We start from the raw sequence: 72,089 nt of genomic DNA on the forward strand, positions 1-72,089 counted from the left end.
CTGCATCATCCGAAACGAGCTGGGCCAGTTCAAAGTGGCGCAAGCACGGTGGTATGACAGAGCTATGGACGTCTGTATGATGGAGGCTCTGGGCTGTCGTGATGGTCTACAGCTCGCTGTACAGCATGGAGAGCGGAGAGTAGTGCTGGAGACAGATTGTCTGGAGCTGATCAATTTGTGGCAAAAAAGGGATGTCCAACGATTTGCTATTGGACCTATCTTGGAGGAGATCAATGCTCTTAGTCTTGCCTTTCATAGTTTTTCTTTTTCTTATGTCAATAGATCTTGTAATAAGATAGCGCATGTATTAGCAAAACAAGTATCCAAAACACATCGCACGGAGATGTGGCATGTAACTCCGGCATGTGTGGAGGACCTGTTGGTTTCTGAGGCTTCGGCCACTTAATCAATGAAAGGCAAGCAAGTTACACAAAAAAAAAGGTCAACAGTCACACATTCCTTTTTTTTGGCATGTGTGCATTTAATTTTATCTTTAATCTATTGATTTATTTTTATTTATACGGAAGGTGAATGGACCCAAACTTGTCCATTCCACTTTGGTAAAGGCGGTGATGGAGGTTATTTTGGCAGCTTTTTTCCATTTTGCATGTGTATTGCTTCTGGATTAAGCCGTGGCATGGTTCAGGAGATCAAGCAAGCATTGGGCTGGTGCAATAACCATTTTGACATCAGTTACTGTTACTTGATTGTGTTTGGCCTTTGGTGCTTCAGTCTGTTCATTTGCTGATGTGAGACTTCACCTCAAGCATATTGATGTATTACTTTTATGATGAAACAGCAGGCTTGGTTATCATATGTTTAAGACTCAGTTGCATCAGGTCATTACGCTTAGTATGAAATCAATAGAAAAACTACAGATACATGTGCCTAAATTTTCCTTCACAATCGCCTTACATGCATTTAACCTACTTAGACCATGGCTAGCCACTGTTCTATTCTAGTTCTAGCCACAAGGACTGCAGGTTGTTTGTTAGAGCAACCAATGGTAGTTTGATTTGTTGTCCGAAAACTGTAGAATGCCTTAAGAAATCGCTAGCAAATGAATGTTCGCCAACTCTTTTTTCTAGAAATTTCTCTGGGTTATTGTTACAAGATTCTCAAAATTGTTGAGCTAGGATTACAAATTTGTCGTTCTTTGTCTAATAAACACTCAAATTTGAGTGACTAGTCCTCAAGTATTTCAAATAAACGTGTCATTTTTATTTTTGCCATATCTTCAGTTTTTTTTTTTTTTTTGGTTGAACTTATATACAACCCCAACTATTTCTTACACTTTTTTCTCAAAGGAAAAGGTATATTTCTTACATTGGAATAGGATAATCATATAAAACTCATTATTGATAAAAAAAATTACATGATCAGGACTTTGTTTCCTACTTTACATCTCGTGGATGATTAATGCTACATTGCCGGTTGCCTTTTCTAGCAACAATGACTATACTATCCATATGTACACAGATATTGGCTATGGTACAATACATATCTTATCTTGACATGAAAAATACAAACTGAGCTAAATCTATTTTAGTTCGTGTGTTGATATACCATTTGACGCAAATGATCGACTTGTTTTAGGATCTTCAGGGTCATCCGTAGTATTGGTTTTTTCTTCAGCTCTTACTGGGGCTAAACTGGTGCTTGATTCATGATGCCTTGGAGCATCTGATTCCATCCCTGTCCCTGATGAGGATTTTCCTTCTGCTATACCAGCAAACCATCACCTCAGATATGATACGGCAGATAAGAAATGGAAATAAACAAATAATAAAAACAGCACACATTTCACATGCAAAAAAAAATGTTATTTCAAATATATCGACTGAAATATTATATTAAACAAGAACACTATGCAAACATTTGCTGACTTAGATTCTTAGTCTGTCAGAGCATTGAAAATATTTTGTTGATGGTTCCTAGGACCTAATAAACTCATTTTCTACAAAATCTGATGAACATATAGGTCAACAAGTTCGCTAACTACAATCCTTAACCAACTGTAAACCAACTTATGCGGCATCAACTTCATTGGAGAGAATTCAAATTTCTCAATTTTCAGTTCATCTTGCTGCCTTTTCTACATGATGAATGTACAAAATGACTAATTTGAAAACTACATGATACAAGCTCACCATTTATTTTTCCACGTGCGATAATTAGCCGGAGGTAGTTTCTGAACTCCTTCAACACTGCATTTTCTTGTGCAGCGTGTAGCTCTGAAATGTCCTGATCATGCAATGCTACTGGAATTGGACTTCTATGAGCTGTACCAAATGTGAGATCCTGCTCATCACACAACAGCGCTTGTGTTCCTGGAGAGGCAGGTCTAGCATCCTCTTGGGTGTCAGAGCAATGCAATCTGGAGTCATCAACAATTTGCTGATCTATATTAGTCACTTTGCCAAGTTGACTAAGAGCAGCTTTCTGGACTTCCTTGTTCTCATCAAACTTTTGGTAAGTATTTGTGCAAATTTCCCTATCTATTTCCATCTCCGCTTTATTATCTGCAATAAAAAAAAAACTTCAGTAAAAGTAACCTTGAATGCTAACATTCACTTCCATTGATTCATTTGGTCCTGTTTTTTTTTTTTTAATGTTGATTTGATACTTGGACGTCAAGCCAAAATGATGTTTTAAGTTTTGCATCAAAATGATAGGCACTGTATTTGTCCCCGATAAAGCAGAACAGTTCCTTTAGTTGAACAAATTTATAGTTAAGTACAGAAACAGATGGGGAAACTACCCATTTCTCTTATTTTATAAATAGCTATATAATCATATGTAGTCCTTTATGTCCAAATGACACATTATCGAGCATATAAGGCAATGTTAAATGCATAAAAGTTTCTGAAGGTGCAAAAATAAACAGTTTTTTCCTTTATTTCTGATCATCACGGCAGTCCATCTTTCTATCATATGAATAATTGAGTTCACCAGATTAAAATGTTATGCAGAGGTTGAGAATAGACCAGTCAAACAGGAAAAGGATAAAATTGTGTACCAACTATTGTCATGAACCTCTCTGCTGCCTTTCTGCATACAATCACCAAATGGTTGGCTAGGTCGTTGACATCAGTAACATGGATAGTATTTGCTAGTGGAGACCTAAAAAGATATATATGATATTTCATCAGGAGGACATAAAAGCACATAAGGAGCAATCATTGTAATAGTACCGCAATATCTATTATTGCCAAAAAAAATGTTGATTTGCCATATATCGAAATAATATTTGAATACTTTTCATGATAACATGTTTAAATCAATAGTTCAAGCTGCACCTTGAATTGTCTAAAAGACTAAAACAACATATATTTTTCTTTGGACAGAGGAAAGTATTCCTTTACTTCTTTTTACATTGGTCTTGGTGGATCTTGTTGGTTTTATCTCTAGCCTACCCGAAACTGTTTGGGACTAAAGGATTTGCTATTGAGTTGAACAGAGAAAAATATTTGAGAACAAAAAGGCAAACATCATAAACTTTCATGAGCCAAATCGCTAGTGCAGTGGTAGAATGATACTACTGCCAGATGGCACAAACTACAAGCAACTAAAACAGCCCTAGGGGTGGACCTCCCCTAAGGTATTACTGCCGTAATAAAAAAAAATTCTCAAGCTGCAGGATTGAGAAAAGCCCCTGAAGGCGAGCTACCCAAGAGGCCAAGACATGCCTGCAGTCTGCAGCACATATATAACTCTAAAAATAGGCACAGACAAGGGGCCTTTTTTTGGGAGAACCAGGATAGAGCCCTGGTTAGCCAGCACCACACCTAGGTGCCACAACAACACACTTCAAGTGCGTTGTCCCACGCTAAGTGAATTTTTTCTTCAACAGTCCAGGGCTTATATACATTTAAAAAGGCAATAGCCGCAAGACAATTGAAGTTCATTGAAAACCTTTCGCTCATAGGTCCAAACAAGACAATAATTATTATTCACTTACCTATATACCAGTTTAGATCTACCCTGCAAATTGCCAGTGGAACCACCACGTCCAGTAGATGAAGTAATTTGGGAAACATCCACATTGTTAGCCTAGAACACAAGAAACAATCTTCAGTCCAGAGATGTTACGGCTAAACTAAGAAAAAATCAATACATTAAGTAAATCAGCACCAGACTGGTCAAAACAATCATCCAAGACAAAATCAATACCTCTTGAAACTGTGTCTGCATCATACTTCCTTCAACATTTAATCTCTGATAGTGGGGATCTTCTGGAGGCCTTTTTCTACGTGCTGGAGAAAATCTATACCCTGAAGATCCAATGGCACCATTCAGAGCAACATTAGCTGCTTGTTGAATGTTATTTCGATCACATGAATTATCCCCTTGAATTGTACTCCGTAGCTCCTCACTCCCTTCGAAGTTCTTGCAATCCATACATTTACAATTCTTGGAGCAAAGGATATTAGCTTGGAAACATTCACAGTATTTCTTTAGACAACCTGACTTCTTGCAGTGACAACCTTTATTATGCTTTGGAAGTGAAGGTAGTGCTCCAGCATCCTGATAGCCAGTTCAAATGGCTAAGGTTAGCTAAACAATATATGAAACATATAAAGAAATATTTCAACTGAATCCACAGAAGTAAATAAAACATAAAAAGGATGACTTCAATAGTGCAACAAAACCCAAAATAATGAAGGGAATGCTGTTCAGAAGAAAAATTAAGCATAATACATAAGATTTTAACTAATGGCAGCACAAAAGAGTTTTGATTTAGAACATAGCATATATGGAAAAGTAAACAGAAGTTACTAGCCACCTAGCGTATATCAGGATGCTGCCATGAAATCTAGTTGTTCCACCTACATGAACTTCAGCATGGGGAATGACAAAAAGGACTGTTAGGCTACAAGTACAAGTACGAAAGAACTGTGCAAAGAGACCTGATAAAACTAGCAGCAAGGTAACACCAGTGCATCAGTATGAACTGTTCTTGTTCTAGGACTCAGCGAATTTTAGATGTATGGTTTCTATATGCACAAGTGGGACAAATGAAAAAAATGCAAGCAAAATTATGGAACAAGCATGATTAACTCCATGGTCCATACAGATTAAAACAACTATTTATCAACTTATATATATTTTGAAGGGCATCTACTTTTGTCTAAGAAATTAACTACTGTTATGATACAAAAATAATAATACAGCCAAATCATTCCATCAGTGCAATGGATGTACCTTCCGAACACTGGGAGGAATTGGACCATTTTCAATCTTAGGTTGAAAAGCGTTTGGATTTCGTAGCTTTGTGTTGTTAATAGCGTCCTGCCTACCCTTTTCATTCTCAACAGTGTTTCCACATTGTTTACAATTGCAACCATCACAGTAATCACCTGCTGCAAAACACTCACAGTACCTAAGAAATATATGTCAAGTTAGTCGCTGTACCTTCTATTCACATGATACTCTTTTCATAATAAATTACCATATTACATTATAAGTTGGTATTCATTAATTTGGATAAAGTACAAAAGTTGAACATACCAAATTGGAATATTAGCAAAATTTGAGAACAAAACAATCCAATGAGAAAAATAAATAAATAAATAAATAAATAGATAAATGGACCAAAGCTAAACTGCAGACTTTGCTTTAAAATGGCTCAGCAACAATATCTAATCTTCTTCAAACTGAGACTTGAGTATTATATCTCCCTTTTCTATATTTGTCCAACACATATAAACATCACTCTAGACAAAACGACCTCATGTAATCGCGTATTTTTAATACAATTTTCTACTGGTGAGGATAAGGACAATAGAGGAAACTCTTCACGTAATAGAATTAATCATCCTTTTTTTCTCTTCTGTGAAGAGATCAACCCATTCAACTCTAGTTGACAATTTAAAATATAGAACTTCCCATTAAGAAATAACTCAGAAGTATGCATTCAAAATTCAGTTAATCACTGACATAACAATGCAGTGCTGTCCCTATTTCCAAGAAAATGTATGTAGAAGTATGCATTTGCATATATCACTCAACTACATTCAATGTTTTAATAAATGATGTGCATGATTGAAACAAAAATTCTTGTACTCACAGCTTTAAACATTGTGAGTTTTTGCAATTACAGTGCTTCTTTTTCTTGGTTGGGGTGCCACTCTTCATTTCAACCACAGGCTTCCTGAAACAAAACAAAAAAAGATAAGCAAAATATTTTTTTTTGCGCTTTGCATACAAGTGCAGTACTTGCATTATTTCTGCAAGGACAAATGGAAGTATACTCACACATGGACACTAAAATGACTTGCAAATAACTACTAACATATCACATAAGGCACATTCCCATAAAAACAAAACAGAGTTCGGATGGCCATATCACGTGTGATTATTTTGGCACACATTGTTTCAATCTGTGCTCCAAGGCATAGAAGAAAAAGAAAAACTATAAAGACAACTCTATTCACCAAAACATCTGTTCTCCAAAAAATGACACCTCAGAGTTAACCAGACAGGAATGGAATCATAACGAAAAGTTATAAGCCTACATGTCTAAGAAGACCACAGTACTACTAGTAACATTTATACCAATTCAAATTCAAAATGGTTAATAATGTCACCAGGAGAAAAATAGTCAAACTTTACTAATCCATTACCTCAGCATTGCAAAGCAGTGGAGTGCCTGCTGTCAGAACACATCTTAACACAACTTATAGTGCATCCTCATACATCATCTCCAACACCCTCAACACCCCCCCCCCCCCACCCCCCCCGGCAACCCCCCCCCCCCCCCCCCCCCCCCTCCATGCAAATAATAATAAATAATAATAATCCCTAACCAGGACTGACTAACTGCTGTCTACAAGCAACTAAGACTTTTGAAAAGGACAAATACAAACAAAAAAATGCATCGGCCTGAATTCTGGATACCCAAAGACCGTAGAGTAGAATTCAAATTCTCAAACGAAACAGTTTGCTCACATAGAAAGCGTGATTTCCATTGGCCATGGCCTCAGCACCGGCATAGAAGGCTGCACCTGCACCGCCGGCTTCGGCTGCTGTTGCGGCTGTGGTGGCGCCCTTGGCTCGGCTCCCGCTTCCGGCACCAGCGCCGGCGGCTCCACCTGCTGCTTCTCCTCCATCACCAAACTAAACTTTCCACCAGCTTAGGTCATGAATTCCCCTATGGTTTGCCCGATTTATCCACCTAAACCACTCGCAAAGAACTCAAAATTCAATCTTTGCAGCCAGGCTCGAATTAGAATAGTTTGAATCAGGAGCCAAGAAACTCGACTTTCTGGTCAGCTCCAACTCGAGATAATAGGAGGAAAAACTAAGCAAAAGAAGAGCGCCGATGGGAGGGGATCAAATCGAGAAGCGGAATTCGAAGAGGCGATGGAGAAGGATTCGGAGAGGTAAAGCCCGAGTGGATTTGGGCCACGGGCTGATTTGGGAGGGAGGTGGTGTGGGAAGGGGGAGAAGAAGCTGATGGGCAACGCCGGAGGTTTGATTGGTCTCTCGCCCAAATTTTTGAATCTCATGTATTATATTCTGTTTACTTTCCTTTTCCGGAACAATTTTTTGAATCTTTGTCTGATATCTGATGTTAGCCCTGGTTTAGTTGGAGAAATTTGGATTTTGAAGCTACTATAGCACGTTCATTTTTATTTGGTAAATAATATTCAAACATGGACTAATTAGGCTCAAAACGTTCGTCTCGCAATTTTTCACCAAACTGTGCAATTAGTTTTTCTTTTCGTCTACATTTAATGCTCCGTGCACGGGCCGCAAACATTCGATGTGACAGGTACTGTAGCAACTTTTTGAAAGTTGAAATGAAACTAAACAAGGGCTTAGTATAAATCTTAATTCCGCTGCTATAACCGGAATAACTAGCGCACAGGGTCAGCGGAGGAAATTAATGATGATGTGAGGCCCCAAATTTTCACCTAAGTTTTTAGATTTTCTTTGCGGTGAAATTTGCCTTTGAATTTTAATTGTACAAGTAATCTAAATTATTTTTTTCAACAGGGATTAATTCAAAAATATGATCAAAATAAGATAAGTAAGTCTTAAACCTCTAACCATGCCTTTTCTTTAAATCATTCTTATTTGCTCTAGACGTTAGGGCAAATACATTGGCATTGTCTCATAGATGGTCTTATGCAGTGCCACGTAATTTTAAAGTAACTTTATGGACAATATATACCATGGTTATTTTTTAAGTTGTCTCATAGTAACTCATAATTTCTTAATTTATGCATAGAATAAAAGTAATGTTGTGAGTTGTACGGCAACAACAACTCATACAATGATAGAATAGTTGTCTTGTACTCCTAAATTTTAGCTCATGAGGTGGTTGTTTCACAAAACAACGACATCTTTCTCTCTCCCCTCTCTCTTCCCTTCACATCAGCAAAAACCCTACGTCGTATTGCATGAGACATCATACGAGACCGTTGACGTGTACCTGCCTTAGTACGTCCGTAAAACCATGGAGGAGAGCAAGAATATCTCATGTGAGTAGAGGAGCAAGATCATATAATCCTAGCTGTTAGCAAATAATGCGAATAAGATCGAACACGAGACACAGATTTTTACGTGGAAAACCCTTGCGGGAAAGAATCACGGGCGCCAACCGGGAATCTTCTACAAAACGCAGGGAATACAATGAGTCGTTAGCTCTTCTTGTGCGGCTTACAAGATGTATATATAGGACGGACGAAGTGTAATCCAATACGAAAACAAATTTGCTAAATATATAATCCGAATCCGAAGCCCTCCAGGTGTCCCCGCAAGACTCAGGTTAGAATTCAAATCACATATTCCAATATCCACCTTAAGACAAATTCCATCTTATAGCAAATGAAGTATCATCAATCAAATCACTTCAATAATCAATAATCACCGACGCCAAAAGTCACTAGGACATAAATTGTAATACCAACTAAGCCTAAGTACAGCTCAAACTTAGCTCTAGGAACTGGCTTTATCAACATATGAGTGGGATTATCATGAGTATTTATCTTGAATGTCCATCTATCAAGCTCAGGGTCACCTGTGTGTATTGTGATGATTTTTACAATATTTCTTGGCTTTTAGTGTGGATATTTGAAGACTATGGTACTGATGACTGGAGATTGAAGCATGTTGTGGACATGGAAGAACTATTTGGGCACGTGAATATTAAAGTTGGTTCTGAGCTTTGTGATGTGGAGTACAGAGTGAATACAGTTCACCTATAATGTAATTTTATTTTTCTTGTTGGGTAGGATATAACTTTGATTACATATGACATGGACCACAGAAAGGTTCATGTCATCCATGCGTGTCATCCGCTTTTGTAGATCATGAGGGCGTTTCTATATGAACAGGCCTTACAATCTTCCTTAAGTTTTCTTATTCATGGAGTCATTAGCAGAGCAGTAAAGGTGCATTTGCTGTATTTCATCGCCACAATAGTCTTTGTTCAGATAGGGAGTTGTTTTCATTCTATATAGGATTAAGTCCACTTTTGGCCCCTCAACTATTGTGTTGGTCTAATTTTAACCCTCAACTACAAAATCGTCTAGTACTGGTACCCCAACTGTCAAAACCGTTCACTTTTAGCACCTGGGCGGGGCAAGGCTATTTTGACCGACGTTGAGCGGTTTTAACCATGCCACGCTGGCGTTGACCGCCACGTAGGACACTGGCCTACATCTCAGCGACATGTGGGGCCCGTGTGTCACCCACTCATTCCCTCCCTCTCCTTCTTTCGGCTCCAGTAGCTCTAGTTGAGCACAGGCGCCTCGCCCTCGCCGCACAGCTGCGTCCTCTCCGCGACGATATGCTAAGGTGGGGCAGGCGCCGAGGAGCACGACAAACTCCTGCATGTCGCTCAACGCAGCTGAGTTCGTAGGCGGTGGCGTGAGCTCACGAGCAGCTGACAGCGGAGGACGAGGCTGGGAAGGCGTCAAACGTCGTGCTGCTACGGCCCATATGCCCACCAGGTACGAATTTATGTTCCACGGTCCCTGTTTCAAAATAGATCAGAGTAGGCTCCCCTCGGCGGTGGCTCGGCCGATTCGAGCCAGGGTGGCCTCTCGGCAGCGGGTGGCAGTCCGTCGAGGCTCTCTGAGCACACACGGCTTCAGACCTGGGCATGGAAAGAGCAGAGAGGCGTGCGGCAGACTGGCCACGCACACAGCGATGGCAGTGGCATTCTCTGCCATAGCGGCGACGTTCCGGCAAGCAAGAGCATCAACCTAAAAAGTGGAGGGGTGGGTGAGCAACTATATCTTACATCATACACCGCTGTGGTGATGGTTGAGGCCAAGGAGGGTCGAGGGAGGCTGGCCACGTGCATGCGGCGAGACAGGGCCGCTCCGGAGCTGGCACCCGGGGCGTCACTCCATCTGTGGCGATGCCTCTGGTCAAACCAACAAGATCATTGGAAAGGGGATGTAATAGGCAGTCTACTAGTGTAAGGAATCGAGAAACCTCCTAGGGTAAAGACCTACCCCAAAATCGTTAAGGCTCGACGGCGGACTGACCGGCGACGGGGAGAACTAGAAATTGGACGGCTACATCATACGAATGATGATCAATGTGGGTTAGCAGGCTAGCTAACTACCATGTAGATGCACTGGTGCGAGGAATTGGATCTGGTTTCTACAGGTTTAACAAATTAGAGCGTCAAAGGGGCGTGGTTTTTCTAGGATGAAAGCGTTCAAGGGCGGTTTGGGTTCTTCATGGGGTTTAGGTTTGGCAAAGGCCGGTATCGGCTGAGTGAAAGGTCCTAATATGGCTAGAGGGGGTGAATAGCCTATTTAAAAATCTACAAATCAACTAGAGCAATTTGATTAGTATGATAAATAGCGAAATACAAACTTGCTCTAGCTCTACAAGGGTTGCAAGCCACCTATCCAACAATTCTAGTTGTAATGATTACTAGGCACACAACTTGCAATGTTACTACTCACTAAGAGCTCTCAATCTTGCTACTCTAAAGAGATCCACTAGATGAACTTAAAAAAACAAAGCAAGCTCTCAATTCTAATTACACTAAAGAGCTTACCACAACTAGTTTGCAAGAATATAAATGAGTGAGTAGGGTGATTATACCTCTGTGTAGAGGAGTGAACCAATCACAAGATGAATACTAAATCAATCACCAGGAGAATATCAAAGGGCAAGAGACAACCAATTTTTCTCCCGAGGTTCACGTGCTTGCCGACACGCTAGTCCCCATTGTGTCGAGCAACACTTGGTGGTTCGGTGGCTAAGAGGTGTTGCACGAACCTCGTCCACACAATTGGACACCACAAGAACCTACCCTCAAGTGAGGTAACTCAATGACATGAGCAATCCACTAGAGTTACCTTTCAGCTCTCCGCCGAGGAAGGCACAAGACCCCTCACAATCACCACGATCAGAGCCGAAGACAATCATCAACCTCTGCTCAACGATCCTCATTGCTCCAAGCCGTCTAGATGGCGGCAACCACCAAGAGAAACAAGTGAATCCCGCAGCGAAACACGAATACCAAGTGCCCCTAGATGCAATCACTCATGCAATGCACTTGGATTCTCTCCCAATCTCACAATGATGATGAATCAATGATGGAGATGAGTGGGAGGGCTTTGGCTAAGCTCACAAGGTTGCTATGTCAATGCAAATGGCCAACCAAGTGAGCTTGATCCGACCATGTGGCTTAAATAGAAGCCCCCACAAAATAGAATCGTTGTACCCCTTCACTAGGCACAACACGGGGTGATTGGACGCTCTGGTCAGATCGACCGGATATAGGACCCTAGCGTCTGGTCGCCCGATGCTTGCCATGTGTCATCGGCCTCAAACGCCGATCGCTCGATCTCAACGGTCAAGTGATGACCGGACGCGTTAGTTAGAAAGTGACCGGACGTAGGACCCCAGTGTCCGATCGTTTCTAGTAAGGTTCCAAACGTGAAATTTCATGACCGGACGCATCCGGTCATGCTCGACCGGACTCACCCGGCGTCTGGTCACTCCATGTTTCCTTTGTGCGCCTCACGTTAGCATACGCCAGCATTGACCAGATGCACTCTGCCAACGTCCGGTCACTTTTAGCTCCAGCGTCCGGTCGAAGACCAAAACCACACACACTGCTGCCACTGACCAGACTCTGAACCTAGCGTTCGGTCACTACACCACCAGCGTCCGGTCACTCTATGAACCCTATCTTTTCTGTCTAGGGCGCCGGTGGCACCGTCGGACTGTTCGCACTCTATGGGCAGACACTCCGCTGGTGAAGTTTCTAACCCTTGCTCAAATGTGCCAACAACCAAGTGTATCACCTTGTGCACATGTGTTAGCATATTTTCACAAATACTTTCAAGGGTGTTAGCACTCCACTAGATCCTAGATGCATATGCAATGAGTTAGAGCATCTAGTGGCACTTTGATAACCGCATTTCAATACGAGTTTCACCCCTCTTAATAGTACGGCTATCTAACCTAAATGTGATCACACTCGCTAAGTGTCTTGATCACCGAAACAAAATGGCTCCTACTATTTATACCTTTGCCTTAAGCCTTTTGTTTTTCCCTTTCTTCTTTTCCAAGTTCAAGCATTTGATCATCACCATGCCATCACCATTGTCATGATCTTCGCCATTGCTTCATCACTTGGAGTAGTGCTACCTATCTCATAATTACTTTGATAAACTAGGTTAGCACTTAGGGTTTTATCAATTAACCAAAACCAAACTAGAGCTTTCACTGAGGTCGTGTAGGGGGCACGTCTGAGCGAGTGGGACAACAGGAGGGCGCATCGCGTTGTAACAACCTGGGTTTTTGGGAAGCCAAAAATATGAACTTTTTAAAACTTTTCCTGCAATGCGTGAAGCATGTAGATGCTAGGTCAAACAAAGAACAATTTATAAATAAATTGTTGCATACATATAGAATTACTTGTAGGAGTTTGCCGGAGTTCTTTTGTTGGTTTAGTGTTTTGTGTTGGAGAGCACAAGTCTGTAGCAAATCCTTTTGATCCCTTCTAAAATATCTTATGAATCCTTTTTCCTCTTTCTCAATTCATCTTTTTGCTTTTTAACCTCATTCGAATCCCTTGATCTAATTCATAAAGTCAATCGACCTTCCTTGTAAATCAATGCCCATCGAAGCCAACCCTCAGCATTGGATTTCGAGACCCGTAGTAGACCCTAGTGACCCTTGGATATTACCCAAGTGGGCCCACACCTAAGCTAATCAAGTTTAGCATACAAACACTTGATTATGGAATTAATCAAGCAATATATGAAATAGAAAAGAGTAAAGGAAGTAGGAAAGAAAGGTGAAGGCCATATTGGCCTGATCAGTCCAACCAACCGAACCAGCCCAACTTGGCCCCCTGCTTTTGGCCCACGTGGGCAGCCACAGCAGCAGCACAGCAGCCCAGCTAGCACCACCGCCTGGCCTGCCTCTCTCAACCGACGCAGCTAGCTGGCTGGCCCAGCAAGCCGCGGCCCAGCCTGGCCAGCAACCGACGCCCTTGCCAACCCTAGGCGGGAGCAGCCACTCCCAGCCGCCGCCGCCAGACCGCTTGCGTGCGCGCAATGAAGTCCCGCGCCCTCAGCTCACTCCGCACCTCCGCTCGATGCACGCCGCGTGGGCAGGAAGCGCAGACCCCGAGGATCACCGCCGTCCGTGACCCCTGGTTGCCCTAGCCCGCGCCCATAAGTAGCTGAGCCACCGCCATCCTCTTCTTCCTCCTCCAGTGCGCCGCCCCTCTTCTTCTTCCTCCCAAGCCACCGCCGCATGCCACGGTCCCGCCACTGCCGGCCGCACGCTCGCCAAGCCAACGAAGGCGCACGTGCTCACCGACCTCCACCTCGAGCCCGTGCTACTGCTGGCGCCTCACCACAGCGACGACATCCACGCCACGCTAGAGCCGCATGGACGTCGTCAAGCACGCCAACCACCTCTGCTTCGTCGCGATGTGTCGGGGCACGTCACAGCGTCGAGCATCCCCGAACCGCGATGACCTCACCACCCGACGCCGTCAGCGTTCTCTGCCATGGCGGCCTCGTCGCCAAGCCACATCGCTCAGAGGCTGCGTCACCACCTCGCGTCGTCACCGTGCTGATCCTGCCATTCTCGCAGGGAAGCAGCACCTTTCCTCCTTGGCGTAGCCACCCCACCTCCGCGACTTCACCTTGAGTCGCACCACAGGAGTCGCCGCGGCCACGACACGAAGCCATCTCGGTGCCAGCTGCACTGCCGAGCTGGTCCATGACCACACTGCCGCGGCGATCTACGTTCAGGACCGAACCACGAGGTCACGATGCCACTCCGTTCGAGCCAACCGGAGACCACCGTCTGCAACGAGCTCGGGACACCGCAGCGACTCCGCCCGACGCACCGCACTACGCCGAGCCATCCCTGCGGCACCTTGACAATGCGGCGGTATCCTTCTTCTACGAGCCCTACTGAAAGCTTCGGACTTGCCCAAGCTTTTGACTTTTTGCCATCCCTACCTGTTTCAGCCTTCATGCCGGCGTCTTGACCTGCCGGAGCGCGTTACCGCACCGATGGACACCTATGGCCGTTGCGTTGCGAACACACTGCCGTGCTATGCCTTGCTGGCCCCTGCCATGACCACATCCTCAGGCACACACACGCACAAGGCCAAAGGCTTGGCCTTTAATGCCAAGCACGAACGCCTAGACCGCCGCCCGCCATGGCGGCGAGCTTAGCACGTACATGGTGCAGGTGCACCGCACACGGCACACCCTCGGCATCAAGCACACGAGCCAACCGGCCGCTGTTCTGCTTTGTCCAGCCTTCGTGCTGCAGTGACCCTTGCCCTCCATCCTAACCACACGTCCACACGCACGAGCACGCATCGCGGGCACGCCGCGCCCATGGCTGAGGCCACCACCTAGATACCGCACGCACGTCGGCGAGCGAGCTGCTGAGTGCCCGGGTATAGCACCGCCACATGCTCGCCGCAGGAGCCGCAGAGCCTCAATCTAGAATCACGACGCACGCGGCTGCGCTGCTCACAACAGCCACCATCCCACCGGGCCGCAGCCGAAGCCAGCCATGGAGCCACGGCGAGCTCTCTGCCGGCACCCACGTACTGCATCCACACGAACTCGTTGTTTCCACCCTAAAGACGGCACCTTGAGGAAACACGGCACACAAGCCCAAAGCTTCGGCCTTCCACCTCCCATTGACGTTCACCAATGGCCACGCTCGGCCTCCAAAATGGCCGGAAAGCCATCACAGTCACGCACGTAGCCTTGGACCACACTTGCGAGGCGATGCCCTCCCTCGATGCACCGGCACCCTGCACGTCGCAGTGCGGCACGCGGACACAGCTTGCCGTGGGCGCGACATCCCGCTGCCCGGCACCTACGCACACATACCTGCACAGCGATGCCCGCCACCTGTGCACTGGTGCCCACGGCACAACCGTGCTCGCCGCATCACACCTCGCATGGCACAGTGGCGCTGCGTAGCCCACCGTGGCCTTATCTCACGCATAGGAGCACAAACGGTCCGACGGATGCCTGGGCGCAGCGCTCTCCTGCCTACTCGCCTATTCCGTCGACACCGCCCCTAGCAAGCCCAAGCACCGGCTTTCCCTACTGTCCAGCTCCACCAGCTCGCATACACGGGCGTCGACCATGCGAGCCGCGGGCATGGTGAGCCCCGCGGTCTCGGTGTCGAACACCTGCTCTGCTCTGGTTTGGAGCCAGGCCTAGGCTGAAATCCACGGCCTGCGCGAGAACCCCTTTAGCCCTGTGCTCGTGGGCCGCCTGTAGAGCAGAACAGCCCAACTGGTTCCTACCCCTTTCCTCCTTGTTGTTTTTCAGAAATCCTTCCCATCTTCAAAATTCATATCAAATTCATCCCAGCTCTGAAAATTATGAAACTAGTTCCATAATTCTTCTTAAATCAAGCCCTACGTCATGGACCCATCCTTGAGTATTTCTGACCCCTCCAAATGGTAAGCCATCACAATGCTTGCGCTCACTCACGTTCGCGCAGCTCACAGACTAACTTTGGATTACCACCGTTGCTGAGACCACATGGCCTCGTTGGCCAAGACCACCATGGCCTCGCTTGCCGAGACCACCATGACCCCATCTACCGGAAGCCGTACCCTCTGGACCATGAACCCTAGTCGTATGTCTTACCGAGACCATGGAAAGCCCCATCTCGCATCTTTCTATATACGCATATCTACCTTGTTGGGCCCTATTCTTACAACCCATCTGTCCATGACTGTCTTATAGGAATTCACCTATCACCCAGCTATGGAATGTGCTACTCCGCAGTCATGTCAAGTTGTTGCGTCTTCGGTCGCGTTTGGTTCTTATCGCTGATTGTTGGTATTATTACCTGTGTGACGAGCCTTCGAGCCAGCTGAGGGACCGTACCTTGTTCGGACGTTACGATCGCGGGATCCGTCTCGCCATGACCGTGATGCCGAGTGTAACTCGACCCCTCGCTTTTTAGTTGACTTCATTGTACCACGAGTGTTAGCTCCTGTCTTCAGCCCTAGAACATGGTCGTGATGGATTCGATGTCGATACGAACATCGATGCGGATATCATCCGCACGCCTTGAGCCCTCCATGACCAAGTCCTGTGGGAGATGACCTTGGGACAACAATCGTGGAATGATGGGTGCCAACTCATTGGTATAGCTTGTGGCCTCGAGTTCGCCTCGCCATGACCATGGAGCTACGCCACTCTTTTGCTTTTACTTGCCTCTTCGTGCTCAAACCCCCGTATGCTTGTACCTTGTATGACCATCGCATTTCTTTGATTCCTGCAGTGACAACCACACCGCTATGAATTAGAGAGATGTCTTAGTGCCAGTGCACCTAAGTCGGGTACCCTACGAGTGGTTTGCGCACTTGTACTCTTTAGTGAGTCGCTCCTTCCAATGACCTGTCTTCTATCGTGGCATGTGTGCTAGAAGGAGTAGACCTCCGTTCTATGATGTTATTGCCCTATTAGCCCGCTCTGTTCGGTCCTGCCTGATCCATGGCGATTGGATCAAAGATCGGACTATCTCTTTTTAGTTAGCAAAGCAATGGTCTATGTCGTACCTCGGGCCCGTGCGTGTCGACCCGATCGACCGTCTAAAACCATCTTTCCCGAAGATGTGTCTAAGAACATGGCATGGATGTGCCTAGCTAATCCCCACATCTTTTGCCGTGTTGAGCGACTCTCTTCTCGACTCCCGATGTTATTATGTCGCGTGGATCGAGAGGACCCGTTGCTGTCCGATCTCTTTGCGCTACCGCATTCTACCATAGCGGACGAGCCGAAGTACAATGGAGCCAAGTCACAATAGTGTTATTCGTTCTTGTCCACTTCTTGTATCCAATGGTGACTTGCGGGAAAAGGCTATAAGAGCCAAACCCCGTCGTTCTTCTTTCTTAGGGCCCGACTTCCAATCCCTGTCAATTCAATGACACGGGATCGAAAGATCGTGAGCCATGGTGTTTGCTCTGGGTAAGCTCTGGCATAAACCGTTTATCGTAAAGCCATACCGGCTTGGCCATGACTTAAGCTTGTGCTTAGCAAACCACCACTTGTGATTCTTGGCCCGAGGAAATCGGACAACCACCGAGAGGGCTAAGCTATGAATCTTTTAGTGTGTCGTTGGTATTATTGGGTCACCCTGTGTCTTGTCGTCTTTTCGAGTGTTGTGTGTTCTCTAGCTTTGCATGTCGCTTCGCGAAGTAGCTAGCGATCGGATCAAGAGAACGGGAACGATGACAAGGACTGTGGACTAGAGTCGACTCAGGAGGAGACGACCCCGCTGATTGAACACCAACAGATGGAGAATTGTACCACTACTACCTCTACATCGCAGGTGTCATGGCAGTACCCTCTTTTAGAGAATCCTATTAGACATTGCATAATATCTAGAACTGCTAGCGCTTTATAATTATTCCTTTGCTAGTACTTTGATGCATGCTACTACCTAAGCCATTATTACCCTGATGCAACCCACTCTACCATGTCACCCTACTTTGCGCATTCGCTCGCTTATATATGCTTACTTGCCTGCTTGCTTGCATATTACACCACTATACTTATTATTAACTCCACTTTGCATTATATCGGGGATATGATGCTGGTGGTGAACCCCCTGGGAATGGTTTGGCTATGGGTGCCGGACTAGGTGGTGTGAGAGCGTGCTGTGTGTGTGCCTTGGGTGCATGGAGAGTGAGGGTTGTGTCGACCGAGCTGGAATAACGACGAGCCTAGGGCGAGTCTTGCCATGTGGTGCTACCTGGGCACTTGGATGTGGAATACCTGTGGCGGGTAAATGGTAATTGGAGGTGTCCTTGGGTGTGAACCTCGAAGAGGTGGAGCCCGGGGTAGAGGTGCTGTGGTGGCACGTAAAATGGAAACCCTGATGGAGACATTTTGGCTTGGTCAATCCCTAAGGACTTACTAGTACTCAGACTCACCGGGAATCCTTTACATCCCACTCGCCCTATATGGTGTGGGATGGTCAGACTACTTGGTAGAACAATGCCACTACTGCTAGGCGAACATGTGCAAGGAGGTACGGGGTGCGCGGTTTCCCCCACACCCTTCCGAGACTTTAGGAGGCCTTGTGGACCGGGCTCTTGACATCTGGAGGGCCTCGGCTCTGTCTACGACTCACAGTATCAGCCATCCCAGACTAGACTTGGGATGTTCTAGGGCTGAGAGGTAGGGTGGCATCGTTCTAGGCTAGCAAGCAGCTAGAATCTGCCTAGACGGGGCACCGTCGAGGATGGCTATCTTGTGGGTATGTAAAACCTCTGCAGAGTGTTGGTTGATCGATCTATACATATGCCGACTTGTCGGCTATGGACCTTTCCTGGGTTTCGCTTAAACTAGATAGGAGATGAGTCCTTCTATCCTCCCTCTAGGGTTGGGGCATTTTTCGGTCGTGAGCCTTGGGGGCTGCGGGCCGTTGAGAGAAGGCTGAGAGGGAGTCGGCCTGTCGACCTGAGTGTGTGAGATGAGATGTGGTGATGGTGGTGTGGTTATGGTTGGGATGGGATGGGGATGGATATGGATGGATGTGGATGTGTGTGGCTGAGAATGTGTTAAAAACTAGATATTATTATTACATTACTACTGTTACTTACTTCTCATGCGCTAAGGATGCAAACCACAGCCAAATGTTAGGATCGCCAGATCCTCTTGTTTTATCTTTTACACTAAAGCTCATCGGTGCTGACCATGGCCTGCACACATCTGGCGGTGTGCAGATTTTCCTGCTTCTCAGAGATGCTGACTTTAGAAGGATTAGAAGGTCTCGTGCCTACGCTCAAGTTTGGTTCAGAGATGGAATCTACGCTGCACTATGCCAACTCTGATGATGCCCATGAAGGAGGAGCCTTCACTCGATAGTCTTCTGCTAGATTAACTCTGTAATAGGTGTGTTCCCCAGTGATGTAATGTCTTGTATTCTTATAATCTTACGATGTATGACTGTGACATCGACTGAAATATGATAATATGATGGAATCAGTTCTTGGTTTATCATATTATAATTCATTCTGTGGATTTTCCCTTCGTGGAAAAATTGAGGATGTTTCATGCATAGTGCTTGGACGGGTTGTATTGCCTTGGACGGGGTGGCATGGTCTCAGGTGGAGTGGTGCATGGTGGTAGCGGCCTTTTCAGTGGCGTAGGGGAGGCAAACGATGCTTACGGTGGTCAGCGACGTGCAGCGATAGCTTGGGGCTCCATTTTGCTAGGAGCGGTGTGGCAGGCGGCCGCATGGCCCTTTTTAGCTCGGTGCACGGTGGTTCAGCAAACGAGGACGACAATGACGTGGGTAGTACGGTCATGTGCATGAGCGAGGCAGCAGCGGCACAGCACAGGCAATGGCGGCACGAGCGAGCATACGAGCCACAGCAGCACGGCGTTCGCTGCCTTCCCAGCCTCGTCCTCCACTGTCAGCTGCTCGTGAGCTCGCGCCATCGCCTATGAACTCAGCTGTGTTGTGTGACATATAGGAGTTCGTCATGCTCCTCGGTGCCTGCCCCACCTCAGCATGTCGCCGTGGAGAGGACGTGGCTGTGTGGCGAGGGCGAGGCGCTCGTGCTCTACTAGAGCCAGAGGAAGGAGAGGAAGGGAATGAGTGGGTGACGCGTGGGCCTCACATGTCGCTAAGATGCATGCGAGCGTCCTACGTGGTGGTCAATGCCAGCGTGGTGTGGTCAAAACCGCTCAACGTCGGTCAAAACAGCCTTGCCCTGCCCAGATGCTAAAAGTAAACGGTTTTGACAGTTGGGGTGCCGGTACTAGACGGTTTTGTAGTTGAGGATTAAAATTAGACCAACACAATAGTTGAGGGGCTAAAAGTGGATTTAATCCTTCTATATATGTATAGACCAATTTTGGCTTATTAACTAAAGGAATGGTATGTTCAATATTATTAATTATGTTGCTTTATTCAGGTTGTGGATCAGAGATGAAGAAGAGGGGCTTCATGGTGCATTGGCTACCAATTCGAAGGATGTACCAATTATATTCATCTTGCCTTACAAGCAGGAGTGCCACATAGAAGGAGCATGGCTACGCCATTTTGTTATGTTAGTCTATATAGATCAGTACCTTTAGTATGCTCTATGTACTGTTTATGTTAGGACATCAGTTTAGAAAAGATGTTATTGTAAAAAGTTCTCTTGTTTGTGAACATGATTTATGGATGTAATGATTATATATCTGTATGTTTTGTGTTCATGAAGCTATTAAGGGCCAAGCTGAATTAGTAACTATTGTGAAACTAGATGAAATTTTTGTTCAATGTTTTGTTATCACCACCGCCGGTGGTGGTGCAGATGTCCAACACCATCGCTATACACATGATGTGGCAGGGATCAAAAGTATATCATCGTCGAATCGTTTATTAACCCGACACCGATTAAACGATCATCAAAGGCAGATCGTGGTGCATGGCGATGGTGACCATGACCTTTGTACTGACGGTTCATACGCTGAAGCGATGATAGTGTTAAACTCTATATAGACGTCTTGGCCGTCAAAGCGATAGCAAACCCGCACCGCAGACAGTCGGGTCAAAGTACAAGGCGACGGTGCTGGTGACCACTACACAAGCAGTTGATGTGCCCACATGAAGATTTTGATAGCCTCGACACAGGCGAATAATTTGCCAATGCGGCGGTGAGATTTTAGAAAAAAATAAAACCTAAATTGATACGATCTTTCTCTTTGTCGTTTAACAAGAACATTTGATAGTTTTTTTATTCTATTGGAATGCGGAATCATACTTATTATAGCTAGCCTAATATTGAAGAGTGATGGGATTCTTGAGTCCAGCTCTTTTTACTTCTCAAACTGCTCTCGCGCCTGTATTTTTTGTTCATACATGAGCTTAGAATCATGACCCGTGTTCATAGGAGTAAGAATAACTCACATCTATTAATGATATTGTTCTAGAATGTCAGTCATCTGATCACCCTCGTGGCTGATAGGGAAGTCGACGGTCAGCTAGGGCTGGTTAGTGATGGCTGGCTGGCAGGGCTGAGCAGCGGCATAGCGGCTGGCTAGTGACTTGGAGGCTACAACACAGCAGGGCACGGCAGCGGCCTAGGGGTGGCATGGTAGAGGGAAGGGAGAGAGGCAACGGCGGTGCAGAAGAAGAAGAGGAGGGTGGCGCATAGAGAGGAGAAATGGAAGGAGAGAGGAGATAAGGGATTAACCCTAAACTTGCTTGCCTTCTCATTAAGTGTCTCCCTCATATATATAAGGGGGTTACAATTGCTAATGGAATTAGCCCATGAGTCTATCCTCCTATCAAGGCCTAATCTATAACAACTGGGCCTATTGCCCCTCACTACTTTAACTAGCCTTTTACCTTGTTCTGTCGTCGTCTCCTGGCGTAGGTCTTACCGACCATGACATCTCTCTCCGCTTGAAGAATCAGCTCGTCCTCGAGCAAAAATTTGGGATATAGCTTCTAGAAGAGCTCAGCATCTTCCCAAAAGGATTCTGCAGCCGACTGGTTCTTCCACTTGATCAATACCTGTAGTTGTCCCCGGTATAATCTTGATTTAAGCATGAGGTCGGGTTCTGGAACTGCAGCTCCTTTGTGCATTGTTGGCACCTGCCCTAGCTCTAAAGGTGGTGTACCTTTTCTGGAGGTTGGAGATTCCCACTGCTTCTCAGGCCATCAGTTTAAGCCACACCCAATCGCCGACTTGGAATGATCGATCTGTGTGCTTGTTATCATAATATTTGCTGTAGTAATCCTAGGACTGTTGGAGACGTACCTTTGTTTGTTCTAGAACCGGTCATGTTATGTAAGTAAGTCATCGACTGAAGGTACTACAGCATCACTTGGGCTATAGGTTTTCAACTGTGGAGGGTCACGTCCATAGACTAGTTTGAATAGTGTAGTGCGAATGGATTTATGGTAAGCAATGTTATAACAAACTTCTGCCCAAGGAAACCATCTGATCCATTCTTTAGGTATGTCTCCTGTCAAGCAGCGCAGATACATAGTGGTGATTTTGTTGACGATCTTTGATTGGCCATCTGATTGTGGGTGGTAAGCTGATGTCATCTGCAGTTCACTGATCTGTGGTGATTTTGTTGATGATCTGCTGGTGAAGACAACATGCCTGTCACTAACAATGGATTTTGGTAACCCATGTAATCTGTCTATCTCGGAGAAGAATTTGTGAGCCACCGTTGTTGTGGAGTTAGGATGTGCCAGAGGGATGAAATGAGCATATTTGGAAAGACGATCCACGACAGTGAGAATAACAGATTTACCTCCGACCTTAGGTAATGCTTCAATAAAATCCATGGATATGTCCTCCCAAATTTGTTCTGGTATTGGTAGTGGTTGAAGGAGGCCAACTGGGTGGAGGAGTTCTGTTGTTATTACGTTGGTAGACTGTGCAGTCACTAACAAACTAATGAACTATTTGTTTGGCTCGAGGGGTATGAAAAGTTTGCTGGAACCGATGTAGTGTTTTCTCAGATCCCTCATGTGTAGAATTATTTATGGCGTGGAGAACTTCTTGTAGGATAGGTGAGGATGATGGAATATGTACCCGTCGTTTGTAGAGGATGAGGCCATCCTCGAATGTCCATGCAGGTGAGAGTTGCCCTATTTTGATAGACTACGCGAGCTTGCCTGCCTCTTTATTGGTAGTGATTTCAGCCTTGAGATGATCAAATATTGGAAAAGGTAATCTCCGATAAGGCCATCAAGGAAGGCTTGGTCGCATCCCGGCGAGACAAGGCGTCGGACACTGTGTTCTATTTGCCTGGTTTATACTTAACTATGAAGTCATAGCCCAACAATTTACTAACCCATTGGTGCTGTGGGATTGTTGAAAGGCGCTGATCTAGAATGTATTTGAGACTGTAATGGTCAGAGCGGATGAGAAATGTGTGCCCCCAGAGGTAGGGTCACCAATGCTTGACTGCTATGACTGATGTGCACACGCCTATGCAAGCGTGTAGCAAGTTGTGTGGCCCGATCTTCTCGTAGGATCCGCGAACTTGATAACTTGTCGCTGCGTGACCTGGTGAAGAGGCAGTGCACCGCGAGGCTGTCCACGCGACGAACTACCGAGACAATCACCCTTCCACGTACCGACGAACAGCCCACGCAATCACGCCGTATAGACGTGAAGGCACAAACTGGGTGAACCGCAGTTCGGCGTTCTACAACTCCCTCAGGAATCGAAAGAACAAGTTTGCAAGCCTCTCAAGACTCACGCATAAACAAAACTCCACGAGTTTGTGTATTCTGAATTCAGCTAATCCAAATCTGACCTTTCATTGTCTAGTACAAGATATATATAGAGATAGGGACGTTCAACTTGGAGTAAATGGCAGCATGCGCATGCACCAATGGATTTCGTGGCTGGTTCGCGCATCTTTTCAGCTTCTGATAGCAGTTACTAAAATGAGCATAACTCTTTATTGGGACGTCGAAATAATGAGCCGTTTGATGGGCTGGAAAGTAGACTTGAAGACGCTTCCATCCACATATAGAACACCGTCTAACTCCTTGTATTCTGTCCACGGTGATGCTTGGAATTCGTATCATGTATCAGTCATCTAGCTTCTGGTTGCATTTCCATGCAAAGGTGATGAACCACCATTTTATTCTTGCACACCATAGGCTTCTTGGTTCAAATGTCCAGAGGCTTGAATCCATCTTCATCCCATGTTGGTTCATACACTCCATCATTCCTAAGGACATTGGAACAAGAACTCAAAAGCATAGGCTCATTCAACATAAACTGATTATTAAACATAAGGTTAGCGTTCACCTGAGAATGAATTTCCTTCTCCAATTGTTTAGCTCTACTTCTTGTAATTGGACCAGCTATATCAAGTGGAGTTTCATTTGAAGATGAGTGAATGCTAGGAATGTCCTCATTAGCCTCCCCCTCTTGAGAAGGAGTCGTCCTCGACTCAGGCTCACCAACAAATGGAAGCAAGTCTTTGACATTGAATGTTGTACTCACATTGGAATATTCAGGTGGCAGCTCAATTTTGTAAGCATTATCATTTATCTTGTGTAAAACCTTGAACGGACCATCACCCCTAGGAGATAACTTACTCTTGCGCTGTTGGGGAAATCGATCCTTGCGTAGATGCAACCACACGAGGTCTCCGGGCTGGAATGTAACCTTCTTCTTACCTTTGTTCGCTTGCTTTGCATATTGTGCTGATTTCTTCTCGATATTCCTTCTTGTCTCATCATGTAGCTTCTTGAGAAAATCTGATCTCTTTGCTGCATCCAAGTTAACTTGTTCCTGTAATGGTAAAGGCAAAAGATCCATGGGAGTATGCGGTTTAAACCCATAAACAATTTCAAATGGACAAAAGTTTGTTGTGGAATGGACTGCCCTGTTATAAGCAAATTCAACATGTGGAAGGCATTCTTCCCACTGCTTCAAATTCTTTTTCAACACAGCACGCAACATGGTGGACAAGGTACGGTTGACAACTTCAGTTTGCCCATCGGTTTGCGGATGACAAGTGGTGGAAAATAACAACTTTGTACCAAGTTTAGCCCATAATGTCTTCCAAAAATAGCTTAGAAATTTTGTATCCCGGTCTGAAACAATAGTCCTTGGTACTCCATGTAAACGAACGATCTCCCTGAAAAACAAATCAGCAATGTGTGAAGCATCGTCGTTCTTATGACATGGAATAAAATGTGCCATTTTAGAGAATCGGTCAACAACAACAAAGATAGAATCCCTCCCCCTCTGAGACCGAGGTAACCCCAAAATAAAATCCATGGATATATCTTCCCAAGGTACATTCGGAACTGGTAATGGAGTATAAAGACCATGGGGATTAAGGCGGGACTTAGCTTTCAAGCAGATTATGCAGCGTGCAACATGTCGCTGGACATCACGTCGCATATGTGGCCAAAAGAAATGATCGGAGAGCATGTCCAATGTCTTTTTGACGCCAAAATGACCAGCTAAGCCACCAGCATGTGCTTCCTGCAAAAGAACTTGACGAATCGAACAGGCTGGAATGCATAGTTTGTTAGTCCGAAATAAAAAACCATCATGCACATAATACTTGTCCCAGCCTTTTCCAGCAATGCAATGAGAGAAAGGTTCTTTAAAATCAGAATCAACTGCATAGAGTGTTTTAATGGATTCCAAACCAAGCACTTTTGTATCTAATTGTGTAACCAAACCACATCTCCGTGATAAGGCATCGGCAACAATGTTATCTTTTCCACGCTTATGTTTTACAACATAGGGAAATGTTTCAATGAACTCAATCCATTTAGCATGTCTACGGTTCAGTTTGCCTTGACTTTTTAGATATTTCAAAGCTTCATGATCAGAATGGATGACAAATTCTTTAGGTAACAAATAATGGTGCCAAACTTCCAAAATGCGAACTAAGGCATAAAGCTCTTTGTCATAAACCGAGTAATTCAGATGTGGACCATTTAGCTTTTCAGAAAAGTAGGCAACAGGTTTACCTTCTTGCAGCAGTACACCTCCTATGCCAATACCACTTGCATCACATTCGATCTCAAATGTCTTACCAAAATCTGGAAGTTGTAGCAGCGATGCTTCACAAAGCTTTGTTTTCAGCTCATTGAAGGCTTGGTCTTGTTCATCACCCCACTTGAATGGAACATCCTTCTTTGTCAAATTATTGAGGGGTGCAGCGATGGTGCTGAAATCTTTGACAAAACGCCTGTAAAAACCTGCAAGACCATGAAAACTTCGAACTTGACTCACATTTGTAGGTGTAGGCCAATCCTGTATTGCTTTAACCTTCTCTTCATCAACCTGAATACCATCTGCAGAAACAACAAAGCCAAGGAAAACAACACGGTCTGTGCAAAAGGTGCACTTAGCAATGTTGCCATACAATTTCTCTTCCCTCAAAACAGCAAGTACTTGACGGATATGATCAAGATGTTCATCAAATGATTTGCTATAGATCAGAATATCATCAAAATAAACAACTACAAACTTGCCAATGAAAGCTCGTAAAACATGGTTCATTAAGCGCATAAAAGTTGAAGGAGCATTTGTCAAGCCAAATGGCATCACAAGCCATTCATAGAGACCAATTTTAGTTTTGAACGCTGTTTTCCATTCATCACCAAGTTTCATGCGGATTTGATGATAGCCACTACGCAAATCAATCTTGGTGAAAATGATGGAACCACTCAATTCATCTAACATGTCATCAAGTCGTGGAATGGGATGGCGATATCGAACAGTTATAGCATTGATAGCACGACAATCAACACACATGCGCCAAGAGCCATCTTTCTTTGGAACTAAAAGAACGGGAACAGCACATGGTGATAAGGATTCACGAACATACCCTTTGTCCAAAAGCTCTTTTACCTGTCGCTGAATTTCCTTTGTCTCTGTGGGATTGGTGCGGTAGGCTGGACGATTTGGAAGAGAAGCACCTGGTACCAAATCAATTTGATGCTCAATTCCACGGAGTGGAGGAAGTCCAGCTGGTATCTCATCAGGAAAAACATCTTCGAAGTCCTGTAAGAGATCAAGAACAACACTAGGCAGCGATGAAGGTAAATCGTTAGTTGAAAGTAGGACCTCCTTGTGCAAGAGCACAAAAAATGGGGCTGTGGTGTTTCTCACTTCTCTCATATCACTCTTGCTCACAAAGAGACACTCAGTGTGGCGTGGCTGTTTAGGATTGGCAGGAGTCTTTATGTGGCTGGATGGGTTAGAACTCTCTCCCTTACTTGTGTTGGGGATCTCACTCAATTTTCTTTTGTCAGATTCCTCTCTTTTCTTGCGAGCCATATCTGAAGCATGTATCTCCTCTGGAGATAATGGAATAAGAACCACCTTCTTGTCATTGTGAATGAAAGTGTGTTTGTTAGACCGTCCAAAATGCACCGAATCCACATCAAATTGCCATGGCCGACCAAGCAGCAAATGGCATGCTTGCATGGGGACAATATCACAATCAACCTCTCCATGATAATCACCAATGGAAAATGACAAACGAATCATGGCTGAAACCTTAACTGTCCCAGAATTATTCAACCATTGCATATGATATGGATGTGGATGGCGACGTGGCTGCAAACCAAGCTTCTCAACAAGCAAAGCACTAACTATATTATTGCAGCTCCCACCATCTATGATGAAACGGCACACTTGTCCTTTCACTTTGCATCGGGACTGAAACAAATTATGGCGTTGTCCTTGTTCAGCAGCAACAAACTGAGTGGAAAGAACTCTCCTAACCACCAAAGAAGGAGATGGTGTATTCATTGTAGAAGGCTCCAAATCAGGAAAATCAGCAAGCAACTCATCAAAATCAGCACTAGTAATCTCGTCAGAAGATGGAGAAATAATATCTTGTAGCATGTTATTGTGAGCAAAAGGTGGAATAGGTTGAATGGCTAAACAATTCAGACCTAGCTCAAATGTACCATCCTCTGCTGAATACTCACAAGTGTCAAGATTAAGATCTGCAAATACATTGGTAAACTCGTCCTCCTCTTCACTTTGTGAATCATACGAACCATCAGCAAGTGCAATAATAGTACGACGATTGGGACATTCAGCTTGCTTATGCCCATGACCACCACACTTAAAACACTCAATCTTGCTTGTCTTGTGTTGGGTGGCTGCAGTAGAAGAAGTGGGCTGACTTGAACTCACAGCTTTACCTTTCACATCCAATTGTTTGGAAGAAGTTGGAAGATATCTATTTGCTCCACGAGATGAGGATTTGGGCGTTGCAGCTCCTTGCTGTTGGAATTGAGGCGTGACATCCCCTTGCTGTTGGGAATGACGCCATGAAGCATTGTATTTGTAAGACGTAGCAATTTGCCTTTCAGCCCTCTTTGCAAAATGAACCAACTCGGTGAGACATGTGTAGTTTGTCATATCCACTTTATCAGCAATGGGTTTATTGAGGCCAACCAGAAACCGAGCCATTGTGGATTCCTCATCTTCAGTTATCCCTGTACGAAGTACACACATTTCCAATTCTTGAAAATATTCATCAACACTGCGAGTACCTTGCACAAGACGTTTCAGCTTCAAATGTAGATCACGAGAATAATATGCAGGAACAAAACGACGTCTCATTTCCCTCTTCATGTCTTCCCAAGTTATACGATCATGCCCAACTCTATGATATTCAGTACGGATCTGATTCCACCAAGTTATGGCATAGCCTTTGAACTCAATGGCTGCAAGCTTTGCCTTCTTTTCAGCAGGGTATTCATACAAATCAAATATTTGCTCCACTTTGGTTTCCCATTCAAAATAATCATCAGCATTCTCCTTGCCGTTGAATGGAGGAATGGACACTTTAACCTTGCTCAAACCATCATCATTGTGACGTTGTTCATGATGACGCCGACGGTGATCACCATAACGACCACGGGCTCCAAAACGGCCAAAGTTGTCACCACCATGATCATCATATCCACCACGGCGACCATAAGGATCACCTCCATGTTCAGCACTATAATCTGAATGCGTTTCAACATCAAAATCAGTAGGATCACCAACAGGAACACGTCGTGCACGACCAAAACCAGCAGCAAATCCTCGGCCACGGCCACCACCACGGCCACCAGCACCGCCACCGCCATGATGATCATCATCCTCATTATCATGAGGTGGAGGTTCCCCACGCTGTTGCTGAATGGATTGCTGAAGTTGTTGCATTCCTTGCATCAATTGACGCATTTGTTCACGCACCTCCTGAATCTCTTGAGCAGAAACAGTATGGGAAAGAGAGTCTTCATCATCAGCCATGTTAGTAACAAGGAGACAAAAATAATAGGACAATGAATATGTGGAATCACTCCCTGACCACTTACAAAACAAGTTCTTTCTCTCCCTGAAAAGAGCAAGAACCGGGGCTGCAATCTGTAGTGGAAGAGTGAAGAGACTACGGTGCAACAGCTCACGGTGCTTTTAAGTGGAGCTTGGTGGGGTAATATGTAAATGGAATGCACTGAAATGTAGTAATGCAAAACCGAATAATAATCCAAGAACTCAAGTCTAAGTTGCTGAATATAAAGGAAAAGATGCTCAAAGAAAGGAACAAGATGTAGGAAGTGGATAGATGAACACCAATTGCACCAACCGAAACTTGTCGCTGCCCAAACCCCTTTGTGGTGTGCTGAACACAATTCTCTTTTATTTCTTTTCTTTCCCTTTTTTTTTTGAACAAGAACTCGTTGTTTTCAGTCCTTCTTTTGACCCATATACATCTTTTCTTTGAACCTTTGTGAGAAACGCAGCACAACTTTCAACTAAAGGGGCACATAAGGATCAACTAAGATGGACGGCGCAGCACAAAAACAAGAAACTCAGTTGGGGAATTTGTGGCGGTTAGAAAACAAGGGTGGGACGGGTGGGGTTTTTTTTTGATTTATATATATGCAGCAAGCAATGACGATCAGAACAAGGGTGGGATGGGTGGGTACATGCAGCAAGCGATTTGATGATTAGATCAATGATAACAACTAGAACGATGTGGAAAAGAAAAATTTCAGCAACTAGACAAGTCTTAAAGGATTAAAACTCGATAAAGCAAACTACAAAATCAGTAGCACGTATGAATTTGGGCTGTAGGTTTTCTTTTTGGCTATCAGTGGACAGTAGGTATTTAAACTCTATCCTACCAAAAACAAGAACAATCCTACTGAGGAAACGGAGGCTCTGGTACCAGATGATGTGCACACGCCTATGCAAGCGTGTAGCAAGTTGTGTGGCCCGATCTTCTCGTAGGATCCGCGAACTTGATAACTTGTCGCTGCGTGACCTGGTGAAGAGGCAGTGCACCGCGAGGCTGTCCACGCGACGAACTACCGAGACAATCACCCTTCCACGTACCGACGAACAGCCCACGCAATCACGCCGTATAGACGTGAAGGCACAAACTGGGTGAACCGCAGTTCGGCGTTCTACAACTCCCTCAGGAATCGAAAGAACAAGTTTGCAAGCCTCTCAAGACTCACGCATAAACAAAACTCCACGAGTTTGTGTATTCTGAATTCAGCTAATCCAAATCTGACCTTTCATTGTCTAGTACAAGATATATATAGAGATAGGGACGTTCAACTTGGAGTAAATGGCAGCATGCGCATGCACCAATGGATTTCGTGGCTGGTTCGCGCATCTTTTCAGCTTCTGATAGCAGTTACTAAAATGAGCATAACTCTTTATTGGGACGTCGAAATAATGAGCCGTTTGATGGGCTGGAAAGTAGACTTGAAGACGCTTCCATCCACATATAGAACACCGTCTAACTCCTTGTATTCTGTCCACGGTGATGCTTGGAATTCGTATCATGTATCAGTCATCTAGCTTCTGGTTGCATTTCCATGCAAAGGTGATGAACCACCATTTTATTCTTGCACACCATAGGCTTCTTGGTTCAAATGTCCAGAGGCTTGAATCCATCTTCATCCCATGTTGGTTCATACACTCCATCATTCCTAAGGACATTGGAACAAGAACTCAAAAGCATAGGCTCATTCAACATAAACTGATTATTAAACATAAGGTTAGCGTTCACCTGAGAATGAATTTCCTTCTCCAATTGTTTAGCTCTACTTCTTGTAATTGGACCAGCTATATCAAGTGGAGTTTCATTTGAAGATGAGTGAATGCTAGGAATGTCCTCATTAATGACCAAACCAATTAATTTTCTTTCATATGCAGCTAATTTTGCATGTCAAGGAGCAATCATGCGGTTGAAGAAAGCTATTGGACTATCTCCTTGATGAAGTACTGCTCCAAAACCTATGGAAGACGCGTCGCATTCCACCAAAAATGGTTTGTTGAAGTTAGGTAGCTGCAAGACTGGTGGTGTAGATAAGACCTGTTTGAGTTGTTGGAATGATGTCAGTGCTAGCTTAGTCGAGCAGAAATTGTCCTTCTTGAGGAGGTCTATCAGAGGTTTGGCGATTGCACCATAATTTTTGATGAATTTCCTATAGTAGCTAGCAAGTCCAAGAAAGCCTTTCAATTATTTAACTGTCACAGGCTGAGGCCAAAAAGTGATGGCTTTAATTTTTTCTAGGTCAACTGCAACCCCTTGATCTGATATAATGTGTCCTAGATAGCCTATAGGGTTTGTCCAAAGGAACATTTGGATTTCTTAAGGAATACTGAATTAGCCTGTAGGAGAGCCAGTACTTGCCGAATATGTTGGAGATGTTCTTCCCAAGTTTTACTGTAAATTAATGTCATCGAAGAATACCAAAATAAATTTCCATAGGTAATGGCCAAGAATGTCATTCATAAGAGCTTGGAAGGTGGAGAGAGCATTGCATAGGCCGAAAGGCATGACCAAGAATTCAAAGTGGTCGTATTGTGTTCTAAAGGTTGTTTTCTCAATATCATCGGGGTGCATGCGTACCTGATGGTATCTTGATCTGAGATCCAATTTGGTGAAGTACTTAGCTCCTTCGAGTTCATCGAGTAGTTCATCAATTATCGGGATGGGAAATTTATCTTTTAATGTGTTGTTATTGAGAGCTCGGTAGTGAAAGGTCCTAATGGCTAGAGGGAGGGTGAATATCCTATTAAAAATTTCTACAACAACACTTAACAAACTAGTTAGATAATTATGAGGCGAAGCAAGTGTTGCGCTAGCCTACTAAAATGGCAAGCCACCTATCACAATTCTAGTTTATATAGTTTCTATCCACACAAAAGCTATGACACTACACTAAGTTAATGTGCTCTCAAAGGCTAACTAAAGAGCCACACTAACCAAACTAACAAGCTCTCACAACTAGCTACACTAAAGAGCTTGACAACTAGTTTGCGGTAAAGTAAAGAGAGTGAGCAATTTGTTTATACTGCCGTGTCGAGCAAGGAGCCAATCAATCACAAGAATGAATACCAATGAAGACCAATCACCTCGGAATCAAATGATGAACACAATAATTTTTCACCGAGGTTCACTTGCTAGCCGGCAAGCTACTCCTCATTGTGGCGATTCACTCACTTGGAGGTTCACGCACTAATTGGCTTCACACGCCAAACCCTCAACAGGGTGTCGCACAACTAACACAAGATGAGGATCACACAAGACACGAGCAATCCACTAGAGTACCTTTTGGCTCTCCATCGGGGAAAAGTCAAGAACCCCTCACAATCACCACGATTGGAGCCAGAGACAATCACCACACTCTGCTCGATGATCCTCATTGCTCCAAGCCGTCTAGGTGGCGGCAACCACCAAGAGTAACAAGCGAATCCCGCAGCGAAACACGAACACCAAGTGCCTCTAGATGCAAACCCTCAAGCAATGCACTTGGATTCTCTCCCAATCTCACAAAGATGTTGAATTTATGATGGAGATGAGTGGGAGGGCTTTGGCTAAGCTCATAAGGTTGCTATATCAATGCAAATAGCCAAGAGAGTGAGCTTAAGCTGGCCATGGGGCTTAAATAGAAGCCCCTATGAAATAGAACCATTGTACCCCTTCACTGGGCACAACATGGGGTGACCGAACGCTCCGGTCATATTGACCGGACGCTAGACCTCAGCGTCCGATCATGCGATGCGTGCCACGTGTCCCCTCTCTTCAAATAATGATCGCCCGATCTCAACGGTCAAGTGACGACCAGACGCGGCAGCTCAAAGTGACCAGACGCTGAACCCCAGCGTCTGGTCGTTTCTAGTAAGCATCCAGAGATGACTTTTCATGACCGAACATGTCCGGTCATGCTCGACCAGACACACCCAGTGTCCGGTCACTCGGCGACTCCTCTCTCCATTGCCACATCAGTAGGACCGGACGCACCCTATCAGCGTCTGGTCACTGAGTGACCCAGCGTCCGATCAGAGACCGACGCTGCGCGCCCTCTACTGCCACTGACCGGATGCGCCGGTCCAACTGAGACCAGCGTCCGGTCACTTATAGTGACCTCCGTCTTTTCTATCTAGGGCACCGGTGGCACCATCGGACTGTCCGCACTCTATGAGTAGACACTTCGCCAGTGAAGTTCCTAACCCTTGCTCAAATGTGTCAACCACCAAGTGTATCACCTTGTGCACATGTGTTAGCATATTTTCATAAATATTTTTATGGGTGTTAGCACTCCACTAGATCCTAAATGCATATGCAATGAGTTAGAACATCTAGTGGCACTTTGATAACCGCATTTTGATACGAGTTTCACCCCTCTTAATAGTACGGCTATCGAACCTAAATGTGATCACACTCTCTAAGTGTCTTGATCACCAAAATAAAATGGCTCCTACAATTTATACCTTCGCCTTGAGCCTTTTGTTTTTCTCTTTCTTCTTTTCAAATCCAAGCACTTGATCATCACCATAGCACCGCCATCATTATGTCATGATCTTCATTTGCTTCACCACTTAGAATGTGCTACCTGTCTCATGATCACTTGATAAACTAGGTTAGCACTTAGGGTTCCATCAATTCACCAAAACCAAACTAGCGCTTTCAATCTCCCCTTTTTGGTAATTGATGACAACCCTTATACAAAGATATGAGATAAAATTCAATTGTATCTATGTTGCTTGCCTGAGCATATTTACCATGTGTAAAAAATATGGACAAGTTTCATGAACCCCAAATGGTAGCAATTGCTCCCCCTACATATGTGCTAATAGTTTGGATTGTAGCTTGCACATATGCTTAGATCGGAAATATAGGAGTCAATGTCTACCAAACGATGCTAAGGTATAAAAGATGGATCTTTGAAGCGTGATACCAATTGGAGTGCACCATTATACCATCCTTAGCACCATGGTTAGCTTTATACTACTTGAAATCATACTTCAAAAAGATACCAATTGTAAAAGCTTACTTGGAAATAAAAGTTATCTAGTGATCTCATTTCATCATTTAATCTTACAACTAGCATACATCACACAAGGATGGATATTTTAAATTTAGAACTTGTGCCATGCAAGCAAACATATGAAATGCACATTCAAATGCACCAAACAAGTTCATGAGCTTGCTCCCCCTACTTGTGTGCTCAAAGTTTTAATTGATTCCTTTCCTTTGTTATATTTCTCCCCTTATGTCGAGTTCTCCCCTTATCACTTGTATCTTTATTTCTCTCCCCTTTCACTATCTTTTCACTTATCTTTGTGCACTATTTCTCCCCCTTTGTCATCAATGACCACAAAGGCTTAAAATATAGATAGTATCACTTGTAGGGTCGAGATTATCAATGTCAATCAATGGGGGTGAGGATTATTTTTCCAAATTTGATCTAGTCTAGATCATTGACCAAAGATATTCAACTCGGTTTCATCCAAGGACAAGCTTCTTCACACCTCCAAATAAGGGTTATCTTGTACCATGTTGAGTTAAACACTTAGAGTTCATTTTCTAGATTAAACAGTAGGTTTACAAGCCCACAAACATGTCATATGCTATCACTAGATCATGTCAAGCATAGAAGCAATAGTGATACCATATAAACATCAAATTCATTTGATTTTCATGAATGAGCCTAATAAAATTGAACCACTTTAAGGTCCTAAAAAGATTGAAATTATGACTAGATGCACTAAACATGTCCTTAGCAAGGATGTATGTCATGCCAATAAACTTTTACCTTGAATAGCTCGAAGGAGAGGCATGTCATATAAGTACGGGGGTGCATCAACACATATTTGAGAAATCCAATATGTTCAACTCAATCCTTAGCTTGCAAAACCTTTTCTCATCCAATGGCTTGGTGAATATATTGGCGAGTTGATCTTCGGTGCCTACACTCTCAATGCAAATGTCCTCTTTTTGTTGGTGATCTCTTATGAAATAATGGCGGACATCAATGTGCTTTGTTCTTGCATGTTGAACCAGATTGTTGGTCAACTTGATTGCACTCTCATTGTCACATACCAATGGCACTTTCTTGAACTTGATTCCAAAGTCACTCAAAGTGGCCTTCATCCAAAGTATTTGTGCACAACAACTACTGGCGGATATATATTCGGCTTCGGTGGTTGATAATGCAACACTATTTTGCTTCTTTGATGACCATAAAACAAGCGATCTTCCTAACAATTGACATGTGTCCGAGGTGCTCTTCCTTTCAACCTTGCATCCCATATAGTCCGAGTCAGAATAACCAACTAGCTCAAACTTTGCTCCTTTGGGATACCACAAACCAACACTTGGTGTATGCTTCAAGTACCTCAATATTCTCTTTGTAGTCTTTAAATGACTTTCTCTTGGCGAGGCTTGAAATCTTGCACACATGCATACACTAAACATGACATCCGGCCTTGATGCGGTCACATAGAGTAGGCTTCCAATCATAGACCGATACAACTTTTGATCCACTATGTTTCCACTTGCATCACTATCCAAGTTGCCATTGGTTCCCATTGGTGTGCTAATGACTTTGCTATCAATCATTCCAAACTTCTTGATCATGTCCTTGATGTACTTGCCTTGACTCACGAATGTACCATTCTTCAATTGCTTGATTTGAAGACCAAGGAAGTAACTCAACTCTCCAATCATGGACATCTCAAACTCATTAGCCATCATCTTTCCAAACTCATCACAAAAGTCTTGATTGGCTGATCCAAATATGATGTCATCAACATATATTTGCAACACAAATAGATCTTTTCCAATCTTCTTGATGAAAAGAGTGGTGTCAACCTTGCCCATTGTGAACCCTTTAGAGAGTAGGAAGTCCCTCAATCTCTCATACCATGCTCTAGGAGCTTGCTTCAAGCCATACAAAGCTTTCTTCAACTTGTACACATGGTTGGGCTTCTTATCATCTTCAAAACCGGGAGGTTGCTCAACATATACTTCTTCATTGATGTAGCCATTGAGAAATGCATTCTTGACATCCATTTGATAAAGCTTTATGTTGTGGGCACAAGCAAAGGCTAGCAAGATTCTAATTGCTTCCAATCTAGCAACCGGGGCATATGTTTCTCTAAAGTCAAGACCTTCAACTTGTGTATAGCCTTATTGTACCAATCTTGCTTTGTTCCTTACTACTATCCTATCTTGATCTTGCTTGTTTCTAAAGACCCATTTGGTTCCAATCACATTGTGTCCCTTTGGTCTTTCTACCAATTCCCATACTTGATTTCTTGTGAAGTTATTCAATTCTTCATGCATAGAATTCACCCAATCAACATCCTTCAATGCTTCATCTATCTTCTTTGGTTCAATGGATGATACAAATGAGAAGTGTTCACAAAATGATGCCAATCTTGATCTTGTTTGTACACCTCTTGAAATATCACCAATGATAGTGTCCAATGGATGATCCCTTGCAATATTTGTTGGTTGGAGTATTGGAACTTGATTGCTTGCACTTGCTTGATCATTGCATTGAGATGATGTACTAGCCACTTGATCTTGTTCATTATCATGAGATCCACTTGCACTAGCTTGATCTGTATCATCTTGCACATTTGAGTTAGAGAGCACTTGCACTTGATCATCTTCATCATCATTCACTTGCCTAGGCCTCAATTCACCAATATCCATGTTCTTCATGGCATTTGAAAGTTGAATGCCTCTAACATCTTCCAAGTTCTCATTCTCTACTTGTGAACCCTTGGTTTCATCAAATTCAACATTATGTACTTCCTCAAGAGTACCACTATCCGAATTCCAAACTCTATATGCTTTGCTTGTAGTGGAATAACCAAGTAGGAATACTTCATCATATTTCTTATCAAACTTGCCCAATCTTGTGCCTTTCTTCAAGATATAGCATTTGCAACCAAAGACCCGAAAATATATAATGTTGGGCTTTCTACCATTCAAGAGCTCATATGGTGTCTTCTCTTTCAATCGGTGACAATAGAGGCGGTTGCTACAATAGCAAGCCGTGTTGATAGCTTCGGCCCAAAAAGATTGACTCACATTATACTCACTAAGCATAGACCTTGCCATATCAATGAGTGTTCTATTTTTCCTCTCAACAAGGCCATTTGATTGAGGTGTGTACTTGGCCGTGAATTGATGTCTAATTCCAAATTCATCACATAACTCATCAATTCTAGTGTTTTTGAACTCACTACCATTGTCACTTCTAACTCTCTTGATGGTTGTTTCAAACTCATTGTGAATGCCTTTGACAAATGATTTGAATGTTGCAAATACATCACTTTTGTCCACTAGAAAGAATACCCATGTGTATCTAGTGTAGCCATCCACTATCACAAAGCCATATTTGTTACCACCGATACTAGTGTATTGTGTTGGCCCAAACAAATCCATGTGCCATAACTCAAATGCTTTACTAGTGCTCATCATGCTTTTCTTAGGATGGGTGTTTCCAACTTATTTGCCGGCTTGACAAGAGCTACAAAGTTTATCCTTCTCAAACACAACATCTTTCAAGCCTCTAACCAAGTCATGCTTAACCAATCTATTCAATTGTTTCATTCCAACATGACCAAGCCTTCTATGCCATAACCAACCCATGCTAGACTTAGTGAACAAGCATGTAGATAGTTTAGCTTCACTAGCATTGAAATCAACCAAATATAGATTCTCGTATCTAAATCCTTTGAAGATCAAATTAGAGCCATCTACACTTATGATCTCTACATCATCTAACCCAAATATGCATTTGAATCCAAGATCACACAATTGAGCCATGGATAACAAATTGAAGTTCAAGCTGTCTACTAGCAACACATTGGATATGCTCATGTCATTGGATATTGTAATCTTACCAAGCCCTTTGACCTTGCCTTTGCCATTGTCACCAAATGTGATACTATCATAACCATCATTGCCATTGGTGTTGATTGAGTTGAACATTCTTGCATCACCGGTCATGTATTGAGTGCACCCACTATCAAGAACCCAATGCATTTCTCCAGCTTTGTAATTGACCTACAAAAGAAGATCAATTCTTTTTAGGTACCCAAACTTGCTTGGGTCCTTGAAGGTTAGTCACTAAGCTCTTTGGTATCCAAATGACTTTCTTCTTTGAGCCCATCCATGGTTTATCAATGAACTTAGCCTTCACACCATTTGTACCCCTAGTAAGCATATAGCATGAATCAAGCTTTATGAAGGATACATTAGCTTGTGATTTCTTGTTCATGCATTTTTGCTTTACATGACCAATTTGCTTGCAACTAGTGCAAAACCGACCATTGTTCTTCATAAAACTAGTCTTGTGAGGAGCAAAGGCCGCCTTGCCTTTCTTGGGGTATAGCCCAATCCCTCTTTGTAGAGAGAAGCTCTTTGGCTACCCAAGCACATAAGCAAGCGGTCCTCACCACCATAAGCTTTGGCTAAGGTGTGAGTGAGCTTATTGACCTCCTTCTTGAGGTTCTCATTCTCAACCACTAGTGAGGTGTCACAAGTGAGACCATCACTATTAGATGAGGTAGAAGTGGAGGTGCTACAAGAAGGGTTAGTAGGAGCAACAATGATAGGCATGGATAGTGATTCATCAATTATATCACAAGTTAAACCTACATTGCAAGTTTCAACATGCTTCTTTTTATTTTGCTCATCAAGCAAAGATGAATGAGCCTTTTCAAGCTTTTTGTGAGCTTTGCCAAGCTTCTCATGGGCTTTCTCTAGCCTCTCATGAGATGCATTGAGCTCATCAAAGGCTTGCTTAAGGGCTACTAGTTCCTTACGCAAGCATTTGCATTCCCTTCTTTTGATATCAAAGTATTCTTTAGCATCTTCTAGCATGCCAAATAGTTCATCTTTAGTGGGTTCATCATTATCACTATCACTATCATTTTCATTTTCATGTTCATTTTCATCATCATGTTCTTCATCACTTTCATCATCACAAGATTGTACCTTAGTGGCCTTAGCCATGAAGCATGATGAAGATTCAAAGAGAGAAGGCTTCTCATTAATAGCAATGCTTGCAAGAACCTTCTTCTTGGTGGTCTTGTTATCATCACTATCATCATCATAATCACTTGAGGAAGCATCACTATCCTAAGTGACTACATATGAACCACCCTTCTTCTTCTTGAATGCCATCTTGTCCTTCTTCTCTTTCTTTTCCTTCTTGTCCTTCTTCTTGTTCTTCTTGTTGTCATCATCATTGTCGCTATTGTATGGGCATTGAGCAACAAGATGATCTTTGCTCCCACACTTAAAGCACCTTCTTGACTCTTCTTTGTTTTTGGATGAAGACTTCTTTCTTCTAGCACGATAGCCCTTCTTCACCATGAACTTGCCAAATCTCTTGACAAAGAGAGCCATCTTCTCATCATCATCATCCCAAGATTCATCTTCTTCACTTGATGTTTCTTGCCTAGCTTTGCCCTTGGATGATGTGGCTTTGAATGCCATGCTCTTCTTCTTATCATCCTTCTTCTCATCTTTCTTCTCTTTTTCTTCCTTCTCATCATCATCTCTATATGTATCATCGGTCATTATATCTCCCAATACTTGGTTTGGTGTCATGGTGTCCAAACCGCTCCTCACTAGAATAGTGACCAATGTGCCAAATCTTGAGGGTAAGCATCTCAAGAACTTGTGGGAGTAGTCTTTGTCCTTCACCTCTTCTCCAAGTGCTTTGAGATCATTGACAAGCACTTGAAGCCTATAAAACATATCCGGCACATTCTCATCCTCCTTCATCTTGAAGCTTGCAAACTTCTCCTTGAGAATATAAGCCTTTGCACCGTTCATGGCTTGAGTGCCCTCAAATGATTCTTCTAACTTCTTCCAAGCCTCATGAGCCATCTCAATATTCTTGATTTGCTCAAATGTTCTCTCATCAATTGCATCATGAATAGCACTTAGAGCAATGCCATTGTTTTGGAGAAGCACTTCTTCGGCCGTGGTGGGATTCTCCGGATCACCAATCTCAATTTTGGTTTCTACCACCTTTCACACCTTTCTATTGATTGACTTGATGTGTGTGGTCATCTTTAACTTCCAATAAGGATAATTTGTGCCATCAAATTTGGGTGGCTTCTTGGTGTTGTTGATTTGAGCCATTTTTACACCGAAGGTTGTTAAGCCTCAAATCACGGTGACCTCGGCTCTAATACCACTTGAAAGGTCCTAATGGCTAGAGGGGGTGAATAGCCTAATAAAATTTCTATAATAACACATAACAAAATGGTTAGACAATTATGAGGTTAAGCAAGTGTTGCGCTAGCCTACTCAAAATGCAAGCCACCTACCACAATTCTAGTTAGATAGTATCTATCCACACAATAGCTATGACACAACCCTATGTTAGTGTGCTCTCAAATGCTAACTAAAGAGCCACACCAACCAAGCAAACAAGCTCTCATGACTCGCTACACTAAAGAGCTTGACAACTAGTTTGCGGTAAATGTAAAGAGAGTGATCAAGAGAGTTATACCACCTTGTCGAGGAAGGAACCAATCAATCACAAGGATGAATAACAATGAAGACCAATCACCTCGGAATCAAATGATGAACACAATGATTTTTTACCGAGGTTCACTTGCTTGCCGGCAAGCTAGTCCTCGTTGTGGCGATTCACTCACTTAGAGGTTCACGCGCTAATTGGCTTCACACGCCAAACCCTCAATAGGGTGCCGCACAACCAACACAAGATAAGGATCACATAAGCCATGAGCAATCCACTAGAGTACCTTTTGGCTCTCTGCTAGGGAAAGGTCAAGAACCCCTCATAATCATCACGATCGGAGATGGAGACAATCACCAACCTCCGCTAGATGATCTTGCTGCTCCAAGCCGTCTAGGTGGCGACAACCACCAAGAGTAACAAGCAAAATCCACAGCGAAACACAAACACCAAGTGCCTCTAGATGCAAACACTCAAGCAATACACTTGGATTCTCTCCCAATCTCACAAAGATGATGAATCAATGATGTAGATGAGTGGGAGGGCTTTGGCTAAGCTCACAAGGTTGCTATGTCAATGAAAATTGCTAAAGGTATGAGCTTCAATCAGCTATGGGGCTTAAATAGACGTCCCCACAAAATAGAGCCATTGTACCCCTTCACTAGGCACAACACGGGCTGACCGGACGCTCCGGTCATGTTGACCGGACGCTCTGGTCATGTTGACCAGACGCTAGACCTCAGCGTCCGGTCGCCCGATGATAGCCACGTGTCCTGACTTCAACGATCACTTGAGTTGATCGGACGTTGCGCTATAACTGACTGGACGCTGATCCACCAGTGTCCGGTCGTTTCTAGTAAGGTTCCAGAAATGCCTTTTGCCCACCGGACACGTCTGGCCAAGCACGACCGGATCCTTCCATCGTCCGATCAGAGACCCTAGCCTCTAAGCGCTGCCCGACAATAGGACCGGACACACCTCGCCAGCGTCCGGTCGCTGAGCGACCCAGCGTTCGGTCGTTTGACCGACGCCAGCATCTTCGCTGTAACAACTGATCGGATGTGCCGATTCCTCTAGGACCAACGTCCGGTCACCTTGTGACCAGCGAGACTAACTCCTTTTCACCTCTAACTTCTTTACCCTTGCTCAAATGTGCCAACCACCAAGTGTATCACCTTGTGCACATGTGTTAGCATATTTTCACAAACATTTTTAAGGGTGTTAGCATTCCACTAGATCCTAAATGCATATGCAATGAGTTAGAGCATCTAGTGGCACTTTGATAACTGTATTTCGATACGAGTTTCACCCCTCTTAATAGTACAGCTATCAAACCTAAATATGATCATACTCTCTAAGTGTCTTGATCACCAAAACAAAATAGCTCCTATGGTTTATACCTTTGCCTCGAGCTTTTTGTTTTTCTCTTTCTTCTTTCCAAGTCCAAGCACTTGATCATCGCCATGGTATCATCATCATCATGCTATGATCTTCATTTGCTTCACCACTTGGAATGTGCTACCTATCTCATGATCACTTGATAAACTAGGTTTGCACTTAGAGTTTCATCAATTCACCAAAACCAAACTAGAGCTTTCAACAGGCCTATTACCTTGGTAAGCATGAGGAGAAATTGATTTGTATATTTGTCCAATTCACCTAAATGGTGGGTGTTGGTAAGATCACTGAGATGGTTGTGATGGGGCTAATTTGGGTGGCCAACTTCCTACTCCCATCTGATGAACCAGGTGAGGGCATCCCCTTACTGGTGAAAAGCTGCCAGATGCATTGTTCGTTCTCTTTTGTGTTGTGAGTGATAAAAAATTTGTTGCATTTGTACAATCATTGAGACGACTTCTCGTTCCCATTATATTCCGAGAACGATAATTTATGGTGGTTTGTCAGGCGGCGAGGATGATACTGTTTGCCTTTCTGTACGTCTTTGTTGTGCTCTGGATCTGGTGGAGCCTCTGGTGGAACTGTCTGAATTGGCGGAACTAGTTCTGGTGGAGGAAGTGCGATCTGCGGTATGGAGGGAATTGGTAGTATTTGTGCGCTTGGATGGTGGTACATACTTCTGTTCGCCCTTCAGATTGGAATTTTTTTGAATATCTTCGCCCATGACGACATGGATGTCCTCCATAGAGATGTCGTGACGTGGCTCCAGATACCAGTTGTCAGTCGCCTGATCACCCTCGCGGTTGAAAGGGAAGTCGATGGCCAGCTAGGGCTGCTCGACAGCGGCTGGCTGGTAGGGCTAAGTGGCGGCGTATGTGGCAGAACCTCCTAAGAAATCGGGCCCACGTGTACCTATCGTTATCTTGACAGACCTTGGATAGCGAACACGAGTTTCCAACAACTCAATAGGTCTGTCGGGTGTCCTCGGGAAACCCGAATCATCCACGATTCTCTTTTCAAACAGGATCCCAATCACAGACATTGTAGATTACAACAGTTTATTCAAATATATATACCAGAGTAAAAGATAGCGGAAGTCCTAAGATAACATAGTTACAAACTAGTTGTTTTCAAACTTACAATACCATAAGTGTCATACAACCATAGTAGCAGGATAATATTACATTAACTTTATTTATCAAACAAACTAGTGCCTTGTCCAAAGGCCATTCATCACTCCTCATCGTCATTGACTTCAAACACAGACATGCAGCAGGGACCAAAACAAGCCTGCGCATGCGACTCACCTGCAACAAGGGTTAACAAACCATAAGTACAAAGGTACTCAACAAGACTAACCCAACATAACGGGATGTAAGACTTTAGAGATGCAGGGGTTTGGGGCAAGGTAAGGATGTAGCAAGATTCAAAAGTTCTTTGCCAAAAGCTTACTATTCTCCATTCTATTTTCAAGTTTTACCCTTAAGTTCTTTTAGTTCATTACCTCACTAAATGTACATTTCCCATATTCCAATCCTTCTCATTCCATTCTTTTCTCATATTTTAGTAATTCACCAGTCCTGCATTGCTTCTGTAATGAATCGAGTCTCCATATCCGCGGAGTACCGGCAATTCGAATTGATTCAAGTCCTAGCTGGGGATTCCTTATCACACGACATATGTAGAACTTAATCTTGCATATATCAACCTCGCTACCGGATCCTCCTATATTAAGCCGTCTCCACGCCACCCGAGAGCATAGCACACCTCAAATCCGGCCACATTCCAGCCACGAGGGTACACGCTACTCCCGCCATCTCTCCACTCCCAGTGCGTGGGCATTCGTCTTAGTATCGGATTAGCCAAAGTAGGCTTACCGGAGTATATGACCAGTACTACAAAGTGTCTCGTTCAGAAGATCCACAATGAGTGGCCTTTAAGCGACATAGTCGGCAACATTACCCAAAATTCAAGATAAGTCACCCGACTAGTCTCTAGTTCATTCAACCTTCTTTCTTTCTTTGGCCAGTATGCCATCTTTGATTGTATCGAAACTTTTACTTTGAAAGCCTACCATAAAGCATACTAAGCAATCTACGCCTTTGTAAATGAAAACATCTTCAAGGATGGTAAATAATTAACAAGGTAGGTAATGCATCAAGTAGGTAACATTTGAATTAATCAACTTAATGCAATAAGTAATATAGGTGATAAACTTTTCAAAGTAACAAGGTAAGGGTTTAATGCATAAACCGGGGCTTGCCTTCGTTGACGATCTCAGGTTCCGGATCAGTACCATAATTATCGAATCTCGTGACAACCGGGGATTCTTCCAGAACTTGCTCAACTAGAATCATTTCACTCTCGGATTCTACATGAAATAATAGCATATGCTTCAACATGATGATAATGTAAACATGATGCTTTCATGGTGCATGAAATATAATAACACCTTAAATACAACTTTCCTTCATGGTACAGTTACAAGCCAAACTAACCAAACCATATTCGTAATGGATGTGACCAAGCCAGCACCGACCACTTCGGCGAGCTCTCCGACCACTTCGGCGAACTCTCCGACCACTACGGTGAACTCTTTGACCACTAGGGTGAACTCTCCGACCACTATGGTGAACTCTCCGACCACTAGGGTGAACTCTCCGACCACTACGGTGAACTCTCCGACCACTAGGGTGAACTCTCCGACCACTACGGTGAACTCTCTGACCACTATGGTGAACTCTCCGACTAAGCTGATCTTGAACCCTACTGGTCACAAAACATGACCAAAACAAGATCAAACACTAATCAAACACTTAGGGTTTGCTTTTATTTATTTTTGAATTAATTTGGAAATAAGCCCAAAAATGAACTTATTCCAAATGACCTGAAAATTTTATGTAAGCTTCCTCATGACAAATTAATGTACCAAAACAAATTTCATAATTTTTGGAATTATACAGTGACCTACAAAAATCATGGAAATTGCATTTTTCAATTTATGGACTGGATATTTGAACATTAAAAATTTATTCAAATTTCAAGTTTCAAATTTTTAAATCATACTAGAACATGTACAGAAGCTACACACAAAATTTCAGAATTTTTGGAGCTATCATGAATTTTCTACAAATTCCCAAAGTTTTAGCACTATTCACAAATTCACAAAATAAAAATTTTCACTGTTCTTCTTCCTCACTCGCACTGACAGCCAGGCCCCACTGTCAGTGACTCAAAGAAATCATGGCGGCGCTGCCCTCACTGGCCGGCCTCAAAACGCGCCGACGGTGACGCTCCGGCGAGGCCGACCTCACCAAAATGATCTACACACTACTACGAACCCATCCCAGCCCTTAGATCGGAAGAAGGCGCGCCGGAGAAGGCTCCATGCCGGCCATGGCGGCTCGAGCACGACGGCTCACGGCATAACCCCGGCAATGGCGCAGTAGAGTCTAAAACAAGGTAAGTATCGTGCTCAGTAGCTCACCACGGTCACGCCGGTACGTTTGGTGAAGCCGGAGACGGTCTGGAACGGCCTGGCCACGTCGAGGCGATGATGGCGGAGCTCTGGCCGGTCTTGGGGAAGAAGGCGTTGCGTCGGGCGACTCCGGCCAACCCAAGTGACGTAGGCAAGCCGCAGAGAAGCGCAAGGCCGAGGCGATCGCGTAGGCGTAGCTGGGCACGACAGATGCTGCTCGACGGAGGCTACGGCGAGCGGCGGAGCAGAGCAGAAGGGGAAAAACGGGAATGACGACGGCGGTGGCTGCTATTTATAGCCGGGAAGGTGTTGCCCGGCGTCGACAGCGCACGCCCGCGCTCGCCACAGCACCGGCTGCGTGTCAACATGCGAAGAAGCGGCGAAATCCGATCGGCGGTGACCTCCGCGTGGCACCGGCGGCAAGCAGAGAGGTGGAGGTTGATTTTTGAAATAATTACAGAACTGCCACTGCGTCCATTTTTCAAATTACTCACAAATTTTCTAAAGAAGTTGAAAATCTCCAAAAATAAAAGTTGTTCAATTTTTCAAACTCTACAACTTTGCTTCTAGAAATATTTTCAAATTCTGCCTCCATTTTGAAATTTGAATTTGGGGTGCATTTGAGCATTTGAATAATTTAAAAATTACTCCAAATTTTATATGTAAACTTGAAAAACTTTGAATACCAAAGTTGATCTACATAAAATAATCTCCAACTTTGCTTTTTGCCTCAACCCCAAATTCCACATGGATTTTGAATTAGTAAAAAGGGGCAAAAAGGACTTTTATAAATTGAATTTGAATTCAAATTTGATTTGTCTTCCTTTTACTTAAATTTTGATTTTTGACCAGTAACATGGCCCATTAGGGTTATTTGAGTCAAATGACACATGGCCTCACATGATCACATGAAATTTGACCCTTGTGGTCATGATCTTTATTTAGGGTTTTTGAAACACATCACATGAAATAACAACATTATAAAATAAACATTATTTACTGAATGCATTCAAAACTTTATTCTATATGAATGCTTTGCAATGCACATGATGACATGTCAATTTTTAGTGCTAGGTCAAAACACCAGAGGTGTTACAACCCTTCCCCCTTAAAGAAATCTCGTCTCGAGATTTAAAACTTAAGGCTAAGTAATGGAAAAGGAAATGTGTCAAGCTAACACATCATAACTTTATTCAAAAGGCTAGTGAGGGAGTTTTCCATTTGCTTATCAACAAGACAAGTTACAATATAGACAAGGTATTGCAGCTAGATAGAAGCGAAGAAGTTAGGAAAGTTCTCTTCTAAGTAATCCTCGGACTCCCAAGTAGCTTCATCTTCCGTGTGTTGATTCCATTGTACTTTGTAGAACTTGATTGTACGTCTGCGAGTGACTCGATCTTTCTGATCTAAGACTCTAATGGGGTACTCGGCATAAGTCAAATCAGGTTCTAGTTCTACATCACCAAAGTCAATCTCCTGGTCAGGTACTTGAGGAGACTTCTTTAACTAAGATACATGAAAGATATCATGCACCGCTGACATGTGATCTGGTAGCTTGACGCGATAGGCGACTGGTCCACATCATTGTTGGATTTGAAAAGGACCTACATAACGGGGTGCCAACTTTCCCCGAATCCCAAAATGATGAACTCCTTTCATCGGTGATACCTTGAGGTAGACATAATCTCCCACTTTGAATTCTAGCGGTCGTCTCCTCTTATCAGCATAGCTTTTCTGTCGGGATTGAGCTATCTTCATATTAGCTTGTATGAGTTTAACTTTCTCTTCAGCTTCCTTGACCACATCTGGTCCAAAGAACCAACGTTCTCCAGCTTCTGACTAATTTAAAGGTGTTTGGCACCTACGGCCATACAGTGCTTCGAATGGTGCCATCTTAATACTCCCTTGATGGCTATTGTTATACGAGAATTCAGCTAAGGGAAGGCATTCATCCCATTTAGCACCAAAGGAAAGGACACATGCTCTTAACATATCTTCAAGAATTTGATTTACCCTTTCAGTCTGTCCGTCTGTTTGCGGATGATAAGTAGAACTATGGATAAGTTTAGTTCCTAAAGACTCATGTAGACTTTTCCAAAACTTGGATATGAATAATGACCCTCTGTCAGAGACAATGGTCTTGGGTGCCCCATGCAGACTAAAGATTCTATCAAGATAAATCTTTGCATACTGCTCCGCTCGATATTTATCTCTGACTGGTAGGAAATGAGCTATCTTGGTTAGACGATCAATAATAACCCATTTTGAATTGTAGCCTGCAGAGGTCCTAGGCAACCCTACTATGAAGTCCATACAGATATCTTCCCACTTCCAAGATGGAACTAGCAACGAATGTAATGGACCTGTAGTCTTCATATGAACTGCTTTGACTCTCTGGCAAATATCACACTTGGCCACATATTGAGCTATTTCTATTTTCATTCTGGTCCACCAATATCTCTTTCTCAGATCATGATACATTTTGTTGCTACCCAGATGAATGGAGTATCTTGTAGAATGAGCTTCATCAAGAATCTGCTTTCGCAGCTCTGGATTTTTGGGTACTACCAATCTATCCTTGAACCATACGACATCTGATTCATCAATCTTGAAACATGTTGGTTTTCCAGATCTGACTTTATCCTTAATATGGGCTATGCCCTTACTTTTCTGTTGAGCAGCAATGATCTGATCTTTGATAGTGGACTCAACTACAATATTGGACAGGGAACCTTGTTCTATGATTTGTAAATTCAGATGCTCCATCTCTTGACACAATGTTCGCTGCATCGGTTCTACAATCAGGCAATGACAATGACGCTTGCGACTCAGGGCATCGGCAACCACATTAGCCTTGCCCGGATGATAATGCACTTCTAAATCATAATCTTTGATAAGTTCTAACCATCTTCTTTGCCTCATATTCAACTCTGACTGAGTGAAGATGTATTTCAAACTTTTGTGATCCGTATAGATATGACAGACATTGCCCAATAAATAATGTCGCCAAATCTTGAGTGAATGGACAACAGCAGCTAATTCAAGATCATGGGTGGGATAATGTTCCTCATGCTTCTTGAGTTGTCTGGAAGCGTATGCTATGACTCTGCCTTCTTGCATAAGAACACAGCCAATACCAATTCCAGATGCATCACAATAGATATCAAATGGCCTCTCGATATCTGGTTGTGCTAATACTGGTGCAGTTGTCAGCAACTTCTTCAATGTCTGAAAGGCCTCTTCACAATCTATTGACCATACAAGCTTTGTTTGATTTTTTAGCAATCCAGTAATTGGCTTTGCAATTCTGGAGAAGTCAGGGATAAACCGACGATAATACCCTGCCAACCCTAGGAAACTATGAACTTGATGAACAGTTGTAGGTGCTTTCTAATTAAGGACTTCTTCTACCTTACTCGGATCAACAGCTATACCTTTAGCAGATAGTACATGACCCAGAAATTATACTTCCTCCAACCAAAATGCACATTTGCTGAATTTGGCATATAGTTGGTGATCTCTTAACCTTTGTAGAACAATACGGAGATGTTCCGCATGTTCCTCTTTGCTCTTAGAGTAGATAAGAATGTCATCAATAAACACCACGACAAACTTATCCAACTCAGGCATGAAAACTGAGTTCATTAGGTACATGAAATGAGCCGGGGCATTGGTCAGCCCAAAAGACATGACTAAATACTCATATAGTCCATATCGGGTAGTAAACGATGTCTTTGGCACATCTTCACGTCTGATCTTAATCTGGTGGTAGCCTGATCTTAGGTCTATCTTCGAAAATACCTTAGCTCCCGCAAGTTGATCAAAAAGCAAATCAATTCGGGGTAAGGGGTATTTGTTCTTGATAGTGACTTCATTTAATGGCCGATAGTCAACACATAACCTTAAGGTTTGGTCCTTCTTCTTCACGAAAATAGCAGGGCATCCCTAAGGTGATGAACTGGGTTGAATGAAACCCTTGTCTAACAACTCTTATAGTTGCATTTTTAATTCTGCTAGTTCTTTGAGTGGCATCCTATATGCTCTTCTGGACACTGGTGCTGTCCCTGGTTTCAGATCAATTCTGAACTCTACGTCTTGGTCTGGTGGCAGACCAGGCAGATCATCGGGAAAGACATCCGTAAACTCACATACCATTGAAATTTTCTCTGCTCCTTCAACAATAGTTGCACAGATTGTTTCCACTGTACTCTTAGGAAAGGGAAGTTGGATGAGAAGTTGGGTTTTGCTGTCATGTGCATTTACCCTTATGGTTCTATGCAGGACATCTATGATAGCCCCATGTTGAGTTAACCAGTTCATACCAAGGATCACATCTATATCTTGATCCTTTAATATCAGCATATTGGTAGGGAACTCATAACCTCCCAAATCAATAGGTACATGCTGAACTACCTCCCTTGTACAGATTCATCCCCCAGGCGACTGTATATGATAGGGTTCTTTTGTTTCCCCAATAGCTATCCCATGCTTCACAACAAATGTACGATTGATGAATGTATGGGATGCACCAGAATCAAATAAGGTAATTGCAGGATGCTTAGCAATGGGAAACATACCCATCATAACTGGTTCTCCTTCTGGAATAGATTCCACTTGAGTATAGAATACCCTTCCAGTTTTCTTCTCAGCCTGACCCTTCTGATTGTTCTGAGCATTGCCCTTGTACTGATTCTGAGCTTGATTAACAGGGGCTTTGGGTGCATCAGGATTGTTCTTCCTAGGATACGGACATTCTCGAGAAAAATGTCCGGGTTTACCACAATTATAACATGGAAAATTGTGATTCTGGGGAGTAGCATTGCGGTTTGCATTATTTGTATTGTTCTGCTGCTGCGGTGCTTGATGAGTATAAGGCATATTAGTTGCAGGGCGAATGAAGATCTGTTGCCTGCTTTGGCCTTGTTGTGGGTGGAATGGTGCACGGCCATGATTCTGAGGATGGTATACGATCTTCTGACGCTTTCCACTCGACGATCCGGAAGCAAATATTTTCTTCTTCTTCGCCTCCTTGTGTCGGCGGTAATTCTCCTCTGAATCGATAGCAATGTTGATTGTCTTGTGGTAAGTTGTGTTACCACAAGTTGCCATCATGGTCTGAAGTTTAGTGTTCAGGCCTCTAAGAAAATGATTCTTTTTCTTCCTATCAGTATTCACATACTCAATAGCATACTGCGATAGGTGGTTAAAACACCCAACATAATGCATCATTAGGTGCTCCTCTTGCTTAAGAGCCAAGAACTCTTCTAACTTCATGGTCATCACACCATCTGGAATATAGTGTGCCCTAAAGGCATCCTTGAACTCCCTCTAGTTGATTTGGTGACCAGCGGGCTGTACTGCCACCAAATTTGCCCACCAGGCACCAGCAGCTCCTCGGAGTTACTATGCCGCAAACCTAGGTTTCTGAACCTCGGTACAGTGAATCAGCTCAAACTTTTGCTCTATTGTCCTAAGCCAATCGTCTGCTTCTAAAGGTTCTTCTGCCTTAGAGAACACCGGTGGACGTGTGTCAGTAAAATCCACATAAGTTGACTCGTCATTTCCATTACGACGGCCACGATTAGGGTATGGTGCCTGCTGGTTCTGTGCCAACTCCCTTAATAGCCTAGCATTCTCTGCCGTTGCGTTGACGAGTGCGGCTATGGCATCTGCCATAGTTGAGGGCATTGGTGGAGGATTTGGGCACTCATCATCGTCATGCGAGCCACTAGCACCAGTTCGGGTGATAGGACGAGGCATCTGTTAGAGAAACACGTTTACTTACATTATTCTTTATTGAAAGCATTTAAAAGGTTTCATTCTACAAAGGGTCCTTATTTATATTACATGTCTTGTATCCCACAAGTAACCCTGGTTTTCTAGGAAAGCAGTAAAGGAACTATTTCTACTCCGAGCTCTCAGTCTTCGGCATCCGTGCCCATATCGAACGAAACCTCATCTTCATCTGAGAAGTACACCAACTCCTCAGGATCCTCCTCCTCTTCTTCATTCTCAACTTCTCCTGGAGCTACAATCATTTCTTCATCGGTAACTTCACTATCCCCATGAGGTGGATGAAGTTGAGCGTACAACATGTGGACATTCTCATGAAGAATAGCATTGTCCATCTCCAGGTCCTCTACGTAGAACTCTAACTCATTGACGCATTCATTGGCCGCATCCTCTCGTGTCCAGGCTTCATTCTGCAGCTCCATGGTCATGGTGATACCCCTTTGCATTTCCGCCAGCTCTTCTTGATCTTTGGCATGAGCTCGACGAAGAGTGTTGAGCTCCTTGTTAAGGTTCTCGACGTTGGCGGGGTTGCTTGAAGATCCTTCCTCTCCTAGGTTCTTGGAACTTCCTTCACCAAGCTCGTGATTTCTTGGTGCCAATTGGTGACGAGGGACTCCATGAGGTCCGGTGGACTTGCGTGCGATTTTCTTGGTCTTTGCCATAGCCTGTAGGATTTAAGGTAGGACTATAAGAATAGCTTGAGGATAATGGAGGTTAGCAAGAATGGGATTGACATTACTTACCCAACCACTATTAAGGGGAATTATTATGCAATGTGCTCAAGCATGATGCATGAATCGATCTTACGAATCTAAGTACAAAAGATTTATATAATCATAAGTACTAGATTTTTAATACATAGGACAAACCTAAGTATATTATCTGCCACAAACTTTCAAATAAGACAGGATTGAGTCTAGCTCAAAGGTAAGAAGAAAGAAATTGAACTTTTGAAATATCATGTTTACTTTCCTTGATCCAAATCATTTTGAAGGTTTTCCAAAGTAACCTACAATGATCTTAGATGGGAACTGCTCTAATACCAGCTGTGGCAGAACCTCCTAAGAAATCGGGCCCACGTGTACCTATCGTTGTCTTGACAGACCTCGGATAGCGAACACGAGTTCCCAACAACTCAACAGGTCTGTCGGGTGCCCTCGGGAAACCCGAATCATCCATGATTCTCTTTTCAAACAGGATCCCAATCACAGACATTGCAGATTACAACAGTTTATTCAAATATATATACTAGAGTAAAAGATAGCGGAAGTCTTAAGATAACATAGTTACAAACCAGTTGTTTTCAAACTTACAATACCATAAGTGTCATACAACCATAGTAGCGGGATAATATTACATTAACTTTATTTATCAAACAAACTAGTGCCTTGTCCAAAGGCCATTCATCACTCCTCATCGTCATTGACTTCAAACACAGACATGCAGCAGGGACCAAAACAAGCCTACGCATGCGACTCACCTGCAACAAGGGTTAACAAACCCTGAGTACAAAGGTACTCAACAAGACTAACCCGACATAACGGGATGTAAGACTTTAGAGATGCAGGGGTTTGGGGCAAGGTAAGGATGTAGCAAGATTCAAAAGTTCTTTGCCAAAAGCTTACTATTCTCCATTCTATTTTCAAGTTTTACCCTTAAGTTCTTTTAGTTCATTACCTCACTAAATGTACATTTCCCATATTCCAATCCTTCTTATTCCATTCTTTTATCATATTTTAGTAATTCACCAGTCCTGCATTGCTTCTGTAATGAATCGAGTCTCCATATCCGCGGAGCACCGGCAATTCGAATTGATTCAAGTCCCAGCTGGGGATTCCTTATCACACGATATATGTAGAACTTAATCTTGCATATATCAACCTCGCTACCGGATCCTCCTATATTAAGCCGTCTCCACGCCACCCGAGAGCACAGCACACCTCAAATCCGGCCACATTCCAGCCACGAGGGTACATGCTACTCCCGCCATCTCTCTACTCCTAGTACGTGGGCATTCGTCTTAGTATCGGATTAGCCGAAGTAGGCTTACCGGAGTATGTGACCAGTACTACAAAGTGTCTTGTTCAGAAGATCCATAATGAGTGGCCTTTAAGCGACATAGTCGGCAACATTACCCAAAATTCAAGATAAGTCACCCAACTAGTCTCTAGTTCATTCAACCTTCTTTCTTTCTTTGGCCAGTATGTCATCTTTGATTGTATCAAAACTTTTACTTTGAAAGCCTACCATAAAGCATACTAAGCAATCTACGCCTTTGTAAATGAAAACATCTTCAAGGATGATAAACAATTAACAAGGTAGGTAATGCATCAAGTAGGTAACATTTGAATTAATCAACTTAATGCAATAAGTAACATAGGTGATAAACTTTTCAAAGTAACAAGGTAAGGGTTTAATGCATAAACCGAGGCTTGCCTTCGTTGACGATCTCAGGTTCCGGATCAGTACCACAATTATCGAATCCCGTGACAACCGGGGATTCTTCCAGAACTTGCTCAACTAGAATCGTTTCACTCTCGGATTCTACATGAAATAATAGCATATGCTTCAACATGATGATAATGTAAACATGATGCTTTCATGGTGCATGAAATATAATAACACCTTGAATACAACTTTCCTTCATGGTACAGTTACAAGCCAAACTAACCAAACTATATTCGTAATGGATGTGACCACGCCAGCACCGACCACTTCAGCGAGCTCTCCGACCACTTCGGCGAACTCTTCGACCACTACGGTGAACTCTCCGACCACTAGGGTGAACTCTCCGACCACTACGGTAAACTCTCCGACCACTAGGGTGAACTCTCCGACCACTACGGTGAACTCTCCGACCACTACGGTGAACTCTCTGACCACTACGGTGAACTCTCCGACTAAACTGATCTTGAACCCTACTGGTCACAAAACATGACCAAAACAAGATCAAACACTAATCAAACACTTAGGGTTTGCTTTTATTTATTTTTGAATTAATTTGGAAATAAGTCCAAAAATGAACTTGTTCCAAATGACCTAAAAATTTTATGTAAGCTTCCTCATGACAAATTAGTGTACCAAAACAAATTTCATAATTTTTGGAATTATACAGTGACCTACAAAAATCATGGAAATTACATTTTTCAAATTATGGACTGAGTATTTGAACATTAAAAATTTATTCAAATTTCAAGTTTCAAATTTTTAAATCATACTAGAACATGTACAGAAGCTACACACAAAATTTTAGAATTTTTGGAGCTATCATGAATTTCCTATAAATTCCCAAAGTTTCAGCACTATTCACAAATTTAGAAAATAAAAATTTTCACTGTTCTTCTTCCTCACTTGCACTGACAGCCAGGCCCCACTGTCAGTGACTCAAAGAAATCACGGCGGCGCTGCCCTCACTGGCCGGCCTCAAAACGCGCCGACGGTGACGCTCCGGCGAGGCCGACCTTACCAAAATGATCTACACACTACTACGAACCCATCCTAGCCCTCAGATCGGAAGAAGGCGCGCCGGAGAAGGCTCCACGCCGGCCATGGCGGCTCGAGCACGACGGCTCATGGCGTAACCCCGACAATGGCGCAGTAGAGTCTAAAACAAGGTAAGTATCGCGCTCAGTAGCTCACCACGGTCACGCCGGTACGTTCGGTGAAGCCGGAGACGGTCTGGAACGGCCTAGCCACATCGAGGCGATGATGGCGGAGCTCTGGCTGGTCTCGGGGAAGAAGGCGTTGCGCCAGGCGACTCCGGCCAACCCAAGTGACGTTGGCAAGCCGTAGAGAAGCGCAAGGCCGAGGCGATCGTGTAGGCGTAGCTGGGCATGACGGATGCTACTCGACGGAGGCTACGGCGAGCGGCGGAGCAGAGCAGAAGGGGAAAAACGGGAATGACGACGGCGGCAGCTGCTATTTATAGCCGGGAAGGTGTTGCCCGGCGTTGACAGCGCACGCCCGCGCTCGCCACGGCACCGGCTGCATGTCAACATGCGAAGAAGCGGCGAAATCCGATCGGCGGTGACCTCCGCGTGGCACCGGCGGCAAGCAGAGAGGTGGAGGTTGATTTTTGAAATAATTACAGAACTGCCACTGCGTCCATTTTTCAAATTACTCACAAATTTTCTAAAGAAGATGAAAATCTCCAAAAATGAAAGTTGTTCAATTTTTCAAACTCTACAACTTTGCTTCTAGAAATATTTTCAAATTCTGCCTCCATTTTGAAATTTGAATTTAGGGTGCATTTGAGCATTTGAATAATTTAAAAATTACTCCAAATTTTATATGTAAACTTGAAAAACTTTGAATACCAAAGTTGATCTACATAAAATAATCTCCAACTTTGCTTTTTGCCTCAACCCCAAATTCCACATGGATTTTTGAATTAGTAAAAAGGAGCAAAAAGAACTTTTATAAATTGAATTTGAATTCAAATTTGATTTGTCTTCCTTTTACTTAAATTTTGATTTTTGACCAGTAACATGGCCCATTAGGGTTATTTGAGTCAAATGACACATGGCCTCACATGATCACATGAAATTTGACCCTTGTGGTCATGATCTTTATTTAGGGTTTTTGAAACACATCACATGAAATAACAACATTATAAAATAAACATTATTTACTGAATGCATTCAAAACTTTATTCTATATGAATGCTTTGCAATGCACATGATGACATGTCAATTTTTAGTGCTAGGTCAAAACACCAGAGGTGTTACAGCGTAGCGACTGGCTAGCAGCGGTGGCGCGGCGGCTGGCGGCTTGGAGGTTGTGGCACAGCAAGGCGCGGCAGTGGCCTGGGGGTGGCGCGACCGAGGGAAGGGAGAGAGGCAGCGGCGGCACTGAAGAAGAAGAGGAGGGCGACGCACAGGGAGGAGAAAGGGAAGGAGAGAGGAGATAAGGGATTAACCCTAAACTTGCTTGTCTTCTCATTAAGTGTCTCCCTCGTGTATATATAAAGGGGGTTACAATTGCTAATGGGCTTAGCCCATGAGTCTATCCTCCTATCGAAGCCTAATCTATAACAGCTGTGTCTATTGCTCCTCGCTACTTTAACTAGCCTGTTGCCTTGTTCTGTTGTCGTCTCTTGCATGACATAAAACTTGGCGTGACATAAAATTTACTGAGTTCATATCTATCAATGATATGATATAGTCTCATTCTAAAATGTATTGAGTTCTACCACGCAAGGAGATATACATAATTTTTTCCCCTTATAAGGCAACGCGCACATGGTATCCCACGCAGCATAAAACACGGATTATTTATATATTTACCATCATTATGATGTGAGTGGTATAAAAAGTACCATGTCAGTGACTCATGTGTCAGTGACACAGTGTAAGATAACATCCATAATAATGATAAATATGTAAATGCCCCCGTAAAACACTTGTTCAAATTTAATGTGGCGAGGACAGTCCCTGCTGGAATCAACTAACCGAACCCAATTTTGGAAAATCTCGTCATCCCTGTGTCTCTGGCATGTGGGCCTCGCACGGACACGGGACATCCGAGACGATTCGAACCCAGAAAAATCGCGCAATTTTATTTTCGTCCTCGCCGCTTTCTCTGACCGACCGGAAAGGCGCCGCCCAAACAAACGCGGAGGAAGAAGGGGAGCTCGCCGCCTAGGGTTCCGCCGCCGCCTACTCTTACGCCGATCAAGAAGCGGGAATAATTGCGCGATGCCGCAATCGGTGCTGGTGGAGCGCGCGACGAGCGAGTCGCTCATCGGCCCCGACTGGTCTCTCAACCTTGAGATCTGCGACATCCTCAACCACGACCCCTCGTGAGCGCCTTTCCTCCCGCTCCTTTTGGTTGTCGTTTCCTTCGCGCGTTGTTAACCTGCCGGCGGCGACTGGCTAGGGGCTCAGCGCGTGATTGGGGCCGTGGTGCCGCGAAATTTTGTGGTGATGTCGTAGCCTTTCTTTTGGATAGGCAGCTGGGTTGAGGCTCTGCGGTAAAGTAGGTTTAACAGCGGGGGGTTGTTGATGATCAGTCCAGTTGGCCCTCTCAAACTCAGGCGAGGTTCTTTTTTGTGTTGTGGTTCTATTACTTTGTTCATCGGATAAAGCAACGTGGGGTTTGTTTTCACTAGGTGAAGAAACAAAGTTTGTTGTCTCCTTATTTATGGCTAAATATTCAGGCTTTCGAATATTTCAATAACAGCTCCTGGGAGAGCTGTGGTATACCCTGCATCTAGTGGCCGAGCTAGAAGCTTTTAGGAGCCCTGGCAATCTTTATTTACTCCCTCCATTCCAGATTGTAGGTTGTTTTGGCTTTTCTAGGTACATAGTTTTTGCTATGCATCTAGATGTATGTTATATCTAGATGCATAGTAAAATCTATGAATCTAGAAAAGCCAAAGCGACTTACAATTTAGAACAGAGGGAGTACAAAGAAAAATTTTCTTTTGAACTTCATCGATGAACCCGGCCAGCCGCCTGGGGTGGCCGGGCCGTGGCTCCACCACTGCCTGCATCCTGCATGTTGGACATTATAGTGAAAGAGCGAGCTTGTCCACTTTCTGCCCTCACTTATAGACCATAAATATTAAAAAAGCTGGTACCACATACTGACTATTATTGATGACAGAGTGTCTCCTTCATTACACCTAAAGATTTTCTTCTGGATAATACGAGTTACTAATCTGAATGGTTATAAGAATATGAGATTACGAGTCAAACAATCACGTGCTCAGTATAGTGACTGAAGTGCTATTTGGCAGGATTCTAGTCCCATCTCGGATTTGAAGTTTGTAGGCTCAGATAGAGTGGCTCAGGTCATTTCGGTCTAAAGTGGAATGATAAGGCTTGCCCAAATACCCCTGGTCTACCCCCAGCTTGCTAGCTCCACAAAATTTTGGAGCTAGGGAAACTAGCTGGAGCTCTGCTAAACAGGCCCTACCTAAAGATGGCAGTATGATAGGAAGCAGAAGCATGGGGTGGTAGAAACAAAACTTGCAATATTTGAGCAACCATGGAGTTCTTGTTATTCTCCTGGAACTGTCTCATTGTAATCTTATATGGTGATGGCTGGGAGATATGGAATTCTTGATCTATTGCTAAAAGTTAAGCTTTATGTGTATGCTTTGTGAATCAATAGAAAACGAGAGTGGGCAAGCCAAAGATGTAGTTCAGGTTGTTCTCTCATACTTTCATATTTCACATAGGCAAGCCAAAGATGTAGTGAAGACTATCAAGAAACGGATTGGGCACAAGAACTCAAAGGTCCAGCTTCTTGCATTAACGGTAAATACCATTCTGCAATTGGTTTGATATCTTCTGTTTGCACATGAACCATCAGTTGCCATTTTGTCATGTACAGACCGGCAGAGTAGCCTTCTCTATTGTGCATATATGTTCATAAAGATGAAAATTTGCATGCATCTTTCAGCTTTACTTCATTATATCAGTCGATCAATGGCTCATTTATCCCATAGTAATTACATCAATTCTAGCTCTGGTTATGATTTCAGTTCATTTAGTTGGCTTTGGCTAGCATTTAAATTCTGATGTAACAGGTGTGATCAGCAAACTGTGATGGTAGTTAAATAGGACAATTGTTTGAGAACATATTGTGTAATAACGACTACAAATATGCTATAGCTAAAAGACATTAGTGGAGGCTACAATCAGCATCTACTTGTGTTCTAAGGATTTTGCATTATCAAGGATGATTCAGTAGTATTCTAAGGCTTTTGCATTAATGATAACTAGAAGCGTACCCTGCGCGTTGCTGCGGGAATTGCGAATGATTTAGAATGAAATTAGACTGGATATAATTACTTATATAAAGGGATAAACTACTATAAATTACTGTTGGTGTATGATGTGGCACTTTGTTGTGGACAGCTAAATGTATGTTAGTGGATGACGTGTCTCGCTGACGTGGATATCACAATTGCATGTGCTAGTGAGTGGTAATTACATGTGCTAGTGGACTGCTGAGGTGGACATCTTGCATGTGGAGATAGAATGTTAGTGGGGTTTAGGATTATAAGAGATATAGATATAGATAGATATAGATCGGTAAACACCATGTTTGTAGGACTGACTGTTGTTGGTTGTGTAACGATTAATGTAACTTTGTTATTCTTTGATCTGAAGGGCGGGCCTGGTGCAAGCGGTAGAGTCTTACCGCCTGTGACCGGAAGGTCCCGGGTTCGAGTCGCGGTCTCCTCGCATTGCACAGGCGAGGGTAAGGCTTGCCACTGACACCCTTTCCCAGACCCCGCATAGAGCGGGAGCTCTCTGCACTGGGTACGCCCTTTTGTTATTCTTTGATCTGTCTCATCATACGCTCGTTCTCCTAGAGATACATAATCAAACAATGTTAGTTTCTGAAATTTAATCTGATAGTTTGGGGCTGTTGTTCATACTTCATACTTGAAAGCAGGCAACAGTTTACTCAGTAAGCTTGTACTAAGCTACTACTGCTGTTTCCCTTTTCCTTTTCAGTTGCTGGAGACCTTGATTAAAAATTGTGGTGATTTTGTTCATATGCAAGTTGCTGAGAAGGATATACTTCATGAAATGGTGAAGATAGCTAAGAAGAAGGTGCAAATGCCTTTTAATATTCTCCTGTATCATTCTTACCTGCCACTTCGACATGGACATGCATATTTGAATCCTTGGCAAACAAATTTCTGGGCTTGTGTTTTCCGAGTAACCCTATTCAGTAATAGAAATAACGTCTCATCTGTTATTTCGTGTGATCTGTAGCCTGACTATCACGTCAAAGAGAAGATACTAATTCTGATAGACACTTGGCAAGAAGCTTTTGGTGGTGCCCGTGCAAGATATCCCCAGTATTACGCAGCATATCAAGAGATGCTGGTAAATGTTGTCACATTTTGTTTTTCTGGCATAAATTTGACCATATTTTATAGCATTATATGTGGTGTCAAGCACTAACAAACAAAAAGTTTACTAGTAGAAAGTAAGTGGTGTTTGTTTCACCATCTGGAATATTGCAATAGCACAAATAAATGGAACATTTTCCTGGTTTAGCTACTTTACCTGGTATTTTCATCATCTTCAAAGTATTACTTTACCTAGTATTTATAGCAAGAACTCATCGTACTTTTGATTTGATTTATCAGCGTGCTGGAGCTGTATTTCCTCAAAGGCCGGAGAGTACCGTGCCAATCTATACTCCTCCACAGACACAGCCTCTAAGGAACTATCCGCCTCCTGCATTGCGTAACACTGATTATCGACAAGATTTGCCTGAATCCTCTTCTGCACCAGAAGTGCCTGCATTAAGGTACATTTGCTTTTCTTTACCCCATATATTAATATCCATGGAATTGATGTTAGAACTATTGCAGTATATGTGCATCATCTGTGGGATTACAGTTATGACAAAATTGAGCGTTCTCATGCCTTCCTTCTCCCTATATATCGTGCAGCCTACCAAACGGATTTTAAGATCATTGGGATTACATTTGCAGAATATTTGTAGTTTCAGCTCCCATTAATTAAGATTATTTCTGAAATTGTTAGGACTGGCTTAATGAGAATATACAAGAATATGCATGGATATTTTTTTATGGCAGTTCAAATCTGTGAATTTCTCTTCTCCCCTCTTCTTCTTCTATAATATAATGATATGCAGCCCTCCTGCGTGTTCGAGAAAAAAAAACTGTGAATTTCTATTTCTATCGCATAAACTTTCCATAGCTTTTCTATTTTCTTTCTATATATTGCAGCTCATCCCTTCTGTGCACCAATTCTATAAGGTTATAATTGAATCATTGTTATGATTAGCTATGCCTTGTTTATTTGATGAATTTCCTTTCTAAAGGAAGTTTCAAAATAACGTTGTCTTTCTATTGCCAGCCTGACAGAAATTCAGAATGCACGTGGGGTCATGGATGTTCTTGCAGAGATGTTAAATGCTATTGATCCTGGTAACAGAGAGGTATTTTCTACCTCGGTAATTACACACGTCTAGTAAAATCATGAGATGACCTTCCCATTTTCTTTGAGGATTTCTTTCCTTAAAAACTGGATTGTATGTTGACATGTTCCAGATTGTTCAACTGGACCATACGGTTCCATAAGTTCTAGTCATCCCTGGATTTCTAAATAGTAGTAAACATGCAGGGTCTAAGGCAGGAGGTCATTGTGGACCTTGTGGACCAATGCCGTTCATACAAGCAAAGAGTGGTGCAACTTGTCAACTCAACGTCGTAAGTCACTGCTTCATGTTATGCTTTTTCAACCAGTATATGTACAAACGAAATGAAATTAATTGTTGAAACTTAGGATATGGATTTGAACCACCAAACTACTCTTTCATGTTTGTGTACCCGAACTGAACAAGGAGAAATAAAATTTGTTCAGCCGAAATCCTTATTGGAATGGGAATTGACACAACCCTTGTTATTAATAATAATGTATTATGGACCATAGTAAAAATATTAACTACTTTTTGTGAAAGCAGTATGCTTTGTTTACACATTACACCATATATTTTTTCTCTACTTCCTCCATTCCAAATTGTAAGTGAGAGCTTTTCTAGTTATAGCTTTTGCTTTGCACCAAATATACGCTGTGTAGATACATAGTAAAAGGTATGTATCTAGTAAAGCCAAACGACTTACAATTTGGAACGGACGGAGTATATTAGAGCATTTTGTACATGATGCACATGACTTTTGTGGGGTCTGCATTCTTTGCTGGATCTGTTTGAATGTTTTTACTCTACTTTTTTTTCCCACAACGGGAATCCCAAATTTTATTACATTACATCAATGAAATTACAAAAGCGTTCAGAGATTTAACCATGGAACTGAAATCAAACAAAAACGTGCCAACGCATCTGAGCACGCAGCGCTCAGCCTGCACAGCACGACGTCAGAACGATCGTTCCAAGAACTGTGCAGCATCAAACAATGCAAAACCTTGATATTCACTGAGCGACTACTAGTTACATGCCCAAATGGACACAGCTTAGCACACAGGCTGTATGAGAATGTTTTAAGGGTGGTGTGTTTGGTTGCCAACAGCAACACACCACAACTCACCTGCCGCAGCTTTACCATTCTTTAGCCCTCTGTTTGGTTGGCTAACTGAACTCTAATGTGACACGAGAAGTTTGTGGTGCTTCAGGGTTTCGTGTAGATAGTTATATAGCTTGCCTTTGCCTTTGGCATACTTTTTCTGTGCCACAACTTGCGGCATGTTGTGCCAGCTGGAGCTTAGGTGTGGCCAGTTGGGGTCATCGAGCAAACAAACCCTTGCTCTACTTCTACTTCCTTTGAACTGGATATTCGAAACATGTTTTACTATCATCCATTGAATTTCCTGTGCTTGTTTTCATGTAAGAGTGGAATAGTTTCTAATTCTTTCCATACATTTAATGGCAACAGGGACGAGGACCTATTAAGTCAGGGCCTTTCATTGAATGATGATTTACAGCGTGTTTTAGCAAAACATGATGCAATTGCTGCTGGCATAGCCGTTCGAGTAGAAAAACCGAAATCAGTCCCGTCCCGCGCAGACAGTTCTCCAACGAAGCCCGAGCCAACAAAGGAGGCAGACCAAAGGTTCTGTTGTGTCCTTCTCACATGTTACTCTAGCTGAAATAATCCTTTAGCTGATGAGGGTTTAGTAACCCTCGAAAGAGTATCTTAGAATTATTCTTTGACTGACTTTTCCTATGAACACTATGAACCTGTCAGGTCTGCTAAAGTTGCCAGTAGTGTGACTCCATTTGAGCAGTTAGCACTTCCTGCACCACCATCATCAAGTGCTTCAAAGTCTCGTGGAGAATCAGCTGTTACCCCAAATATTGACTTACTTAGTGGTGATGAGTTCTTCAAACCAGAACCTGTTCATTCCCAAGCTCTTGTTCCTTTAGTGACTCAGCTTGCAGCTTCAGCTTCTTCAAGCCCCAGTACTTTAGACCTTTTAGACATGTTTTCAGATAGCAATGCTATCAATAACACCAGCCAGAACCCTACCATACCTTCTATATCTAACACAAATCCTAATCCATCAGTACAAGCCTATCCTGCTCCACAGCAACCTGTTCCACCACACTATCCTTCACCATATGCTAATGGCTTAAATTCAGATACAATGACACCCTATGATCAAGGCTCTAACTTAGCCTCAGCAAGTTCATGGAATGGGCAGTTTGCCCATGGAATGATTCCACCACAGCAGGCACCGAATTATGGTACTAACACTGTCTCTTTTAATCTAAGCTTCTAGTATGTACAAGTATCTTAGTATTATTTTTGTTTGTTCTATTAGTTTGTCCCTAAAGTGTTAAAAACAGAGCTAGGTAATTGTTTTATTCCCTAACTTTTTTCTGGATCAGATTACAATTGCTGTGTCTATGCTTCTCTTATTTCCTAATATTTCAAGCTTTTGTGCCATAGAACTGTGATACATTTTTTGGGTAATTTGGGATGCAATGTTTCCATTTACAACTTAGTATTTTAAATGAAAAGCAATTAGCCAAACTCTAAAATTTCTAAAGCAAGTTCCACAAAACAAAATCAGCACAATTTACCTCAATGCTAAACAAAGCACAAGATAAAGTTTAGCATCAAGCAGATTAAATTTTCTGTTTGTGAAGTACGTCTATGTAGATTTTTTGTTTCTTCATGTAGAAGTTTTCATCCTCAGATAGTCAAACTATTGGCAATTGGTCCTTGACAGGTCAAGATGAACAAAGCAACGACCTTCCACCACCACCCTGGGAAGCTCTGCCTGCAGAAACTGAGCAATTAGAAGCTGATCATCCTGGTGGGTTGTCAGCTCTGCCACAATTTGGAGTTAGTCAACCCCAGCCAGTCCAAATTACACATCCTGGGCAGCAAGTGTTACCATCGCATCTAATGCCAACTGGACAACCAGGAGGGCAGTTCCAGCCCGGACTAGCTCAACAACCATATGCTACACAAAATACACAGCATGGAGGAATGCATCCGCCAGTGCAAGGCAACCAACCAGTAGGCATTTTTCCCCAGCAAATGGCTGGAGATGTCTACCAGCAACAGATGTTTAGTAGCCAGATGACAGGCTATGGCTATGGTCAGCAGCCTGGAGGCTACTATGTTCCGAATGCTGCATATGCATATGCCAGTGCAAATGATCTTTCTCAGAGGATGAATGGCCTCTCGACGCAAGACAACAGTCTGTATGGCACACCCGCCTCGTCTTCCCTCCAGCAGCGTAACAGGCCAAGCAGACCTGAAGATTCGCTCTTTAGTGATCTTGTTAGCCTTGCCAAAACAAAGCCTAGTAAAACTGCGTCGAACAAGGCTGGTAACTTGTAAAGATGAGCCGGTGCTTACAAGTTCCATGGGGGTACCTTCTGCTCATAGTATATAAATTCGTGGAATTTTTTTCCTATTGGAAAGTAGTGGGCGAGATTTGTAGATTCTGAGATTGATAGCGATTGTTTACATCTTTTCAAGAAATTAAAGTTTGTTTACCAGTATTCTGTAGCCTTAATATCTTATGTACATATAAATGGAGCAAAAAAAAAAGGAGTCCATTATGCTGTCTCTCCTGGTAATTCTGGCATACGACTTCTGAATGCCAGACCCTGTTCCTGTTCTATAGGTTTTTTTTTTATTGTCTCAACCTTTGAATACAAGTTGTAGTATCTGGATTCGTGTACCAATGCACACCACACGCACACACCCGAACACTCACACCTCTAGTACGTAAGTTAGCCGTCCGCAAGTTAGACCTATAACTTATATCTAGGACTAAGAGTACACAGCTGATAGATATGACAGTGGTGGCTTATCCGTACTGAGGCGGAATTATTAACAGAGAATAAATCCCAGGTGAGGCACACGGGCGAGTATCACTACTCAGAACCCGGGTGGGCAGCCTGAGCGCAAGGCCAGCTGACCAACCGAGCTGGTGCTTCGGTTCTCCTGTTCTATAGGTTTTGCTTGGGCCGTTGTTGGGTCTGCTCAATTATTTGCTATCTACTACAGGGGCTGGTATGAGCATCGCCCAAAGAAATGATTGGTGAGCATCTCCAATTGGCTATCAGGAAACCTCTCATATTTGCACCAATCCTTATTTGACGCGTGCCGCTGCTACTGAAAGTAGTGCTCGGACACGTGCTGTCCTGAGATTGGACCAGGCAGGTTTTGAGGTGTGCCTCGTCTCCCTCCTCTCTGCATGCATGACTCGTCTTCCTCCTCTCTGATGATTGTTAGGTTTAAGTTTTTAGGGGCTTTCTCCACGCCCGACAGCCTTAGAAGGAGGGCCCGGTGGCAGCAACCGAATTTGTGGGTTGATAGGCGGAGAGTGAGGCGACAAGGTGCCGCCAAGCGGGCGACGAGGGAGATCAGGTGGGCGGGGATGGCCATGGGGCCAAGAGGTCCGCTTCATCCTTATTCGATTGAGATTAGTGGAGGGTCGAGGCTAGCTGATGGTGGCGATTGGTGGGCAGTGTGGCCAGCGGTAGGTGCCATTGGTCGTCGGTGGTGGGTGAGGCTGGTGGCAGATGGGGAAGGGTTGGAGAGTGGAGGTCAATGAATCCACCGGTTAGGATTAGTGGAGGGCGGGGGCGGGGAGGGAAGGTGGGGCTGGGCAGTGCCGTTGGTCGGGGGCGCGGCGGTGACAAAGGCTAGGGCATGGGCTGGAGCGACAGCTCGAGGCAAACGAAGAGGGAAATGCTTGAAAGGAAGACGAAGAGGCAAAGTCACAAAAGGAGAGGAAAGAATTCGCGCGCCGCAACTGTTATAGACGTGGGAGCGTTGATTAAGGGAGCCGCTGTTTTTATGGCCCTAAAACGAGAATGGTGGAGTCACAGAGGGAGAGGAAAGAATTCACGCGCAACTATTAGGGATGTGGGAGCGTTGATTAAGGCCTTGTTCATTTGCGCCGGGAACAGCCGGGTTCGGGCCCAATCCCCATGGATCACCCCGGCGTGAAAGCAATCCCGGCACACTATTAATTGTTTGTTCATTTAAGCCTCGTGTGGGTTGTAACCCGTCCTACTCTGGTCTTTCCCCTCGTCCCCACCTGTAACGGAGCCTGGCCTCCAGTACCGTGGAAGAGATCCCATCGCGAGGCTGCGAAAGGAGCGAGGGACACGTGAAGCAGTGGCGGCGGCGCAACGTGATGTACGCGTATTGGTGGAAGCACGACACGCCGGTGACGGCGAGGGCGTCCGTGACGTGGCTCTCTCCTCTCCGGCGTCGATCTCCTCCAACGGGTGCCTTCTCACCAGTAATCATCTTCTATTCTCCGTTTCTCTTGTGTCTAGGGTTCTTGATTTGATTTGTGATTCTTGCATTATTCTTGTTTAGTGTCTGGCTGGTTCGTGGTAGTAGTTAAAAGGTCAGTCGTATCCTCACAAGAGCTACTGCTAGAATGATGATAAGGATCAAGGACCAGATCTGCTGGCTGGCTTTCATATAAACTAGCAGGTAAACCGCGCTTCGCATGGGCAACAAGCTGACAATATATGCACGATATACAATAGATTTGGATCCAGTTGCAAATGCAGTATATGCCAGCCAATTATGCCTTACTTCTACCCATGGAAACTTTATTTCGATGGATCGGCTTATAAAGAAGGCCAATGTGTTGGCGTAGTCATTATTTCTCCTAGTGGTGATAAATTTGAGATGTCAAGATGATTGAATTACTATTGCACTAACAATCAAGTCGAATATGAAGCTCTTTTATTCGGCTTGAAAATATTGTATTCTATGAAGGTAAAACATGTTGATGCCTTTGGTGATTCTCTGCCAGTGGTACAACAAGTAGCTGGTGAGTTTCAATGTTTAGAGGGATCACTCAATGCTTATCTTGATATGTGCCTTGATATTATCGCTTTCTTTGTCGAATTCCGAATTCAGCATATATGAAGGCATGAAAATTATAAGGCCAACATGTTAGCTCAACAAGCATATGTCTTTAACATCGGTGGGCGTAATTTTCACATCAAAGAAAATCCGATGCAAAAAAAAAAACTTTGTTGTTTTATGTGCAGGAGGAGCAAAGTTGGCTAAGCTGATTGCCCAAGTTGGCCTGGGTCGGCTAGGCAAGTGCCCTGGCTGGCCAAGCCGACTCCCCTCTGGTTGGCTAGCCTGGTTTGTCCGATGAACTCCCAAATCATCCCGTTTTGAGTTCCAGCATTGGTGTGGCCGATTTGGATGATTGGGGAACACCCATATTGAGATATCTACGTGAGCTAAGTGCTAAAATTGATAAAAGTATTTGGGGAGTGCATTCAAGTTTATGTTGCACAAAGATGAACTTTACCGAAGAACTGTCGAAGACTTGCTACTCAATTGTTTGGGATCTGATTAAGCAAGAGTGGCTATGGGAGAAGTTCATGAAGATATTTGTGGTACGCATCAATCGGTTCCAAAGATGAAGTGGTTATTGCGTAGAGCCGATTTTTATTGGCCTACTATGATGGCTGATTGCTTTTGTTACCACACAGATTGTGAAGAGTCACTACTACAACAATCTTAACCGAGGCGGGCAAAAAGCATTAACCGAGGCGGTTTTTCCAATTGCCTCCGTCGAAAGGCCACGGTTAATCGGCCCTTTAATGAAGACGGTTGGCTGCCCGCCTCGGTTAATCAAATAAAAAACAAAAAAAAAATAAGAAAGCCGGTGGACAAGCCCAGTGAGCCCATCCGCGGGCCCGTTGAGCCCGTCCACGCGCCGCCACCGCCAGGATCTGCGGCCGCATGCTCCCCGCAGCCAGATCCAGGCACTCCTCGCCCAGATCCACGCCGCCGGAGGAGCTTGAGGGAGGGTGAGGAGCTCCTCGCCCAGATCGACGCCACCGGGAAGGGGCCGCGTCGTGGCCGCCACCGCACGCCGTCGGGAAAGGGCTGCGCCATGGCCGTCACCGTGTGTCGTCGGGAAGGGGCCGCTCCGTGGCCATCCCTCGCGCCACCGGGAGGCACTCACGCCGTGGCCACCCCTCGCGCCGTCGGGAAGAGGCCGGGCCGTGGCCGTCACCGCGCGCCGCTGGGAAGGGGCCGCGCCGTGGCCGCCACCGCACGCCGCTTGGACGAGGCCACAGCGTGGCCGCCCCTCGTGCCGTCGGGAGGGCCTCCACGCCGCCGCCTAGGCCTCGCGCGCTCGTGTGGTGCCAGAGGGGGCACGGGTCTGGTGGTGGAGGGGAGGGAGAGGAAGGGGCGCCATGGGGGAGAGGGCGCGAGACTGGAGGAGGAAGGGACCGTCGCTCCGCTCTGGAGAGGAAGTCGACTGAGTGGAGAGGGAGAGGGGAGGGATGGGAAGTGAGTGAAAAAACCTAATTCCTGTATTTATACTCGAAATGTCTATCGGGCCTTGCCTGGGCCTACTGGCCGCTTGGGGAATATTAACCGAGGCGGGCCTTATAAGAGGTCCAATTTCGAAAATGGGGGTATTTTTGGATGAGGCTTACCTCAGTTAATAGATTTTAGGATGCCTTCGTAAATCAATTTTGGGAGGCGGTTGATTGTGGCTGCCTCGGTTAATAAAAATGCCCGCCTCGGTTAATGCCTTGGGCGGTTGAAATTCTCGCCCGCCTGCGAGGCCCATTCCCAAACGCCTCGCATAAGTTTTTTCTATAGTAGTGAGTGCCAACGGTTTGAGAATATTTTAGTTTGTGCCAATGGTTTGAGACTTTATTGGTGAAATTCATCCCCCATCATCAAAGGGACATCATTTTGTCTTGGTTGATATGGATTACTTCACTATGTGGGTTGAGCAGTGTGGCAGAACCGTCTAATCTAATGCTTCCCAGGAGTACTTGTCTTCCATTAGATACTTAGTACTTAAGGGGAACACTAAATTACGTAGTTCCGTCGAGCACACCCCAAGGAAGAACCCGAAAATTCACATTTTTCCATCAGGATCACAAATGAGAGAATAAAACTTACAATATTTTAGCCATTTCTTACATCACTTTCCATGTAACATCAGAGTATAATATTTATTGTTTATAATAGCGGAATATGATCATGTTATCAGAGTTATGAACAATTTAATTTAACAACGGAGTATAAACATGTGATCAGAATTACAACGGAAATAAATATCTATTCATGACATGATGCAATATTGATATATAAACTATGACAACAGATTATAAAACTTCTATTTAAAAAAATATTTAGTAAGAGTTATAAATAAAACTATGATTGTAGCGTAAAGAAGTCCTCTCTGAGCCCACCAGGGGGGATCCCCACACAAGAGTCAGGTCTAGCATCCGCCTATCATCTGCAACAGGGGGAAATCAAATCCTGAGTACTCAATTGTACTCAGCAAGACTTACCCGATAGGAGGAAAGAAAAGACTCCAAGGATATGCAAGGCTATCTGGTTTGTGGGTTTATTGCATCTGTAGGAAGCATTACTAAGTGTGTGTCCTTATATTTGATTTTATTAGCAGTCAGCATTAGTTCATTAACCAACCATTCTATGTAAGCACTTATGCTACTTTTAAGCAGGTGGTAAGCAATCAGCATCATTTTACAATCTTTCATCTTCCAGTTCTTACTACGGTGCTAGATTGTAGACAAGTCGTACTGGATCGTCGGTGATTCACAAATAAATGTGACCAACTGGGTATCCTGAAACACATGTCCCGCTTGTACCCTAGGCACAAACAGGACCAACCCACCACTCTCCTGTCAAGGGGTCCTAGGTCTCCGTCCAAACTTGGACTCCAAGCCCCCGCTCCTATGTCCCGGACTCAGTGCGGTGCTTAGACCTTCACCATCCCGCCTCCAATCAGTCGGTCTAGAAAGAGCTAAAACCCATGACAAGAGAGCAATGAGCCTTCCGGCGCCCATACATAAGTATGTGTTTAGGATAATAAGTCTGTGACCTGCCTAGAACCCAATGCAACGGCCGGTCCTTAATCGACACAGGCGGAACAAAGGCAATCCAAGCCTCTCTCGAATGCCAAACCAAGTCTAGATCCAAAGTACCATTCCACCCGGTCTCTAATTATCATTCATATATATTCCAGGTGATAATAATATCGTAACAACTGAAGGGACCATGACGCCTAAGAGGGGGGGTGAATTAGGCAACTTAAAATTCTAACTCTAAACTATGGCCTCTTTTTCTAACCCTAGCAAAACCTATGCAATAGATAAGCTATCTAGATGTGCAACTATGATTTTACTAGTGTGTTGCTATCTCTACCGCAAACATAGTAAAATGATCAATGTAAATGCGGAAGCTAAAGAGTAAGGTAGAGATATGCAAACTTCCATCGACGACTTCGGTATTTTTACCTAGGTATCGAGAAGCGCGCAAGCTTCCCCTCGTTGGAGCCCCTCGCAAGGAATCCCTCACAAGGGCCAAGCTCCCGGTGGGGTACCTCCGTGGATAGCCTCGGGCCTTCCCCACGTGCAAGTGGGTCTCCGATGTGCCTCTCGGCAAGCCTCTCCCGGATGCTCCCCGCCGTCTTCACTATCAAGCTTCCGGCCAAAACGCCGCGGGCCTTGTTCCCTCCGGTACACGGTGGCGGCCACACCACAAACATGGTTGGTGTGATCTCGCAAGACTTCAAGCCCCTCCGATGTACAACACTTGTGCTCGCAAGCACGGGGTGGCAAGAGGTATGCAAACCTCACTAAACACTAGGCATAAACCTAGAGCAAGCGCATATGCGGTGGTCTAATCAACCTAAGCACTTCGCAAAGCACTTATGCTAATCACCTAATAAAACACTAAGCACTATGCATGTGGAGATCACTAAAATAGTGTATCAACACCCTTGGTATGATTCCTCAGTTCCACACACCTCAAATGGCCGGTTGGGGGTTGTATTTATAAGCCCCACTGAGAAAGTAGCCGTTGGGGTCGAATTCCCACGAAACTGCTACTGACCGGACGCTGAATCGTCCTAACCGGACGCGTCCAGTCGTCCTGACTGTTGAGCCAGCAATATGCTGATCGAACGATGGCCAACGTCCGGTCACCTGCCACCGAACATGTCCGGTCACAGATGTGCCTCTTTGGAACCTTTCTATAATTGATCGGACGCTGCGTTCCTGTGTCCAGTCGGTTGCCGCCAGCGTCCGGTCCTCGCGTCTGGTCGCCTGTCTGCCGAGCCACCGGTCCAGCGTCCGGTCGCGCTTCCAGCGTCCGGTCGCCTCTGTGAGCTTGTTTCTTCGCGATCTTGCATGCGGCTTGGTTCCAATCTTCATGCTTGGACTTTGCTTGATCTCTTGGGTCTTTTCTTGTGCTCCTAAGGTCTTGCTTGAGTTGTTGATCATTGGATCATCACATCGCCTTCGTCCAAGTTACGTCTTGCACCCTATTGAACTACAAAACAAACACTTGCAAATTCATTAGTCCAGTTTGGTTGTGTTAGTCATCAAACACCAAAATCCAAAGTAAATGGGCCAAGGGTCAATTTTCCTTACAACAACAATAATATATTTCCTATCTCTAGCGAGTGATAGACAATAACTCGACTTCTACTAGGAGTCCTCTAGCATAGCAATCTACATGATCATGTCATACTAGTAAGACTCATAGGGTAAAGAAATATATATGCAAGTGGGTTTCATTCAACTCCTTAAAACTTAATGCACCAACATAATATAAAGTGCAGAAAAGTAGGGGTTATGCACCGGGGCTTGCCTGGGTAACATATAACCAAAAGTTAGTATT

General features: G+C 43.9%; 3 protein-coding genes across 5 annotated transcripts; 1 reads left to right on the plus strand and 2 right to left on the minus strand.

Annotated features, from left to right (window-relative positions):
• Positions 1 to 1,325: 1,325 nt before the first annotated feature.
• Positions 1,326 to 7,475, minus strand: LOC136520441 (protein tesmin/TSO1-like CXC 5). 2 transcript variants are annotated; one of them, XM_066513972.1, is made up of 8 exons: positions 6,952 to 7,475; positions 6,071 to 6,154; positions 5,206 to 5,383; positions 4,174 to 4,527; positions 3,962 to 4,053; positions 3,020 to 3,123; positions 2,151 to 2,522; positions 1,326 to 1,719 (listed from the first exon to the last, which is right to left on the minus strand). In XM_066513972.1, exons 1-8 carry the CDS (start codon positions 7,110 to 7,112, stop codon positions 1,541 to 1,543), a joined length of 1,524 nt encoding a protein of 507 aa, XP_066370069.1. In that variant the 5' UTR covers positions 7,113 to 7,475; the 3' UTR covers positions 1,326 to 1,540. The 2 variants fall into 2 exon arrangements, with proteins under 2 accessions (XP_066370069.1, XP_066370068.1); XM_066513971.1 differs by having other exon boundaries at positions 1,326 to 1,722.
• Positions 7,476 to 23,927: 16,452 nt separating this feature from the next.
• On the minus strand, positions 23,928 to 29,266 carry LOC136524016 (uncharacterized). Its single transcript, XM_066517507.1, has 5 exons — positions 27,249 to 29,266; positions 26,858 to 27,155; positions 25,206 to 26,779; positions 24,166 to 24,845; positions 23,928 to 24,025 (listed from the first exon to the last, which is right to left on the minus strand). The coding sequence occupies exons 1-5, from the start codon at positions 29,264 to 29,266 to the stop codon at positions 23,928 to 23,930; spliced, it is 4,668 nt and encodes a 1,555-aa protein (XP_066373604.1).
• Positions 29,267 to 57,010: 27,744 nt separating this feature from the next.
• On the plus strand, positions 57,011 to 64,985 carry LOC136521013 (TOM1-like protein 9). Of its 2 annotated transcripts, none has more exons than XM_066514735.1 (10): positions 57,011 to 57,245; positions 58,629 to 58,707; positions 59,917 to 60,015; positions 60,181 to 60,294; positions 60,561 to 60,724; positions 61,300 to 61,381; positions 61,567 to 61,652; positions 62,835 to 63,011; positions 63,147 to 63,646; positions 64,135 to 64,985. In XM_066514735.1, exons 1-10 carry the CDS (start codon positions 57,142 to 57,144, stop codon positions 64,752 to 64,754), a joined length of 2,025 nt encoding a protein of 674 aa, XP_066370832.1. In that variant the 5' UTR covers positions 57,011 to 57,141; the 3' UTR covers positions 64,755 to 64,985. The 2 variants fall into 2 exon arrangements, with proteins under 2 accessions (XP_066370832.1, XP_066370833.1); XM_066514736.1 differs by having other exon boundaries at positions 57,125 to 57,245; positions 57,395 to 58,707.
• The last annotated feature ends 7,104 nt before the right edge of the window (positions 64,986 to 72,089 follow it).

This window comes from Miscanthus floridulus, chromosome 18, assembly GCF_019320115.1.
Source record: "Miscanthus floridulus cultivar M001 chromosome 18, ASM1932011v1, whole genome shotgun sequence".
Classification (NCBI taxonomy): domain Eukaryota; kingdom Viridiplantae; phylum Streptophyta; class Magnoliopsida; order Poales; family Poaceae; genus Miscanthus; species Miscanthus floridulus.

What these genes read in the sequence shown, in the direction of transcription:
- LOC136520441 (XM_066513971.1), bottom strand. Translation starts at nt 7,112, where the DNA reads ATGGAGGAGAAGCAGCAGGTGGAGCCGCCGGCGCTGGTGCCGGAAGCG. An exon ending in TTCCTCCCAGTGTTCGGAAG is followed by an intron (nt 4,528 to 5,205) that starts GTACATCCATTG and finishes ACTGGCTATCAG; the next exon opens with GATGCTGGAGCACTACCTTC. An exon ending in GAGGTTCATGACAATAGTTG is followed by an intron (nt 2,523 to 3,019) that starts GTACACAATTTT and finishes TTTTTATTGCAG; the next exon opens with ATAATAAAGCGGAGATGGAA.
- LOC136524016 (XM_066517507.1), bottom strand. Translation starts at nt 29,266, where the DNA reads ATGGCTGATGATGAAGACTCTCTTTCCCATACTGTTTCTGCTCAAGAG. An exon ending in CAAAGGAAATTCAGCGACAG is followed by an intron (nt 26,780 to 26,857) that starts GTAAAAGAGCTT and finishes TTAGTTCCAAAG; the next exon opens with AAAGATGGCTCTTGGCGCAT. An exon ending in AGGGATTCTATCTTTGTTGT is followed by an intron (nt 24,846 to 25,205) that starts TGTTGACCGATT and finishes TTCCACAACAAA; the next exon opens with CTTTTGTCCATTTGAAATTG.
- LOC136521013 (XM_066514735.1), top strand. Translation starts at nt 57,142, where the DNA reads ATGCCGCAATCGGTGCTGGTGGAGCGCGCGACGAGCGAGTCGCTCATC. An exon ending in TCCAGCTTCTTGCATTAACG is followed by an intron (nt 58,708 to 59,916) that starts GTAAATACCATT and finishes TTTCCTTTTCAG; the next exon opens with TTGCTGGAGACCTTGATTAA. An exon ending in TGAAGATAGCTAAGAAGAAG is followed by an intron (nt 60,016 to 60,180) that starts GTGCAAATGCCT and finishes TGTGATCTGTAG; the next exon opens with CCTGACTATCACGTCAAAGA.